We start from the raw sequence: 70,345 nt of genomic DNA on the forward strand, positions 1-70,345 counted from the left end.
CGGCTGAAACCCGGAGGAAAGCGACAACGGGAGTGAAAACGAAGCGGAATTAGTCAATGAGAGGGAGGAGAGAGCGAGAGAGAAGGAGTGTGTGCGACAGCCGACAGGGAGGCTGCAGGACGCTGGGGCCGAGGTGGACGTGGCGGGTCCGGCAGGGGTTTGATGAGGGTTCAGCTTACGGCGCGTTGATGGCCGCAATAAAAGCAATGAACAGGTAAAAAAATCACCGGGGCGTTCTCCCAAGCGATTTTATTCGCGCTCTACTGTTTTCATCTTTTTTTCCTCCTCCTGTCTCTCCTGATAAGTGGTGATGAGAGCGTGCATGAACCGCGCAAGTCATGCAACTCACCACGTACGCTCTTCAATCGCTGCGAGCCTTTGCATTGTTATGCAAAGGTGAACGAGTCGATGTTTGCTTTCAGAAGTTGCAGCTGGCTCAACTTTCCCTCAGCGGATCGTTCAGTTGGCTGATGCAGAGACGTTCAGCTACAAACAAGATGGCCACTGGCTCGCGCACGCTGAAGCTGTGGCATTTTTACCCTCCTGCCTTTGTATGTTCATCACCACCACTGGAAACACCGAAACGCGCCCTGCATGCCGATATACCCGCTATTCGCAACCGGTTCTGTGTTTATATCGCATGCTCTCCGGTCCCTGGCGTCGTGGATTAAAACATTCCCTCTTAAGAAAAAAAAAAAAAGATTTATTGTGTGCAAAAACGCCGCCAGATTCAAGAAAGGCAGCAGAAAAGTGCATGATGCGTGGCGAACTAGCGAAGCTACCTCGACTAGTTGGTTTAGTGTTTTCCATTAAGATCGAAGAGCTTTTGCGCCGTTTTACAACGCACATTTACGTCAAGTTTCTTTATATTCTTATTTTTGTTGTCTTTGTTTTTCGCCGGCCTAAAATGTGTACTTTCACAATCAGTCGGCACAGGCAATTACACGAATGCCACGACGTTGTAATTATACATTTATAAGCTGGAATCCAGCTCTTTTGTTTGATTCCCCTCACAAATTTGCATGGTATTTTTATTTTTTTGGACTGTTTAATAACAGATTATGATGGGAACATCTGGTTGTAATGTTCCTGCGATGTGTCAGATTGACTTTGACATCTTGATGTGTAGATGCTTATGTCAGGTTATTGTTCTCGTTCATGTATGATACATGCTGTAAGCAGATACATTACAAATGTAAGGGTCCTCCAGAGCAAAATTATATACCAAGGGTTTGTGTAATTTCATGTTTTGCATAAAAATGTTTGTCACATGCATTCAAGCCATGCAAGCAACAGCCATTATAAAATAACTTTTGAAGTACCGGCAAAATAACAAATTATGTGAATCAATGTTTAATTGAGCATTACTTTAAATGCTAACTTTAGTCCTGCAAAAGGTCCATTCAAGTCATGTCGAACTAACTGCATTTGTAAGATCAGTGCACATGAATGCAATCATAAAGTCATAATTACCAGTGTAAAACTCTTAAGCTATTCAGTTAAACAGCAATGATGAAAACAAATTGCTTCATTAGCGACTGTGAATGCTAATGGCACAATCTAGTTTGCAAAAGTAGCAATAAAGTTAGACAGAAAATAATATTTAGCTGGTTTGTGATAAAACAGACGTGTGACTAAAATATATTTCCCAGCACGTTAAATTACACAGATAAAAGAAATATGAAATTGTCCACCTAGTGTCAATTGAGCCCAGTCTGTATGTGTAAAGGACATTTAAAAAATACAAATGTAGATCAAAGTGATTATCAAACATTACATAGAAAAGACCATACTAAAAACTAAAAAAATCACATAATACCCAAAATTGCAGACTTGTTCAAATGTCAATTAAAATAAGTGTTAAGTCTGCTTTTAAAAACATAAAATAGTGATTGGATTTAATCTTCACCCTCCACAGAAAATGTCTGTTTTCTGACCAAAATTTGGCCGTGGCATAATTGTGATGTGTGTTGGTTCTCTTCCATTTTTAATACATTTTGCACTAGGGTCAAAAAATATATAAAACTTGCATTATAATGAAATTTCAGTTGAGCAATAATACAACAATTTTAGCCCAATAAAATATGGGGAAAGTTTGGTTCCATTTTTTAAAATATTTTACATAGTTTTACAATTTTGTATCTAATTAAAGGAAGATTAATTGGGTGTTTAAATTATGTGCAATGAATTTTGTCTTTTATTTCCCCATCCAGGAGCCAGGGGAATCACCGTTGTTCCTAACCCAGGCCAGAGGTTGTCAAAGTTGACAATCCCCAATCAGGAATCCCGCTTTTATTTGTGTGAAAGTAAAGTATAATACTCATAACAGACGCTTCGGTCGGGCGGTGGAGTAGTTTCCACCAGGATGGCAGAGTTGGAGACAGAATGCATCACTTTAGGACTAAACAATTTGGTGTCGGAGTGCGGCACACCGCCGCCACTTGACCCTTTACAAGCAGAGTGCACCACGCCAACCCTGACCATGCTGTCATCAGAATGCAGCACGCCGACACTCAGCTCGCTGGCCTCCGAGATCGTAGAGCCCATGGCTATGCTGCCATTCATCAAAAGTGAGCCTGACCTCGACCCCATCTGCACGGTTGACCTGTCCGTGATCCAGCCACTAAGCACGGCCGAGCTAGGCTCCGAACAGATAAAGATGGAGATCAGCGGCCTGGACTACATCAAATCGGAGCACCACAGTGACCTCCATTCCTTCCACAGCACGGAGCTGGACTCCTACAAGTCACACTACGAACCCAGTCTGGTGTTCGACTACATCACTCACGTCTCAGACAGCTTGGAGTACATCAAGTCAGAGCAACATTCGGACCTCTACAGCTACTACGCCAGCGAGCTCGGCGCCATCAAGACCGAGTACGAGCCTAACCTCATGTCCAGCCACATCAAGACCGAGATGAACGGCTTGGAGTCCATTCACATGGCTGAGCTGCGCACCGAACTCAACAAGCTTCGGCCCGAAACCGTAATCGACGGCATGGGAAAAATGGACTCGGATTTCCAATCGGGAAACCTTTACGAACTGACGTCCGTCCAGGTGAGCAAAGCAACTGGCGCACACAACCAAACCAGCACAAAAGGCCATGCGCCGACTCCACGCAAACCTCGCAACCTCACAGGTGAGAAGCCATTCTCCTGCACTCAGTGCGGGAAGAACTTCAGCACCCTCGGTAACCTGAAGACTCACCAACGCATCCATACCGGCGAGAGGCCTTACACCTGCTCCCAGTGCGGGAAGAGCTTCGGGCAGGCCGGTAACTTGAAAAGGCACCAGCTCATTCACACGGGGCAAAAACCTTACACTTGCGCGCACTGCCCGAAGGGTTTCACCAAAGCGGATGATCTCCGCTCGCATCAGCGGCTGCACACGGGCGAGAAGCCGTTCAGTTGCGCCGAGTGCGGTAAGAGCTTCGGCCAAACGAAGGAACTCAAAGCCCACCAGTTGAGCCACACGGGAGAGCGGCCCTTTTGCTGTTCGCTGTGTGGCAAGAGCTTCACTAAAGAGTCAAGTTACCGTAATCACCAGCAAATCCACACAGGCGAGAAGCCCTACAGCTGCTCCCAGTGTGGCAAAACTTTCAGCAATTCAGGGGTCCTCAGAACACATGAGAAGATTCACTCCGGGGAAAAACCATTCGGCTGCACCCAGTGCGGCAAAAGTTTCGGTCGCTTGGGACATCTTAAAGCACACCAGCAAATTCACACGGGCGAACGGCCGTACACTTGCCAGCAGTGCGGGAAGAATTTCAGCCAATCAGGTCATCTCAAAGCACACGAGCAGATTCATAAAAGAGAACGGCCCGATCTTAGCAGTGGCAGCAGTGGCAGTAACGATAGTAGCTAAAAGAAACCTCAATATGTCTCAAAAGTATTACTTTTTTATTTTTTTGTTTATTTTTTTTTTCTATAAAAGCTACAATATATATAAATATATTATAAAATATATATGTTTCATTATGTTTTCATACCTTACGTCTCCTCTCCTTTTCTTAATCTTTTCTTTTGGGTACATTTGTGACTGATTTTCTCTTATGAAAGTGTCTCTGTTTGGGATCAGTGAGCTTACAGAGTCTTTGTATCTTGTCTGATCTGTGTCGTAGTGAGTGCCATTCTAGTTTCTTTCCTCCAGTAAAATACTCAGTGTACACATTTTATTGCTAATATGTAATTCTTAAACCATGTACTGGAATGAATTATTAAAGAAACTAATGTAAAAAACAACAACAACACACATCTGCTGTTATTTTTTAATTTAGAATTCATGGAGTTCCTGTATTTCCATTCTGCATTTGAAGACATTTCTCACCCATGCCTTTATTTACAGCAGTGGCAGATACATGCTAATTTAGATTTACCTTGTGCATTTATTTATTTATTTGATTTAACAAGGTATATGGAATACTTATTATAAAAGGGATAGTTATCCCAAATATTTACCCATTTCAGAAGAAGATATTTGGAAGAATGTTGGTAACCAAAAAGTTGACCATGGCCATATGATGAGAAAAAGTACTTCAATGGTTTGGTTCCCAACATTCTTCAGAGTATCATCTTTTGTGTTCAACAGAATAAATAAACTCTTACAGGTTTGGAAACCTTTGGAACCTTCGTTCATATTTAGAACACAAATCAAAATATTCCAAGCTCTCTGACCCTCCCATAGATGGCAAGGATCCTTACATGATCAATGTCCAGAAATGGAGTAAGGACAGTGTTAAAATAATCCATGTGACGCCAGTGGTTCAACTGTAATTTTACGAAGCTACGAGAATACTTTTTGTGCACAAAACTAACTTTATTCAACAATTTGTCTCCTCTGCGTCACCTTGGCACCATTTTGGAGAGTATCACATACGTATGCAACTCATGTACACTGATACGTTGTTCACGCATGTGATCCTCTCCAAAATGGTGCCAGGGTGACGCAGAGGGGACGAATGTCCTTACTCGGAATTCATGGAAAATATCTTAATTTGTGTTCTGATAATAAACGAAGGTCTTACAGGTTTGGAATGACATGAGGGTGAGTAATTAATTACAGAATTTTCTTTTTTGGGTGAACTATACCTTTAAGGCTGGTGTGAGTTGCCTGCTTTGTCATATAAATAACTTAATGATTGTTTAAGTGGCTATTTTGGGATTTATTGAGTATCTCATCTTTGACTCCTGCGGCATCAATTCAACTGTAAATCAAACAACTTCTGCACCTGTAGATTTTGGGTTACCTCCAATCCATTAAAAACTGGATTACATAGATGTAGATGAATTTAAGTGGTAGAAGAACTGTAGCTTCTTTCTCACTTCTTATAAGGTCTCAGTTGCTGTTTAAACGTTTTGAGAATTTTTTTTTATATATATATATTTACATGTCATTCTTATGAGTCAGGAAATGTTTAGAACAATTTGTTGACTAGTTCAATCATCTCTGTGGAATTTCTTAAAAAGAGGTGTTTGTTACAGAGAAACAGGGAATGCACATGTGTTTTCAATCAAACTGGATTTTAAAAGTAGTTAATCAGCAACACAAAGTAAAGTTTAATAGCTGCAAAAAAAAAAGTTCTCAGCTGTGGAGTTATTTTGGAGTAAAGATACTGGCTAATTGGATATTCGCGTTTAAATAAAAGCAAACTGCATTCTTCCAAGAATTTAAGTTAGAAATAAAATATAATCTCTCTTTCTCCCCATAAATATTAATTTGCGGCATTGAAATGTGTTTATTTTAATGTAATTATGTGGGTCTGCACGTTTTATCTCCAGCACTGATGATATTTGCAGGTCCTTTGAGAATCACTGAACTTGTTTTGTTTGACTCCAAATAGTTATTATGGATGTTTATCACCTAATTGGTGTCCCAATAGTCTCCTCTTTCACAAGGGAGCCAGTCTAAAGTAGGCTAAAGTAAACTTAGCACAAATTGAAAAGATCTGGCCTTCTGAAGTGGACTATAAGGTGTTTTTAATGTAAAAACTGCCATTTCAATGTTTAATACTCACCTAAAAGTGATGCTTGAGGTGAATACGGTTATTAACATCTGTAGGACGCAATCGTCTCAATATCATGTTCATATCCAGGATTTTTGGGTCAGCCACCAGAGTTCGCTGTCACCTCAGTATTAGAGGTTTGTCTTCAACACATCTACGCATAAGATTATAGAAACTTTAAAAAACGTTTTTACTTTGAAATATATTGTCTAATAAGTCGTAGTTGGCTTCTGTATCTTTCCCAAACGTCAGTTTCTAACTGGGTTTTTATTTTTGTGTGGCTTTACAGTTTTAACTCTGGACGTGTATTATATAATCAAATTACACGTGTATTTGAGACTTAACAGACTGTAAATGTTTAGAAGTTGTGCATGAAGCACTATTAATGTCTCCTAGACAGGTTTGCTTGTGAACATCAAGGATAAAACACTGTTGGGGAAAAGAAGAAAGCCTAACATTATTCGACATTCAAGCTCCACTTGCTGTTTCCCTTTCGAAAATTTAGCATGGTTTTATTATAGTAAAAAGCTTGTTTTTTTGGCATATTAATTACCATTAGAGTAACCAGAGTTTTACTAAAAATACCATGATTAAGCTATTTTAGAAAATGTGTAATAACTATGGTTTAACTATAGTAAAAGTTTTTTTATTATCCTATGTCTATTGCCATTAAAAAAAGTAAATGATAATAGATGGAGGATTTAATAAAGTTGTGTAATTATATTGGCTTCCATATAGACTGAAATACATCCTTTCTGCATATTAAACTGAAAAGGTAATTTAATCACTTTTAAGATAAACTAGTCTTTACTTAATATGCATCATTTTATATATAAAAAAATAAAAATAAAGAAAAACTCCAGCAGAATAGAGTTTAAATGATGCTTTATTTTATTTGGTTTTCAGATGTGTGCTTGGTGCAAACACAAACAGGCGTTTCAGCCGATCAAATTATGCGTCTGTCAGACATGGTTGAGGACGTGGAGCTGGAGACCACTTTTCCATCTACAACCTCTTCCACAACTGTGATGACTTTTGTCCTCGAGGTGGAACTGGAGGTTGTTTTGACACTGAAGAGGAAAAACAACAGTTATGAGGCTTTGAACTAATAGTAGTGTGTTCCTGGGACATTTAACCTGCTTTCTGAACGATTTGGATCTGACTGACAGAAAGGGAACAGATCAACTCACGTGGTTTCTCCATCCAGCAGTCTCCTGTACTCAGCGATCTCCATCTCCAGTCTGGTCTTGATGTCCAGGAGTATCTGATACTCCTGACGCTGGCGCTCCAGGTCCGCACGGAGGTGGACTATCTGCTCTTCCAGGATGGTGACCTGGGAGCACAAAAAACAAACCGTTTTGTTTCTTTAAAACTTTTGTTCCACTTATCTTAATTTTTTTTTTTTTTAAGGATGCTCTGCAAAAAAAAGACATACAGGTTTGGAATGACATAAGGGGGAGTGAATAATATATCGGTTTTGTTAATTGAAAATCTACTCACCTGATGTTGGTAGCTGGACAGCTTCATGGAATAACGATTCTTGGTGTCATTCAACGTGGCCTCCATAGATGCTTTCTACAGTAACAAGAACATGCAAATTCAGAATAAAGTCGCACGAATAGTACTACACAAATGGCCAATTCCATATCACTGACCACGGCTAAGAGGGACTGGAGTTCGATTTCCAAAGACTGTAGTGTGGATTTGAACGTGTTGATTTCAGTGCGAGATGTTTTCAGGTCTGTGGTGCTGGTGGAAACTTCCTGTTTCAGAGTTTCCGTCTGAAATAAAGAGAAGAGAGAGATTGCTTAGCTTAGTTGAAACGAGCTTTCTCACACCATGAAAAGGCTCATTAATAGTCTGTCCCTGTGTGTTTTGAGACCTCTCACCTTTGTCTTGAACCAGTGCTCCAGATCTCTTTGGTTTTTCGCTGTGACTGCTTCGTAGTGCTCCCGGATTTCAGCCAGGATCTTGGTGAGGTCTTGCTGTGGAGCTGCATCCACCTCGACGTGAACCTGTCCACTCATTTGTGCACGTGCGGCCAACAAATCCTAGTAATATATTCATATTCATGGTGAGTCTCAAGTAACCTCCCTGATTCTCAGGTCGGTGTATCTTATTTTAAGGTTACATATGTTATTCTATTGCTATATACATTTTCACAAATTCTTTATGTACCTCCTCATGATTCTTCTTCAGATAGACCAGCTCCTCCTTCAGCCCGTCGATCTGCACGGTGAGGTCTTTTGTGGTGATGTTGAGCTCTTCAAGCACCCTCTTCAGGCCAGTGATGTCTGCTTCCACGGACTGACGCATGGCCAGCTCGGTTTCATATCTGTCAGAAACATGCTCTAGTTTACTGCCAAACAGCCACCTCCAAACTCAGGTAAAACTGATGCATTGCAACACTCATGCTATTCTATACATTCTCTAGCTTGCTTTACTATTTATAAATAATGTCTGCAGTAAACAGTTAACATGTAAAACAATGTTGTCAGTGATATAGTCACGGATATAAAATATTAAACGGATATAATATTATCTCTCAAAATGGCATGGTATAACATGAAACCTTTTGGGTTTAAATATGAGACCTCCATTCTTATTTTAGTATCATTGAGGTAATATTAGTTATTATTAATATAAAAAATATATATCTTTAAAAAAAAAAACGTTTTATTAAATTTTATGTTTTTGTCATTTTTATTAGTTTTTGTTTTTTAAATGTCTGTATAGTTTTTTATTAAAGATTGACTTTTTAGTCATTTTAGTACATCAAGCTAAACTAAATGCAAATGAGAAATGTTGCTTTGACTTAAGTTAAAATTCATTTTATTTTAAGTAAGTTTTATAATTTGATTTGATTTGATTGTACTATAATAATAATTCTGGAGACCACAAGGAAAAATCCTGCAGTTTTGCATTGTCCTGTTACAAATTATTTAGTTGTAATCTTTGAAGAAAATGAAACATTTATTCTGTATTCTATACAGAATGTGTTTAAGCAAAATAGATAAATAAATAAATACCATAAATCTCCTTTTCTGCACAGTGCATTATGTTGCTATGAGTCGATTTTCTTCTATGCCTGTGTTGAAAACACGCAGTAAGCATTGAATCTGCTGGAAAGACTCACTTCATTCTGAAGTCATTAATGGCCAGGCTGGTGTTGTCAATGCTGAGATGGATTCCACCCTTCTGGTGAATGGCTGCCATGATCTGGACATATACACCAATATAATTGTTTTATGTATAAATGTAATTTTTTAGCTCTATATTAGGATCTTTCAAAAAACATTAAATACCTTAGCCTGAAGATCCTTTATGGTGACAAAGTGGGCATTGTGGTCACGAGCAACAGGGGAGGCTTTGCCGTCTAGGAACTGGCGGATCTTGAGCTCCAGATCAGCGTTGGCCTTCTCCAGTGAGCGCACTTTGACCAGGTAAGCAGCCAGACGGTCGTTGAGGCTCTGCATGGCGAATTTCTCATTGCCAATGATGCTGTGGTCTGCAGATCCTGACGCGCTGAAACCGCCGACGGAGTAAGTGGCCTTGGAGATGCGGACCCCTGAACCTCCTGCTCCAGCATACACGCTCCCGGCTCTCGCGGTGCTCATGCGGCTGCTTCCCACGCTGGACGTGGACATACGCGTGGAGCCGCTGGAGGACATGTAGCTGCTGCGGGTGGAGTAGGTGGAAGCCATGTTCTGTCTGCGTCTGCTCTGGCAGGTCAGTAAATGAAGCGAGGAGAATGCCAGCTTCTTTTATAGAGTGAATCTGAATATAAGACACAAAGCCTGGAATCCCATGCATGTCATCTCACTGCATTCTTTGGAACGATTCCAGCGACCTTTAAGGTCACACCTAAGGTGAAATGTAGGGTAAAAGACACAGTTAGCAAATCTTTCAGCTTCTGTTTGACTTTCGGGTGCAGTAATGATAGTGCAAACAAAATAAAAAGATCACTGAGATAATATTATATATTAATATATTTCTAGCTTATTATACAAAACTAATAAGAACAAATCGGCAGATTAGAATGATTTCTGGAGGATCATCTGACACTGAAGACTGGAGTAAAGATGCATTGCAGCAAATAAATTAAATGCATTTTAAAATTGTAATTATTATCAAAAATGTATTGGGCCTATTTTTTCTCAAAAGTAAATGCATCTTGTTTTTAAAATTTTAGATTTAAATTATTGTATATTTTTATATTTATTTTATTATTATTATTATTATTATTATTATTTTCGTTTGCATTAAAAGAAGATAAATAGAACACACGATGGTTTTGCAATCCAAAACAATGGTTTATTTCACAATACACATTTTCTCCCCTGCTTTTTGGCTGACATTGTTTAAAGATGCGACAGTTGTTGACATTTTTTAGAAACGAATCCTGTGCAGAGAACCCTGCAGCACAGTGGTTTTCATCCTAGAAACATGCGAGTTTAAAGACTTGTTTCCATTAGTAACAATTATTTTCCACAGGACCTTTCATCGCTGCCTTCACAGGTGTGTTACCACAAAAATGAATTCTGCTTACTGACCAGACCACGTTTCTTTTATGGGCTTGGCTGGGCTGGGCTGGAAACACTTGACATTTGCGGTTTCCAGATGTACAGCAGCATTATGATGGAAAGGTGAGGTTTTGCACAGCAAGTTCAACGGAACAATAACTAGATTTGTTTGTTTGCCTTTTGTTTATTTTGGTAGTGAGTGAAATATCTTTCAATCCAGTTTGACCTTTTAGGTACTTTTGCAACATAGCAGAAAGTCATTTGTCAGGGTTGTGCAATGCTTACTGCTTTTTCATTCTACACAATAACACACAATGATACTGACCCTATGCTACATTATGCAATATCTTTTTCATCTCATCTTATTATCTTTGGACCACTGAATTGGACTCACTGCAGTCAGTTTAATTAATATTGTAACTTTAGTGTAGTCCGTTTGAACGTTTTAGTCAATGCTGTGAGTAATTGTGCCGGGTGTGACTTACTGCTAATACTTCAGTAGAAACAGTTATTAATATGATTGCTTCATAGTCTCAATGTGAGCACTGTGAAATTGCATATTTTGTTTTCCAGTTAAAATATCAGAAAACCTTTCAAACAAGATGTACTTGATGCAAGTTTTAGTGAAACTATGCAAGATATTGTTTTCACAGAGTGCATCTTGAATGTGTTTTATTTTTATCGTATTTTTCTGTTTGTAACTCATTTATATTTTAAGAAATGAACACAATAAGCTTGCAAAATATTGAATCAATAAGTGTAGCTTGTTTTAGGAGTTTTTATGTGATTAAAGTGGAAAAGATTTTTAAAAAGACAATTTAAAAAGTCATTTCTGTTAAATGAAATTTTATGAAAGACATTTTCAAAAAGGCAGGATTAGGCATGCATAATTACATCTATAAACCGTGCTGGTTGTTGGTGGTTTGATGCTGGATTAACTAGTTGACACAAGAAGTCAAGGTTGGCTGGTTAGCATGGTCAAGTTTGAGTGTAGTGCATTCTGTGGACAAAAGGCATATTTCTCTATAGATGGCCATTCAGAAGTAGCTGTGTGTCGCGATGACATGTTTTGCAAGCAACATATAAATCAAATATTTTGATATATTATATTTGATGTTTATCCTTGGCAGATTTTTGGAGGTCTCCTACAGGTGAAATGGATTTATATGTTCTCTATAAGCATGTAATGGACTTATTTCCATTACATGCTTATATTATGCTTATATTAATAGAATTGTGAATTCTAATGGATAGATTTCTCTCGGTTTTGTACAAGCCTCCTTGGGTGGATCGACAAAACACATATATGTGATATTTGTCATTCCCGTGTGAAATGAATGTTTACTCTCACTACCATTGTTTTTCTTTCATTCGCATTCATATTCATTTATTCAGCAGATTCGCTCATCTGTGCAAGTTTGTTCAATCTTTTGTAACTAGTTCACATAGTTCACATTCTGATACATATCCGTAGCTTAGTGAAGTTTGTTCATAATGTTATTTGGTTTAGAACTATTTGACCAAGTAAAGACCGTCAGCTTTATTTAAGAAGCAGTCATTTGAAACATTACACACTTAATTTAATGTAAATGTTTCTCACCTGGATTTGATTGAGGATGGGACATGTTTAATGATGCTTTGGTACCAAGTTAAAAGAATTCCCCAAGTGAAAATTGGCTGAAAATGAACTCACCCTCGGGCCATCCAAAGTGTAAATGTGTTTAATTGTTCTTTGGAAGAGATCTTGAGAAATTTAGCATTATATAACTTTCTCACTTATGGATCCTCTGCAGTGAATGGGTGCCGTCAGAATGAGAGTCCAAACAGCTGATAAAAACATTACAATAATCCACAAGTAATCCTGATCCCAGTCCAGCAATGAATATCTTGTGAAGTGAAAACTACATGTTTGTAAGAAATGTCTTTAGGGCATTTTTTATTTTATGTCTTTTGGCCAAAATACGAGTCAATAATCCGTAACAATTCTTCAATCACCCTCCAGTAAAAAAAGTCATGCTTGTTCTTACACATCAAAGTCCACCGGCAAAACAGATTTGGACTGTTTTCACTTGTAAATGCTGCTTGATCTGTGTATTTTTCTCCTGAATCAGATAAGACAACTTTTTTTTTTCACTGGAGAAAGCAACATTATGGATAAAGAAATTTGACTGGAAGCAACAGTTTAAAGCTAAGACGTATTAATGATAGATTTGTTTCTTACAAACATGCAGCTGTTCACTTCACAAGATGTTAACTGATAGACTTGAGTCGTGCAAATTACATGGATTTTTGTGATGTTTTATCAGCTGTTTGGACTCTCATTATGATGGCACCCATTCACCCATCCATTGGTCAACAAAATCTGTTTGTTCTTGAGTGAACTATACTTTTATTGTGCCACTGTTAATATACCCTTTTTGGATCTCTGGTCATTTAAACTGAAACATCTCTAAATTGCATCCATATACAATAGATGACATAACCGTTCAAATTGAGTCTTTAACATCAGTTTTATTGTTGTAAATGTTCAAAGACAACCACCATATTCTGATAGCATAAGTGGAGCTAAAGCTCTGTTCTCCAACCAGCACGTGTCTGGTGGGCTTCACTTAACAAGGGATGTTGAAGAGGAAGAAACCACCGTCCCATCATCAACCACCTCTTCCACCAGAGTGATCACTGCTGCTTTGGTGGTAGTGATCGAGCTGGAGGAGGAGCTGGAGCCAGAGCCAGAGCCAGAGATTATGAGGCTGTTAAGAAGCAAGAATACCCAACCAGTTAAACCTGTAAAGCTCGATTTGTACTACAATTGTGGTCTTTCGAGTTTTAAACCACAAACTTCCACAGAACCCCAAACTATACTAATTTAAATATAAAGGGCGTTTTCACAGCAATGGCATTTAAAAAATATTTTGATATCTCAAAAACCTTTAAGCGAACAGTACCTAGAAGAACCTTAGTGTGAAGGACATTTTAATAATCCAAAGAAACTTTTTATGGAATGGAAATGTTTCAATGACAATAAAGAAACCTTTATTTTTATCAATACTACTGCCCAGATGTTTGGGTTCAGTAAGATTTGTTTTAAAGAAATTAACACTTCTATTCAGCAGGGATGCATTAATTTTTTTTTTTTTTTTAAAGTAACAGTGAAGAAATTTATATTATTGTCACAGAAGAGTTTAAACAAATGCTGTTCTTTTGAACTTTGAATTTATCAATCCTGAAAAAAGTATCACGGTTTCCTCAAAAATCTACCAGTAGTGCAATAAATATCTATGTAGGTATACAGGGTTTATTGCATGGGTCTGCAATTATAGTTATTTATAATACAAAAAAATAAGTTCAATAAAAAGTTTTTTTTTTTTTGTAGAGCATAGCAGGAAAATAATGTTTCTAAGTCTGCATATTTGCAAGAATATTCCAACTTATGGAGCAGAGCATGCAAACTAGATGTAGTCGGTGATTTACCTGCCGCTGGCTTCTGCATCCAGAAGTCTCCTGTATTCTGCAATCTCCAGCTCCAGTCTGGTCTTGATGTCCAGAAGCATCTGGTACTCCTGACTTTGGCGATCCAGATCGCCACGAAGCTGCACCAATTGACCCTCCATTCCACTCACCTACAAGCCCGAGGGGAGAAGACAGAATTTTTAACCCTGGTATAGGAGGTCATTTTGTTAGTGGTTGGCTACAGTAAGTGATCTGTCTGTGAGATTTATGAGATTGTCAGCCTCATGCTCAGGACCGCTCACCTGTGCCTGATAGCCGGACAGCTGCAGGGCGTAGCGATTCTGAGTCTCGCCCAGGGTGCCTTCCATGGATGATTTCTGTGAGGTAAGGATAATGAGAGAAAGGTATGTTAGCAATGACCAAAACTAAAGAAATCTTAAAACATTTCCCAACCAAAAAAGGTCTAAATACATTTTCTCTTATTTTTGAATGGGTTTATCATTTAAATGTAACTATGAATTATTTGGCTCGAAATTGGGTTTTTAAAGTGAATGCCAGTTAATTTGATAGTTGTTGTTGTTTCACAAGTCTACACATACTAACCATGGAAAGGAGAGACTGAAGCTCAATCTCCAGGGACTGTACTGTGCTCTTCACTGTGTTGACCTCAGTTTTTGAAGTCTGCAAGGTCTCTGTGCTTGTTACAACCTCTTGTTTCAAGGTCTCAGACTGCAAAAGAAGTGTTTTAAAACAATTTAATACATGTATAAGTCCATCACAGGGTTAGCTGTGCCAGTGTTTCTAGACTTAAGGGACATACACAAATCATCTTTGCAAGAACTGATCAATCATTTTCTAACTTGTTTTAATTGAGTAGATGTTTTCCCTCTCTATCATGAACTATTGTTATTTAATTTCCAACATTTTGGAGGTGGGATCCAAGACTGCATATGATTTTATGTTTGTTGTCAAAGAATAAAGTTCTGGACTGAACCAACCTTCTGCTGGAACCAGCCTTCAAGGTCTCTCTGGCTCTTGGATACGACCGTCTCGTAGTGTTCACGCATCTCCGCTATAATTTTGGTCAGGTCTTCCTGCGGTGCTGCATCAACCTCCACGTTGATCTGTCCACTCATCTGACCACGAGAGGTCAGGAGGTCCTGAAGATACATCATATATGATTTCATCACAAATGTCCATCTTAAAATATCTTCTCCTCATCACCTGTTCATTCCAGTGTCATGGAATTGAAATATGTTACAAAACAGTGACATCTAGAGCTTAAAGCTGTAAAACACCTGTGTGACCTGACCTCTTATTTAAAAGCTATTCTTAGCATAATCTGAAGGTTTTCAATGATTTACTACCTCCTCGTGATTCTTCTTCATGTAGACCAGCTCCTCAGTGAGCCCTTCGATCTGCAGGTTGAGGTCTTTTTGACTCATGTTGAGCTCGCTAAGAACAATCTTCAACCCTGCAATGTCTGCCTCCACAGACTGACGCATTGCCAGCTCGTTCTCATATCTATCCAATAGAAAGGAGCATTATACAAAATAATTTTTATTTTGGGGTAAACGGTCTCTTGAAAAGATCATTTGGTGTGACTTATGGATTGTTAACATTACTTTCATCGTTTGTTGTTGTTTTTCATAGAATTTCTGTACATTTCCACAGCAAGTACTCTATTCAAATATTACTTTATTCTGAAGTCATCTGCAGCCAAGCTGGCATTGTCAATGCTGAGGTGGACTGTGTTCTTTTCCTGAATGGCGCTCAGGATCTGCAAAACAATTAATTTTAATGACGTAATTAAGATTATTTGGTTATGCAATTTTCTTATAGCAGTAACCACAAAGTATCAAGCTAGACCTACTTTAGCCTGGAGGTCACCGATGGTAGCTTCGAAGGCAGAGAAGTTATGAGTGGAGCTAGTAGGAGAGATTCTGTTTTCAAGGAACTGGCGTATCTTCAGCTCAAGGTCTGCATTGGCCTTTTCAAGGGAGCGGACCGTCTCCAGGTAAGCAGCCAGACGGTCGTTGAGATTTTGCATGCAGAACTTTTCGTTGCCAATGACGCTGTCGTCCGCTCCTCCACCGATGCTGAATCCTCCTCCAGCTGCAGCACCACCGAATCCCCCGCCGAATCCTCCACCAGCGCCTCCTCCGACACCAAATCCACCTCCAAAGCCAAAGCCGCTTCCTGAGCCTGCTGAGGCCATGGAGCGAGAGGCACTGGAGGTGCGGACCCCTGAACCTCCTGCGCCTCCGTACACGCTTCCAGCCCTCATGCTGTTGATGCGGCCACCTCCTCCACCTGCAGAAGAGAAGCGTGAGGAGCCCATCGAGGACCTGCTGGAAACGAAGCTGCCGCTGGAGAAGGTGGTAGCCATGTGGACGGTGGTTTGTGGTCTTACTCTGCTCTGGCTGGAGAGTGAGTGCAAGAGAGCAACTCAGGGTCCTTATATATGCTGGTATCTGACAAAGAAGGACATACTGACCTTATTTTCTCATCAAAAAACTTGCTGATGGCAAGGAATTCTGTCAGCTTATATCACCTGGAGTTGAAAGGTGATGCTGAGAAGTAAGATTGGTTGATTGATCGTACCCTCAAGTGAGTGAGATAGATGCTCGCATTCCCCCTGTAAACCTTACCTCATAAAAGCAGTTCTGTACATGTTCAAACTTTTATGGAGGTTGCTTGTTTTTCACTGGTGGTTATACTGTAGTAAAGCCTCTTATGCTCTAAAAACCTTGAATATTCAATATCACCTTTATTTGCCAATAACTAACTCTAATGATTCACTCATTTCAATATATTACATTTAAAACCCGTGGCACAAAACCTTCAATGCAGAATATGAACACCAGTTGCATCATATAAGTGATGTAAATGTGTAGGAAGAAGCATGTTTTCCTGCAAAAAAGAGGTATGCTGATCTCATGTCAATTTAAGATTCACCTAAAGCAACATATTACATAAGAATTTTTACTAAAGAGTGGATTCTTGTTTGAAAGATCTCGTGTTTGTGCATGCATCTGTGTGCAAAGCAGCAGAATGTTTCCCACCGAGTTTAGTTTAACCTTAAATTCCTCCCTTAGGCTGTTGAGCTGAAGAACAGATCTCTATTATCAAGGGATTCATGATAAATTTTATTAGTTCTCATACTGTTAAATTTAACATCAGGTTTTTATTTTGATTTCTTTTATTTATTCAAATCCTCCTTTAAAAAACTTTTACAATAAGGCTAATAATTATTATAGGTATACTATGTGTAATATAAATGTGTGTTTCCTGTGATGGATTGGCAATCTCTATTTGCAGCCCATGTTGGAAGACACTAAAGAATCCCTGCAGAGAACGATTTAGAAAATAGATGTTTAATATAATACAAATATTTGAATTGAATTGAATTAATTATACAGTGCACCCAAATTGTAAAACTTAAATTCAGACTATTTAGTAAATATAATACTTAAAGAAATAAATACACCATTCTTAATATTTATACCCAATTTCATATTCATTAATTGGCATAGAAAGTATCACCGAGTTTCAAAATGTAGAGTTCAGCCCACTTGAGCTGCAGGAATTCTACAGTGTCTGACTGCTCTCTATTTTTCTTATGATCAACAAGTCATAAACTCCGTTTAGAAGCTCCATGTTCCATTATAAACTGCAGTGTTGTCTGAATTCTGAGTGATTCAATTAATTCTTCCAAATATGGTTCACTGTTGTAGCCAATGCACTCTTTATTGTTTCCAACAATCAAACTATAGGAATGCTATAGCTATCAATAAGCAGAAAGTTTACTATTTTAAAGTAATTCAAAGTTTAAAAACAATGGTACTAGTCTAATAACGTTTTTCATAAATCCAAGAAAACCAAGCTTGTATAAATTTTACAAGATGCCTTAATCTCAGTAGTAGCCTACAGATACATGTAACTTAATACAATAAACGAGTCGCATAAAATAAAAATTCGCTTGTCAGAATACCATAATAATGCGTTTTAGTGCAGTTTAGAGAAATGTAGGTCAAATCTCTGGAAGCGTCGATTGTTTACTCGACCACAAGAGCGCGCGCGCCTGACAGGAATGGCGGTTATTTCTGAGGGAGAGTTTTCAGCGAGGTAAAACACTTTAATAATTATATCACGAGAAATAAATAAATATAGGCTATGATTTGTTTCAACACAAATTTGTTTCTGGAAAATTATGGGAGTGTCAAAATGCCTACGTAAAATGTATACGTTAAAATGCCTTGAGTATATATATGTTTCATGGGATTAATTTGACTCACTGAAGTTAATGTTTTTATTCGAAAGATTGTTGTAAATTAGAGATATCTTTTCGAAACTCAAAAGGATATCGCTAATTTACAACAATATTTCGAATAAAATCCTAAACTTCAGTGAGTCCATGTAAATTATTAATCCCATTCCCTAAAGCAGCAGGTGTGGCTGAAGACAGGTCTGCATGGTAAATTAGCGTTTGAGAGTTTCTCTTAATTTAAATTCCTCAATATTTTCTTTCACTTTGCCCTAAGCATGAAGCCATTGATTGACAGAGATATATTTTATAATCCAACAGTTTTGTTTTTTAATATTTGTTCAGGAATATTTCTATTTTAATGTTTGAATTATGAATGCATAGTACATTGGCCGTCACATCTGATCAGTCTATTAAGTAAAAATGGAATAATATATCTAAACTAATATATTCAGTAAACAAAAGTGGACCCTACAATATCGTCCTTAATTTTTAACTCATTTTCCTATAGAAATATATACAGTGCATACCAAAAGTTTGGACACACCTTCTCATTCAAAGAGTTTTCTTTATTTTCATGACTATGAAAATTGTAGAGTCACACTGAAGGCATCAAAACTATGAATTAACACATGTGGAATTATACACATAACAAAAAACTGTGAAACAACTGAAAATATGTCAATTTGTAGGTTCTTCAAAGTAGCCACCTTTTGCTTTCATTACTGCTTTGCACACTCTTGGCATTCTCTTGATGAGCTTCAAGAGGTAGTCACCTGAAATGGTTTTCACTTCACAGGTGTGCCCTGTCAGGTTTAATAAGTGTGATTTCTTGGCTTATAAATGGGGTTGGGACCATCAGTTGTGTTGTGCAGAAGTCAGGTGGATACACAGCTGATAGAATTTATATTATGGCGGGAAAATAGCAGCTAGGTACAGGAAAATGAGTGGCCATCATTACTTTAAGAAATGAAGGTCAGTCAGTCTGGAAAATTGGGAAAACTTTGAAAGTGTCCCCAAGTGCAGTCACAAAAACCATCAAGTGCTACAAATAAACTAGCTTAGGTCAATGGCACACGGAGTTCTAGCAGCAGACACCTCTCTATAACAACTCTTAAGAGGACACCGTGTGAATCAGGCCTTCATGGTAGAATATCTGCTGGGAAACCACTGCTAAACAAAGGCAACAAGCAGAAGAGACTTTTTTGGGCTAAAGAACACAAGGAATAGACCAGTGGAAATCTGTGCATTGGTCTGCCGAGTCCAAATTTGAGATCTTTGGTTCCAACCACCGTGTCTTTGTGCGACGCAGAAAAGGTGAAAGGATGGACTCGCCTGTTTCCCACCATGAAGCATGGAGGAGGTGGTGTGGGGGTGCTTTGCTGGTGAAACTGTTGGGGATTTATTCAAAATTGAAGGCATACTGAACCAGCATGGCTACCACAGCATCTTGCAGCGGTATCCATCCGGTTTTTCGTTTAGTTGAAGCATAATTTATTTTTCAACGGGACAATGACCCTAAACACACCTCCAGGCTGTGTAAGGGCTATTTGACCAAGAAAGCGAGTGATGGGGTGCTGCGCCAGATGACCTGGCTTCCAGAGTCACCGAACCTGAACCCAATCAAGATGGTTTTGGGGTGAGCTGGACCGCAGAGTGAAGGCAAAAGTGCCAACAAGTGCCAAGCATCTCTGGGAAATCCTTCAAGAGTGTTGGAAGACCATTTCAGGTGACTACCTTTTGAAGCTCATCAAGAGAATGCCAAGAGTGTGCAAAGCAGTAATCAAAGCAAAAGGTGGCTACTTTTGAAGAACCTACAATATGACATTTTCAGTTGTTTCACACTTTTTTGTTTTGTTATGTATATAATTCCACATGTGTTAATTCATAGTTTTGATGCCTTCAGTGTGAATCTACAATTTTCATAGTCATGAAGATAAACTTTTAATGAAAAAGGTGGGTCCAAACTTTTGGTCTGTACTATATATATATACTATACTGGACGCATACATTTTATTACTCTTGATGTTCCTTGCTCTATATAGGGGTCTATCATTTCTTTTATTCCAGTGGTTCATAATGGCCAAATTCTTAATTTCGGGTAAAAAATATATATAAAAAAATTCTGAACTGAAAAGCAGTTTTCCACTTCACATGTTAGCTGGTGACACATGAAGCTTGTACAAATGTGGATGTCCAAAGTGAGTGGTTTTTGTATGTATAAAAATATAAATGACCAGTTGTTGGCATTGATTAAAAATCCATTACCTACACAAATGAACACAAAAAAGGGTTCATTTGGGGTTCTATATAGTACCACAGGGTTCTTTACTCAACTCCAAAGAACCTTTTATGCTAAAAAGGTTCTATACAAGAAAGAACCCTTTTGGCACAAAGGTTCTTTAGGCTATTATTCGTTCATATATTACATTATTCTGTAACATTTTGTATTTGTAATTAAATTATTGTTTGTAGTAACTTAATATCACATTTTAATCATGATGATTTTCGGAGAAAAACTGAAATGGCACTCTTCGTGTGATATTAACTACATAAAATGATATAAATATATATATTTTCTAAACCCCATATCTTGAATTCATAAATGCAGTGAAAGAACGCACTCAAAATGCACACGTGCCACGTGCACTAGTATGACTTCATCATGTAAATTTACATTAGCCTGGATGCCTGCACTTTCTAGGCACGATATGTTTAGTTTTTGAATATACTTGATACTGTTAAAAGGCACATCATTAAAACAAAAAATACGACTTTACATATCAAACTTAAACACGTGTGGAAAATGTAATTAGAACTAGCTACTAAATTAGTTAAAAATGCCTATCCATATACAGCTATGATTCGCGAACCCCAAACTGACTCAAATGATTCGCGATCCCGCTCCGAACTCCCAAACTGACTCAAATGATTCGCGAACCGCTACGAACTCCCAAACTGAAAAAAATAATTTGCGATCCCCAAACTGACTCAAATGATTCGCGAACCCGCTACGAACTCTCGAACTGACTCAAATGATTCGCGAACCCCCTACGAACTCCCGAACTGAAAAAAAATGATTCGCGATCCCCAAACTGACTCAAATGATTCGCGAAGCCGCTCCGAACTCCCGAACTGAAAAAAAATGATTCGCGAAATGACACAGTGAAATGACATTGACAATTTACATTTAAATGTAAATGTAAAATAATTTAAAGATGTCCTAATATTTATATCAAGTATGTAAAGACTCCTATGTAGGTAGATGTGCACTGCTTAGTTCACATTTAGTTCACCCAAAAAAGAAAATTCTGTCATTTACTGTATTACTCACTCTCATGTTACAAACCCCTATGTCACCTACAGCAGCAGCAGCGCGTCAGTGCCACGTCAGGCACGGTTCTGGTGTGTAAAGACACAGAAAACAGACGCAGCCGCCACGCAACTGACATGCCGCAGAAATGCCACGCTCAAGTTAAGATATTTTCAATGAAATTCAATAGCTTTCAGACCAGTTTGAATGATTTATGACAATTTTCATGTTTAGACGAACTATTGTCAAACACTTTGAAGAAAAGCTCTGAAGCAAAGATCTACACCTGAGAGCAGTGTACTCTGCTATAGAGTCTGTCTATGGAAGGACAATTTTCAAAAGGAATTGCAAATTATATTTTCAATTGTGTTTTCCACATGTGACAAATTGTGACATAATCCAAACACAATTGCAAATCTTGAACAAATACACTGTTTCAAAAACCCTGAACAAAAATTACTGTTTCAGTTTTCATGAATGCACAGTGACTGCCAAATTTCAAATGGAAAAGCAATATCCGTTTGCATCAGTATTTTCCATGTATTATGAGTAATAAGCCTCTCATATTGAACAAATACTGCATCATAGCAGCTTTACAGTATTAAATAGGAAAATACTGTGTAATAATACAAAGGGACAAAAGTAAACACTCAGTTTTCAGTTAAAGTCAGTTCATCATTAATTCAGTGATGTATCATCCCTCTGTGCAATCAAGTCGATGATATTGCTTGATATTAATTGTCCCCAACTAAGGAAAAGTTGTTAACAGTTAGAGCCACATGGTACTATTAGTCAATATTCACCATTAACCAAATGCTTTTCATCTGAGGAATAAAATATACAGTAAGATGCAAATAGGTAAATAAGAGTAGAACTTCAATGTTGTTTTGCTGAAGTGCATCAGAGTGCAAACAGTTAGAGATTTGGGGTAAAAACTACAAAATATCTCCCAATACAAACACACCCCATAGTATAGTCCCACCCTTGACACAAATTGACAGCTTTCTGTGTAAGGCATCTGAAATACAAATGCTTTTCAATTGCGTTTGGACTATGTCAATATATGTGTCCACATGTGGAAAAATGCATTTAAATATACAATTTGCAATTCCTTTTGTAAATTGTCCAGAATATCCTTACCTCTCAGGCATTGATTATGATCAATGCCTGAGAGATCTGCTGGCATTTTTAAATCGCCACAACAATTGGATGGGGTTTTGTGGACTCTGCTCGGTTAAGGAATTCCATGTTTGTTTCAACCTATAAAAAAAAATAAAAAAAATACAAATTGTTTTAATTTGTCAACTGTTAATAACAGTGATTCAGTTCAATTAACTGCCTCATAGTCAACGCATCTGTACGCATACTCGTCCCTGAGGCTACGCATCGTTACGCTTCGGCCGCCATTATGCGTCGGTGCGTAGCCAAATGTGACGTCCTAGTTTTTGATACGCGACGCGCCGATTCACGCAACATTATGCGTTGTCGGTGGGGGCGACATTGCAAGTATTGTATATTAATTCAAGTATATTGTGTTTACAGAAGAAGAAGGTTTGAATACAATGGCGGGCGAAGAGGAAAAATTATGGGAACTTATACGTATTCATCCACATTTATACGATAGTTCATCAGCAACAGAATACACTCCTCTACAGTTGCCATTGTGATCTGAATATCACGCGACCCGACTCTACTAATATCACCCGACTCTACTACCCCCGTTCACTGTTTAGACTATGAAAGGGAGCCCGTCGCTCGCGTCGCTTGCGTTGTTTGCTCGCGTTTCTCGCGTTGACTATGAAACGGCCCTTATGGACCGCCTACTCTTGGTTAAGACCTGTAGATGGCAAAGCAGAGAGAGCTTTCTGCATTTTATGCAAAAGCAGTTTTTCTGTGGGACATGGTGGAGAATACGACGTGAGCGCCGACATGGTGCATGTAAGACCCACAGAAAAAAAGCACATCATCAAGAAACATGCAAATCAGTGCAATCATTTTCCAATAAACCAAATGACCCACAGGCTGACAAAGTTTGAGCAGCAGAAGTGACGAGCATTTATCATGTCGTACATCACACACATTCATATCGGTCGACTGCAGTAACAAGTTAGTCCCAGTAATTTTTCCAGATTCTGAAATAGCTAAGAAAAAAGCTGTAGAAACTTTGGGTGATATTTTGGGACAGGTAGTGTCTTAATCTTTTAGTCGGTGGGTTTAAAAGAAATATAGGTAATATATTACAGAAATTTTTGAAATGTCTACTTTTAAACGAACATATTCAAACCAAAATAAATAGGCTACTCTCTGATTATGTAATCCATATGAAATGGCGTTCATGGCGAGTCCGCATCGACAACTTCATCTTTGCAGCGACACCAGTTTATTACTAAACAATTAAATGAGTCCTTGCTAATTTAAACACATTCATAATCATTACTTTAACCGGTTCTTTGTGGCAAGCCTTATGTGTGCGGTCATAACACTTATTATGTTGTAGGCTATAGTCTATTTAAGTAGGCTAATTAAATTAATTTAAAGGGATGACGAATTTACTACTTGTAAAAAACGCGGGCCAGGAGGAAGCGGGTCGGGTACAATATTTTCTTTTTCTGTTTTTTTGCGGTCTGAGTTGCGGGCGTGTTAGTTGAAAACATCGGTCGGGTGCGGGTTGTTTATACATTGACCCGCGCATTACTGATATATATATATATATATATATATATATATATATATATATATATATATATTGTACTGGACACATACATTTTATTACTCTTTGTTATGTTCCTTGCTCTTCATAGGTGTCTATCATTTCTTTATTCCAGTGGTTCATAATAGGCCATTTTTTTATTTCGGGGTAAAAAATATATATATAAAGAATTCGGTAACACTTTAGAATAAGGTTCCATTAGTTAATGTTAGTTAATGTATTAATTAACATGAACAAACAATGAATAATACATTTATTACTGTATTTATTCATCTTCGTTAATGTTAGTTAATGAAAATACAGTTATTCATTGTTAGTTCATGGTAATTCACAGTGCATTAACTAATGTTAACAAGCACAACTTTTGATTTAAATAATGCATTAGTAAATGTTGAAATTAACATGAACTAAGACTTATAAATGCTGTAGAAGGATTGTTCTTGCTTAGTTCATGTTAACGAAAGTAGTTAACTAACATTAACTAATGGAACCTTATTCTAAAGTGTTACCAAGAATTCTAAACTGAAAAGCAGTTTTCCACTAAACATGCTAGCTGGTGACACATAAAGCTTGTACATATGTGGATGTCCAAAGTGAGTGGTTTTTGTATGTATAATAATGTAAATGATTGTTGGCATTGATTAAAAATCCATTACCTACACTCTTAGAAAAAAGGGTTCATTGGGGTTCTTTATAGAACCACAGGGTTCTTTACTCAACTCCAAAGAACCTTTTATCTTAAAAAGGTTCTATAATGACAAGAAAGAACCCTTTTGGCACAAAGGTTCTTTAGGCTATTATTCATTCATATATTACATTATTCTGCAACATTTTGTATTTGTAATTAAATTATTGTTTGTAGTAACTTAATATCATATTTTAATCATGCTGATTTTTGGAGAAAAACTGAAATGGCACTATTCGTGTGATATTGATTAACTACATAAAATTATATAAATATATAAATTTTCTAACCCCCATATCTTGAATTTTGTGATCATCAGATTGTGGTTAATCTTGCAGATCATGCCGTCTACTCTTCCTCTCCTCTTCCTCAACGTAATGACAAGTTAACATATGTTTTATATTAATTCTTTTTTTTTTAACAATGCAGTTGTTGCCTAATGATACTGTTGCATCAAAATGAACTATATTAAACACCAACCGATTAAAAGCAGGTTTAGCTGGTCTGAAATAGGTTTCAGGTGATCTGCTAATGATAATCAGGCTTGTTGCAAATATATATATATATATATATATATATATATATATATATATATATATATATATATATATATATATATATATATATATTTGTGTGCAACAAAGTTGTGTTGTTCAACTTTTAAATATTTTGAGCTTGGAGTGAATGTTATATTGAAGAGCTTAAAGGGGTGGGAGTGAAATGCTATTTCATGCATACTGAGTTTTTTACACTGTTAAAGAGTTGTATTCCCATGCTAAACATGGACAAAGTTTCAAAAATTAAGTTGTACGTTTGAAGGAGTATTTTTGTTCCAAAAATACTCCTTCCGGTTTGTCACAAGTTTCAGAGAGTTTTTTTCGAGTATGGCTCTGTGTGACGCTAGATGGAGCGGAATTTCCTTATATGGGTCCTGAGGGCACTTCTGCCGGAAGAGCGCACGCTCCCGTAGAGCAGAGACATTCACTGATCAGAGCGAGAGGCCGAAGTCACAAAAGAAGTGTGTTTCTGGATGCCAGGGCTAGACAACCCTGCACAGATTACCAAAAAAAAAAAAAAAAAACAGCATTAAGGGACCAGTGGATGGAGTTTATTTTTACAGAGCATCAACGGAGTTGTGCAAGTGTTTTTGTTTGTTCCCTGCATTTCGAAGATGCTTGTTTTACAAACAAGGCCCAGTTTGATGCCGGATTTGCATATCGTTTATTTCTTAAGGATAATGCAGTCGCAACGAAAAAGGGTCACGATTGTGTTTTGGAACCGCAGACGGTGAGTAAAACTGCTTCAAATATCTCTGTGTTGTTAACTTAGCTATCGGCGCGTAAGCACATCAAGTAAACAACATGTGATGTTGTCATGTTGTCACCACATGTACACAAAAAAAAAAAAAAACGTTCCAAAGTGGAACTTAGTCATTTTCCAAAACCGCTAAGCAAATATATACAGTTTCAATACATACTACATAGAGACGTCCTGCTGTAGTCGTTGCTGCTGCTGCTCTTGTTCAATTTCAGCCTCGGGATCTGATTCTGGATCATAAATATACGGCTGTATCTGACTGTTAGTCATGGTTTGTTTTGGATGATGTTTTTTTCCTCACGGTAATGTCACAGCTTCCACATGCTCTCAACGCAAAAGCCTACTCGCGCTCGTGATTCTTTAGCTCCGCCCACACGTCACGCCTCCAGCCGCTCGTGTTTTTCCTGGAAAAACGGTACAGACTATCTTTCTCTTATAAATATAATAAAACTAAAGACTTTCTGGAGTTATGAAGGATGCAGTACTACTCTATAGGTACTCAAGATTAACAGAATATTGAGTGAAAACGAGCATTTCACCCCCCCCCCCCCCCCCTTTAACACAGTGAATATTTCTATCTGTTTCATTCTAGAAATAAATAAATTGATTATAGAAATTAACAATTATAGTTGGAGCTAATTCTTAAGGATTTTTAGATTGTGCTTTCAGTTTTAACTAATTCTGACCCATATTACATTGAAGGTACAGAAGGCAATGTGCAGAAACTTTGTTGGGTCACTCCCGGTAAGTATGTGGTCATGCAACAAAATGTATGTTATGGCACAACACTTCCTGCAGGGGCAGTCACCCAGAACAGTGTTTCTCAAACCTGTTTCTAGAAGCACATTGTTGAATCAGGTTTTTAATGAGGAAAAGTTTGAAAATAGGTATTGTTGGTGCTGGCCTAGAGCTAAAGGTTGTGTCTTTTGCTCAGGGCCACACAGGTGATGACCCTTTAAACTAGTGCTATTACGCTTTTTAAATTTTTCAATTTTTCAACTTCAGTTAGTCTGTAATGTTGCTATTTGAGCATAAAAAAGATCTGCAGAGTTACAAAGCTCAGAGTCCACTTCAAAAGGATATATTTTATTTAACAGAAATCACTTTTCAAAAACTACAACGAACAACTTATTTGGAGTACGATGCATATTTTCCAGAATTTTTGATATCACAAATATATATATATGAATAGGACGAGACCTTGTTGACCTGCACTAGTGAAGGCAATGAGTGTTATCACTATGTTGGAGACATGCTAGCTTTCCCAAGGCAGACGAACTTAGAGTGGTTACAATCATCCAGGTTTAAATAGACTCAAGGTGATTTGATTTTGATGCAATATATACACTGAAGCTAGCAGGCGGCTATGGTAAGGATCATGACATTTCCTGACCAGGAGCGAAGTGCTGCCAATTACAACACACACTGGCCCAGCTAACCAATCACAGCACATTTCACATTTCAGAAGGAGAGCCTTCATTTGATACAGGAACTATTCGAGCCATCCATGCCAGGAGGAGGTGTCTTAATAATGTAAAATATGTGAAAAATAATGTCTTTTGAACAACCTAGTATGAGATGCTTTTCTAGTAACCCCCCCCCCCCCCAAAAAAAAAACAAAACATGTAATAAATAAATTAATTCAAGACTTTGTAAAATAGCATTATAAGGAGATTAACTGACCATAGCACTGTTTTTCAAATATATTTTTTTTTAACTTAGCATGTTTCTTAAATATCTGCAAGTATGCTATGGTATTTTTATGATTTAGGAGAGTACATACAGCACCTTTGAGTTGTCTATTGCTATAGGAAAGCAATAGACTAGCAATAATTCCTACTGAAACAAATCTGATTGACTGCTTTGCCTGGTCTCCCAAGCTGGTTTGAAAGTGCTTTGGGCCACTTTTTTAGCAGGCCAGGCTGGGCTTAGCTGATTTTAAGCAGTTTGGTTTTTTACTGAAACAACTGGTTTTAGCTGGATTAACATAGAAACATGCTAACAACATGCTAGTAACTTGCTAATCATGCTAGAAACATGCTAATCATGCTAGAAACATGCTAACAGTAATCCTGCTTGAAAACATACTAACAACTTGTTAAACATGTTAACAAAATTCTAGCAACTTGTTAAACGTAAGAAACATGTTAGCATCATGCTAGTAACATGATAATCATGCTAGCAACATGCTATTAACTTGCTTATCATTTTAACAAGATGCTAATAATTTTCTAATCATGCTAACATGATATTAACTTGCTTATCATGTTAACAACATGCTAGTAACTTGCTTATCATGCTAACAACATCTAAGTAACTTAACTAATAATTCTAGAATCATGCTAACAACATGCTAGTAACTTGCTAATAATGCTGGAAGCATGATAGCAACATGCTAGTAACTTGCATGTCATGTTCACAACAGTCTAGTGACTTGCTAACCTTGTTAACATGCTAATGTTACATCTCAAGGGGTTTTCCTCTTCACAATAAATTGACATAATCATGCTAGTAATATGCTAATCATATTAGAAACATACTAGTAACTTGCTAATCATGTAAACAAAATGTAAACATCATGTTAGTAACATGTAAATCTTGCTAGTAACATGCTAATCATGTTAGAAAAATGTTAGTAACTTGCTTATCATGCTAACAAAAGGCTAACACCATGCTAGTAACATGCTAATCATGCTGGAATCATGCTAGCAACATTTTATTAACTTGCTTATATGTTAACAACATACTAGTAACATTTTAATCATGCTAGAAATATGTTAGTAGCTTCTTGCTAGTAACATGCTATCCATGTTACAAACATGCTAGTGACATGCTAATTGTACTAGAAACATACTAGCAACATGTAATCATGTTAGAAAAATGGTAATCATGCTAACAACATGCTAGTAACATGCTAATCATGCTAAAACAATATTTTATACCTATCTGGTTTTTTCTGATAGACTGTATTGCCTTGAAAACATTCCAACTTTAATCTTTACATTTATTTTAACTTTCAAACTACAAACGTAAAACCTTCAGACTGCAAGCTTTTAAAACATTTTTTTTTTTACTTTATAGTTAGGCTTTTTTCAAGCCAATTTAAAGTTATCTACAGACTTTTTAATCTAGTTGTTATTATTATTATTTATATATTATAAATATATATATTTAATACTTATAATAACTATGTATAATATAAATGTGTGTTTCCTGACATGGCCATCCATCTGGGGCGTTTGCCCCATCTACAGCCCAATATGCTGGATGACACTACAGAATCCCTGCAGAGAACAGGCAGTTTGGAAAATTAATGTTAATATAATACAAATATTTGAATGGAATTTGATTTAATTATACACTGTACCCAATTTTTTTAACTCAAATTCAGACTATTCGGTAAATATAATACTGAAAATAAATTAATACACCATTCTTAATATTTATACCCAATTTCTTATTCATTAATTGGCATAGAGAGTGTCATCAAGCTTCAAAATGTAGAGTTCAATGTTGTCTGAGTGATTAAATTAATTCCCCAAATATGGTTCACTATTGTATAGCCATAATGCACTCTTTAATATATAATTGGGCAGTTTACAGAAATGTTGGTCAAATCTAGGTCTGTAAGCATCGATTGTTTACTCAACCTTAAGAACACATGCCAATTATATCACAAGAAATAAATATATGATTTCTTTCACCACAAATTATATCATGTAATTTTTATGCAAGTTATGTGGTGTCACAATATTAATCAAGTTAAAATGCCTTGATTAGAAATGTTTCCCGGGACTAATTTGACTCACTGAAGCTAATGATTTTAATCTAAAGATTGTTGTAGAGATATCCTTTTGAAAAAAACGAAATGTTATATTAATCCAAATACTTTTAAAGGATATTCTCTTTCACCCATGATCTACAACATTAGTCATAACAATACTTATACTAAATTTATTCCAAAACGTTTACTTTGAAAGGAATTTGTGTATGAGCTAATTGTACATTGTGACATTCACAATTGGCCTATACTTGAATGTTTACTTGCTGTAATATTTAATGCTTAATTTCTGATGGGTGTCATGTCTGCATTTTATATGTATTTTTTATTACTTTTAAAATTTATTGAGTTATTTATTTAGAGTCCTGGTCCTAGCACTCTTGGTTTCAGGGGAGAGAAAACATTCCCTTTGTGACAACTTAGTCCTCCACATTTTCTTAATGCTTTAAAAACTATAGAACTTGTTATTCCAGTGGATTAGTTTTTGTTTGATGTGCAAAAGGTCTCAAATCCCGACATGTCTTCTTTCAGTAGAAATCACCAGCTGTCAGTCAACTTGGGAACAGTGATGGAAATTGGCATTTTAGTTAGCGGTCATTCATTTTTCTACCACAACTATAGGCTAATACTAGCAGATCTAATTTTTTCCCCATTTAAAATCTTTTGCATACATTTTTTACATTGTGCCATAAAATATGAGAACAAAACAGAAGACAATAAGATAGGCACTAGTAATGCATTGTTTGAGCACAGTTAGTGCATTTTATTGATTTCATCACTATGAGTTAGGATGTTTTTGACACAGTCTCGCTTTTAGACTGGGAGGATGAGCTGACCACTTTGCCATCCACCACCTCTTCCACAATGGTTACCACTTTGCGTGTTGTCGAGGATGAGCTTGAGGTTGAGGTTGAGACACTGCAGAGGTACAAACAAATAATATTACACTACAGAAATGCCAGACAGGTATCCACATCAGACTTTAATTTATTATAATAAACCACCACTACTTATTGAAAAACAGTGACACTACTGTCTAAATGTTATTATTCAGAGATTTTGTATTGTAGTTGTGTCTCACCTTGTAGCCTCTCCATCCAAAAGTCTCCTGTACTCTGCAATCTCCATCTCCAGTTTGGTCTTGATGTCCAGAAGGATGCTGTACTCTTGCCCTTGGCGCTCGAGATCGGCACGAAGCTGCTTCAGGTGCTCTTCCAGGCTGGTCACCTGTAACTGGTAGCTAGACAACATGGCACTGTAGCGGGCCTGTGTGTCTGCCAGAGTGCCTTCCACCGATGCTTTCTGTTTGAGAAAGCTTAGTTATTCTGTGTTTTATGAAGTATGATGACCAGAATTAACAAGATTCATCTCTGCCTGCTTACCATGCTGAGTTGGGACTGTAGCTCGATTTGAAGACTCTGGAGTGTGCGTTTAACCTCCGTGATTTCAGATCGGGATATTTGAAGGGTTTCTGTGGTCACGGTAACTTCCTTGATAAGTTCTTCACTCTATGAGAGAAAGCAAAGCAGTCAGACCTTTTGTTGATTTATTAAAACATTGCCCTTTAAAAAGTTAAAGTAAGTTAAAATAAAAAGGGGGTTACCTTAGAATGGAACCAGGCCTCGAGTTCTTTGCGGTTCTTGGCAGCAACTGCCTCGTATTGCTCACGGATTTCAGCCATGATCTTGGTCAGGTCTTCCTGTGGTGCTGCATCTACCTCTACATTGACTTGTCCACTCATCTGGGAGCGTACTGCCAAGAGTTCCTATAGATGCAATAAAAACCACTGAGCATTTGCTTCACATACATTTCAAGAGGAATGACTGAGTGTGGACCAACCACCAACTTACCTCCTCATGGTTCTTCTTGTGGAAGATCAGTTCTTCTTTAAGACCCTCAATCTGCATCTCCAGATCAGATCTGGTCATTGTCAGGTCATCCAGCACTCTCCTCAGGCCAGCAATGTCTGCCTCTACAGACTGCCTCATGCTCAGCTCATTCTCATATCTGCATGAAAAAAGAAACTCATTTAAATGTTTTATACTTTTTGCAGTTGTTGAAAATGATGTTTGTTTATGTTGCTGGTTACTTACTTGACCCTGAAGTCATCTGCAGCCAGCTTGGCATTGTCAATGCTCAAGTAGATGCCTCCGTTCACACCAGTGGCATGCTGAATCTTCAGGGGCACAGATGAAAAAAAAAAATATATATAGAGTCAAATTTTATTCCTGAGACATCCAGTATTTTTCACATTCTCTTTGAATTAGGAACCATGGGCTATATAGAATTGGTTAATTACTGTCTAAAGGAAGTTTAATGATTGACTTTACTATCATGTTTAATAGGTTAGTCGGGTACCTTGGTCTGGAGGTCACTGATAGTAGCGTAGTAGGCGCTGTAATCTCGAGCATCAGGAGTGGCCTTGCTCTCCAGGAATTGGCGAATCTTCAGCTCAAGATCAGCATTGGCCTTCTCGAGGGAGTGCACCTTCTCCAGGTAGGACGCCAGACGGTCGTTGAGGTTTTGCATGGTGGCTTTCTCATTTGCAGTCACATCAACAGCATCAGACAGGTTGAAGCCAGCACCGAAACCAGCAGAGAAGGAACGAGAAGCAGAGGCACTGGAGATACGGACCCCGGTTCCTCCTGCTCCTCCATAGACACTACCAGCACGCATGTCTGTGACACGACCGGCTCCTCCACCAATTTTGGAAGAACTTCCTGAAGACATGTAGGTGCGGGTGGAAAAAGAAGTCATTCTGAAGAAGGCTTGCTGTCGTCCTCAACTCTGGCTGGAGAATGAGAGAGCGGATGAGTGAGGAGAAGATGACCCCTGTTCCTTTTATGTGGACAAAACCGGGAGGGACCAGATGGATTGCCTAAGGGGGTGGGCCATAAAACCCTTGCCCCATTCCTCAAGGCAGCAGGTGTGGCTGAAGACAGGTCTGTATGGTATGTTAGCATTTTAGAGTTTCACTTAAATTCCTCCATAATTCCTTACGTTTTGCCCTAAGCATGAAGCCATTGATTGACAGATGTATGTTTTGAGCAAACTATTTTGTTTAATGAACTAATTTATTTCTACTTTAAGTAAACTTTTAATGTTTGAATTCGGAATGCATAGTATATTGGAATGCACCAGTTCTCTGCATTGATAAAAAAAATCCATTACCTAGTGTACATGTTTTTTATGAATTCCTTTCATTATAGATTGAGAATTTAAACAATGCAGTTGTTGCCTAATGATACTGATAACTGATAACACCAAGCGATTAAAAGCAGGTTTAGCTGGTCTTAAAGTGGGTTTCGGGTAATCTGCTAACGATAATCAGGCTTGTTGTAAATAGAAAGTTTTATTCTTGTGTGTAACCAAGTTGTGTTGTTCAACTTTTAAATATTTCGAGTTTGGAGTGATATTAGAGTTATATTGAAGAGCTTAACACAGTGAATATTTATATCAATGTTTCACTCTAGAAATAAATGAATTTATTATAGAAATTATTTGTAGTTAGAAACAATTCTTGAGTGATGATTTTTAGATTTTCAGTTTTATCTAATTCTGACCCATATTACATTGAAGGTACAGAAGGCAATGTGCAGAAACTTTGTTGGGTCACTCCCGGTAAGTATGTGGTCATGCAACAAAATGTATGTTATGGCACAACACTTGCTGCAGGGGCAGTCACCCAGAACAGTGTTTCTCAAACCTGTTTCTAGAAGCACATTGTTGAATCAGGTTTTTAATGAGGAAAAGTTTGAAAATAGGTATTGTTGGTCCCATAACAGTCTTTCACATGATCATTTAGAAATCATTCTAATATTCTGATTTATTATGAGTGTTGGAAACAGTTCTGCTGTCTAATATATTTGATGAATAAAAGTTTAAAAGAACTGCATTTATTCAAAATAAAAAATAATTATAATAATATATATTCTAATAATATATTTTCTTTACTATCACTTTTTATCAATTTAACACATCCTTGCTGAATAAAAGTATTGATTTTATTTAAAAGAAGAAAGAAAAAAAATACTGACCCCAAATTACCGACCAGTAGTTTATATTGTTTTTACAAAATATTTATATTTTAAATACATAGCTTCTTTTTATTTTTATTATTTTTGTTTACTTTTTATTCATCAAAGTATCCTAAAAAAGTATCACATGTTCTGAAAAAATATGAAGCAGCAGAACTGTTTCCAACTTTGATAATGAATCATCATATTATAATATTTCTAAAGGATCATGTGATAATGATCCTAAAAATTCAGCGTTGCATCACAGAAATAAATGATAATTTGAAGTATAATAAATTTAAAAACATTTATTTTAAATTGTAATAATATATCACAATATTACATTTTCTTCTGTATTTTTGATCAAATAAATGCAGGCTTGATGAGCAGAAGAAACTTCTTTCAAAAACATAAAAAAATTGTAATTTTTCCAAACTTTTGCTCTGTGTGTGTGTATATATATATATATATATATATATATATATATATATATATATATATATATATATATAATTTTTCTCACAGGGATCCAATGGAGAGAGGCATGGACAGGTGATATGTTCCCTCTTTTTGTTCCGGTCAGGAAATGAGCTTCAGCATTTTGCACAATCTGTAACCGTGAGAGTGATGACTGATTTATTCCAGCATACAAGGCATTTATATAATAAAGCCTTAAGAAAATAAAAGCGTGAATAACGGTCTCCAAATCCAAAGTGCTTAAACTTTCTAAGTGGCTATAACTGGAAAAAGCTGGCCCTGACCACCGCATTTAGTTGTTTTTCAAACTTCAGGTCTGAATCAAATAAGATAGTAGTAGTGTTTTTTGCCCCAAGAAATCACTGTGAGTATGCGGTTTGGAGCCAAAAAGGATAACCTCTGTCTTGTTTTCATCCATCCATTCTTTAATGTCCTTTAAACATGCTAGCAGACACAGAATCACTACCAGAATCTAATGGTAAGTAGAGCTGGGTATCATCTGTATAGATGATAGGATTGGAGATCAACAATAAGTGTAAAATAGGAATGCTAACATAGACTGCAAATAATTAGTTTACTATTTTAAAATAACTTACAAGAAAATACAAGTTTGTGTAAATTCTACAAGATGGCTTAATCTCAGTAGTAGCTTACAAATAGCCTGGCTAAATTACATGTAATAAAAAATGATTTTTGATAACAGAGCTCCGGAAACGAGTTGCCTAATCTCAACATTTTCTTGTCAAAGTCCCATAATTGTGCGTTTTAGGGTATATATATATATATATATATGTGTGTAATGCCAGGGGTCTGGAAGCGTTATTTGTTTACTAGACCACAAGAGCGCGCGCGCCTTACGACGGTTATTTCTGAGGTAGAGTTTTCAGCGAGGTAAAACATTTGAATTAAATCACGATAAATAAATAAATATAGACCAGTTTTATTTGCGGAGACTATCTAGTGTCCGAAAATGACTGTTTTCAACTGGAATACAAGAATAACAAAAGTAAATTAGATTTTACATTTCAAAATTCTGACTTTATTCTTGCAGGTCCAAGATTATATCTCACAATTCTAATAAGAATAAACAACTCGCCATTCTCTCTTTTTCCCTCAGCTCTTCGCAAACCCGCCCAATCCCCCCCCCCTTCACAATGGATAAACTCACCATTTTTGAGTTACGTCGAGTTAAGCCTGAATTTGGAAAAATAAACTTTGCATTTGCTAATGAAAAAAATCTGAATTGTCATATAAAATAAATAAATGTTATGTAAAAGTGTTAATTGTAAGGTTTGTAGGGCTAATACAATGCATCATTGAATAGCAAATGTGAATATTATGTAGACCTATTGTTTAAATCAAATGTAGGCTATGCTTTAAAAGTAGAGTAATCATAGCAGTTTTCATCCAAATTATGCACATTTAAATGTCAGCGTTTAGCTTCAAATTCTCTTATTCCATTGATTTTACCCATTTACCTCCACTTGTTCCCAGTCTTTTTCTGCAACCACTATGTGTACACAGCTGGAAGTGATGTAACTGTGACATCTACTCTGAATTGGTCTATATGATTTGTTTCACCACAAATTATATCACATAATTTTTATGCCAAAATATGGGAGTATCATGATTTTTATCACGTTAAAATGCCCTGAGAAGAGAAATGTTTCATGGGATTAACTTGACTTAATCAAAAGATTGTTGTAGAGATATCCTTCCGAATTTGACTACTTTTATGCAAAAACAGAATGTTATATTAATCCAAATATGTTGAAAGATATGTCTCTTTCACCCAGGATTTACATTATATTAGTCATAACAATACTTATACTAATTAAAGCCATAATATTTCCGAAACGTTTAACTTTGAATCGAATTTGTGTATGGGCTAATTGTACTTTGTGGCATTCATTTTTTTTTCTGTAATATTTAATACTTAAGTACTGATGGGTGTCATGTCTGCATTTTATATTTATTTTTGTTACTTTTTAAATGTATTGATTTATTTATTCAGAGTCCTGGTCCTAGCACTCTTGGTTTCAGGGGAGAGAAAACATTCCCTTTGTGACAACTTAGTCCTCCACATTTTCTTAAAGCTTTAACAACTATAGAACTTGTTATTCCAGTGGATTAGTTTTGTTTGACGTGTGATATGTCTCAAATCCCAACATGTCATCTTCTTTCAGTAGAAATCACCAGCTGTCAGCAGGAGTAGCTTCCCTTTAACCTTTAATGTAAACTTGAGAACAGCTGGAATTTGGCTTTTTAGTTAGCTGTCATTAATTGTATTTTTTTTTCTACCACAACTAGGTAGCAGATCAATTTTTTACTCCCATTTGAAATCTTTTGCAAACATTTTTACATTGTGCCATAAAATATGACAACAAAACTGAAGACAATAAGACAGGCACTAGAAATGCATTGTTTGTGCACAGTCAGTGCAGTTTATTGATTTCATCACTATGAGTTAGGATGTTAGGATGTTAGTCTCGCTTTTAGACTGGGAGGATGAGCTGATCACTTTGCCATCCACCACCTCTTCCACAATGGTTACCACTTTGCGTGTTGTCGAGGATGAGCTTGAGCTTGAGGTTGAGACACTGCAGAGGTACAAACAAGTAATATTACACTACAGAAATGCCAGACAGGTATCCACATCTCACTTTAATTTTGTTTATTATAATAAACCACCACTGCTTATTGAAAAACAGTGACACTGCTGTCTAAATGTTATTAAGATTTTGTATTGTAGTTTTGTCTCACCTTATAGCCTCTCCATCCAGAAGTCTCCTGTACTCTGCAATCTCCATCTCCAGTTTGGTCTTGATGTCCAGAAGGATGCTGTACTCTTGCCCTTGGCGCTCGAGATCGGCACGAAGCTGCTTCAGGTGCTCTTCCAGGCTGGTCACCTGTAACTGGTAGCTAGACAACATGGCACTGTAGCGGGCCTTTGTGTCTGCCAGAGTGCCTTCCAGCGATGCTTTCTGTTGGAGGAAGCTTAGTTATTCTGTGTTCTATGGAGTATGATGACCAAAATGAACAAGATTCATCTCTGCCTGCTTACCATGCTGAGTTGGGACTGTAGCTCGATTTGAAGACTCTGGAGTGTGCGTTTAACCTCCGTGATTTCAGATCGGGATATTTGAAGGGTTTCTGTGGTCACGGTAACTTCCTTGATAAGTTCTTCACTCTATGAGAGAAAGCAAAGCAGTCAGACATTTTGTTAATTTATTAAAACATTGCCCTTTAAAAAGTTAAAGTTAAAGTAAGTTAAAATAAAAAGGGGGTTACCTTAGAATGGAACCAGGCCTCGAGTTCTTTGCGGTTCTTGGCAGCAACTGCCTCGTATTGCTCACGGATTTCAGCCATGATCTTGGTCAGGTCTTCCTGTGGTGCTGCATCTACCTCTACATTGACTTGTCCACTCATCTGGGAGCGTACTGCCAAGAGTTCCTAAAGATACAATAAAAACAACTGAGTATTTGCTTCACATACATTTCAAGAGGAATTACTGAGTGTGGACCAACCACAAACTTACCTCCTCATGGTTCTTCTTGTGGAAGATCAGTTCTTCTTTAAGACCCTCAATCTGCATCTCCAGATCAGATCTGGTCATTGTCAGCTCATCCAGCACTCTCCTCAGGCCAGCAATGTCTGCCTCTACAGACTGCCTCATGCTCAGCTCATTCTCATATCTGCACAAAAAAAGAATCTCATTTAAATGCTTTAGACTTTTTGCAGTTGTTGAAAATGATGTTTGTTTATGTTGCTGGTTACTTACTTGACCCTGAAGTCATCTGCAGCCAGCTTGGCATTGTCAATGCTCAAGTAGATGCCTCCATTCACACCAGTGGCATGCTGAATCTTCAGGAGCACAGATTGAAAAAGATTAAAATTTTATTCCTGAGACATCCAGTATTTTTCACATTCTCTTTGAATTAGGAACCATGGGCTATATAGAATTGGTTAATTATTGTCTAAAGGAAGTTTAATGATTGACTTTACTATTATGTTTAATAGGTTAGTCGGGTACCTTGGTCTGGAGGTCACTGATAGTAGCGTAGTAGGCGCTGTAATCTCGAGCAGCAGGAGTGGCCTTGCTCTCCAGGAACTGGCGAATCTTCAGCTCAAGATCAGCATTGGCCTTCTCGAGGGAGTGCACCTTCTCCAGGTAGGACGCCAGACGGTCGTTGAGGTTTTGCATGGTGGCTTTCTCATTTGCAGTCACATCAACAGCATCAGACAGGTTGAAGCCAGCACCGAAACCAGCACCACCACCAGCAGAGAAGGAACGAGAAGCAGAGGCACTGGAGATACGGACCCCGGTTCCTCCTGCTCCTCCATAGACACTACCAGCACGCATGTCTGTGACACGACCGGCTCCTCCACCAAATTTGGAAGAACTTCCTGAAGACATGTAGGTGCGGGTGGAAAAAGAAGTCATTTTGAAGAAGGCTTGCTGTCGTCCTCAACTCTGGAGAATGAGAGAGCAGATGAGTGAGGAGAAGATGACCCCTGTTCCTTTTATGTGGACAAAACCGGGAGGGACCAGATGGATTGCCTAAGGGGGTGGGCCATAAAACCCTTGCCCCATTCCTCAAGGCAGCAGGTGTGGATGAAGACAGGTCTGTATGGTATGTTAGCATTTTAGAGTTTCACTTAAATTCCTCCATAATTCCATACTTTTTGCCCTAAGCATGAAGCCATTGACAGAGATATATATTTTTATAACAAACTATTTTGTTTAATTACTAATTTCTTTAATTAATCTTTTAATCTTTCATTAGGATTGCATGGTATATTGGCCATAATATCCTATCAGTCTCGTAAGTAAAAATGTAATAGTATATTTTATTAAATATATATATATATATATATATATATATATATATATATAATCTTTTAATTATTATTTTTTTGTTGTGCTGGACACATACATTTTATTATTCTTTGTTATGTTCTTTGCTCTACATAGAGGTGTCTATCATTTCTTTTCTCCAGTCGTTCATAATAGACCAGTTTTAAATTTGGGGGTTAAAAAAAGTTTTTTTTTTCTGAACTGAAAAGCAGTTTTCCACTACTCATGTTAGCTGGTGACACATAAATCTTATACAAATGTGGATGTCCAAGGTGAGTATTTTTTGTATGTATAATAATATAAATTACCAGTTCCTTGCATTGATTAAAAATCCATTTCCTAGTTTACGTATGTTTTATATACATTTTTATTTTTTACAGATTGAGAATTTAAACAATGCAGTTGTTGCCTAATACTGTTGCATCAAAACGAGCTATATTAAACACCAAGAGATCAAAAGCAGGTTTAGCTGGTCTGAAGTGGGTTTCGGGTGATCTGCTAATGATAATCAGGCTTGTTGCAAATAGAAAGTTTTATTCTTGTGTGTAACCAAGTTGTGTTTTTCAACTTTTAAATATTTCGAGTTTGGAGTGATATTAGAGTTATATTGAAGAGCTTAACACAGTGAATATTTATATCAATGTTTCACTCTAGAAATAAATGAATTTATTCTAGAAATTATTTATAGCTAGAAAAAATTCTTGAGTGATGATTTTTAGGTTTTGCGTTCAGTTTTAACTAATTATGACACATATTACATTGAAGGTACAGAAGGCAATGTGCAGAAACTTTGTTGGGTCACTCCCGGTAAGTATGTGGTCATGCAACAAAATGTATGTTATGGCACAACACTTGCTGCAGGGGCAGTCACCCAGAACAGTGTTTGTCAAACCTGTTTCTAGAGACATATTGTTGAATCAGGTTTTTAATGAAGAAAAGTTTGAAAATAGGTATTGTTGGTGCTGGCCTAGAGCTAGAGGTTGTGTCTTTTGCTCAGGGCCACACAGGTGATGACCATTTAAGGTTTGACCCTGCAACCTTTACCAGCCTAATCAGGACGGGGAAGAAAAAGGGATTTAAAGGGTTAGTTCGCCCAAAAATGAAAATTATGTCATTAATAACTCACCCTTATGCTGTTCCAAACATGTAAGGCCTCCTTTTATCTTCGGAACACAGTTTAAGATATTTTAGATTTAGTCCGAGAGCTCTCAGTCCCTCCATTGAAGCTGTGTGTACGGTATACTGTCCATGTGCAGAAAGGTAAGAAAAACATCATCAAAGTAGTCCATGTGACATCAGAGGGTCCGTTGGAATTTTTTGAAGCATCAAAAATACATTTTGGTCCAAAAATAGCAAAAACAACGACTTTATTCAGCATTGTCTTCTCTTCCGGGTCTGTGTGAGAGAGAGTTCAAATCAAAGCAGCTGGATTTCCTAAAAGGAGGCCTTACATGTTTGGAACAGCATAAGGGTGAGTTATTAATGAACTAACCCTTTAAGTGACTTTGAACATGGAATATTTGTTGGTGCCAAACAGACTGGTCAGAGTATTTCAAAAACTGTTTATCCGCTGGGATTTTCACGCACAACCATCTCTAGGGTTTACAGAGAATGGTCCGAAAAAGAGAAAAAAATCCAGTGAGCGACAGTTATGTGTAGGAATATGCCTTGTTGATGTCAGAGGACAATGGGCAGATTGGTTAGAGATGATAGAAAGTCAACAGTAACTCAAATAACCACTCGTTACAACCAAGGTATGCAGAATACCATCTCTGAACTCACAACACGTTGAACCCTGAAGCAGATGGGCTACAGCAGCAGAAGACTCCACCGGGTGTCGATCCTGTCAGCTAAGAACAGGAAACGAAGGCTATAATTCGCACAGGCTCACCAAAATTGTAGAATAGAAGACTGGAAAAACGTTGCCTGAGTCTTGATTTCTGCTGCGATATTCAGATGGTGGGGTCAGAGTTTGCGGTAAAGAACATGAAAGCATGGATCCATCCTGCCTTTTGGTGGTGTAATGGTGTGTATTTTCTTGGCACACTTTGGCCCCTTAGTACCAATTGAGCATTGTTTAAACACCACAGCCTACCTGAGTATTGTTGCTGACCAGGTCCATCCATTTATGACTACAGTGTACCCATCTTCTGATGGCTACGTCCAGCAGGGTAATGCACCATGTCACAAAGCTCAAATCATCTCTTGAACATGAAAATGAGGTCACTTTACTCAAATGGCCTCCACAGTCACCAGATCTCAATCCAATAGGGCAGGTTTGGGATGTGGAGGAACATGAGATTCACATCATGGATGTGCAGCTGACAAATCCGCAGCAACTGTGTTATGCTATCATGTCAATATGGACCAAAATCTCATAAGAATGTTTCCAACACCTTGTTGAATCTCAGTTTTAAAGGCAAACGGGTGCCTACCAAGGTGTACCTAATAAAGTGGCCAGTGAGTGTGTGTGTATGTGTATATATATATATGAAAGTCATGACATTTGCCAAGTATGGTAACCCATACTTGGAATTGTTGCTCTGCATTTAACTCATCCAAGTGCACACACACAGCAGTGAGAAGTGAACACACCATGAACACACACCCGGAGCAGTGGGCAGCTATATCCAGCACCTTGGGGTTTAGTGACTTGCTCAAGGGCACTTTAGCCATGGGTATTGAGGGTGGAAGAGAGCTCTGTTCATTCACTTCCCCCCACCTGCAATTGCCAGCACCAAGACTCAAAGTCAGACTATCTAACCATTAGGCCATAGCTGCCTAATGTATATAAATGTAAATATATATATAAATAAGGCTAATAATTATATTTAATAATTATAACAACTATGTTTAATATAAATGTGTGTATCCTGTCATGGCCATCCATCTGGGGCGTTTGCTCTATCTGCAGCCCAATATGCTGGACGACACTACAGAATCCCTGCAGAGAACAGGAAGTTTGGAAAATGGATGTTTAATATAAAAAAGTAGTTGAATGCAATTTGATTAATTATACAGTGTTCAGACTATTCAGTAAATATAATACTGAAAAGAATTCAATACACTATTCTTAATTTCCAATTTTATTCTCCATTTCATGTTCTTTAATCGGCATAGAAAGTGTCACCAAGTTTCAAAATGTAGAGTCCAGCCCACTTGAGCTGCAGGAATTTACAGTGTCTGACCGCTCTCTATTTTTCTTATGTTAAACAAGTTATAAACTCTGTTAAGAAGGTCCATGTTCCATGTACAGGTTCATCTCAATAAATAATAATGTTGTGGAAAAGTTCATTTATTTCAGTAATTCAACTCAAATTGTGAAACTTATGTATTAAATAAATTCAGTGCACACAGACTGAAGTAGTTTAAGTCTTTGGCTGTTTTAATTGTGATGATTTTGGATCACATTTAACAAAAACCCACCAATTCACTATCTCAACAAATTAGAATATGGTGACATGCCAGTCAGCTAATCAACTTAAAACACCTCCAAAGTTTTCCTGAGCCTTCAAAATGGACTCACAGTTTGGTTCACTAGTGACATAATCATGGGTAAGACTGCTGATATGTAAGTTGTTCACAAGACAATCACTGACACCCTTCACAAGGAGGATAAGCCACAAACATTCATTGCCAAAGAAGCTGGCTGTTCACAGAGTGCTGTATCCAAGCATGTTAACAGAAAGTTGAGTGGAAAAAATTGGGAGAAAAAGATGCACAACAAACCGAGAGAACCGCAGCCTTATGAGGATTGTCAAGTCGAATGTATTCAAGAATTTGAGTGAACTTCACAAGGCATGGACTGAGGCAGGGGTCAAGGTATGAAGAGCCACCACACACAGACGTGTCAATGAATTTGCTGAACCACAGACGATGTCAAAGCCGTCTTACCTGAGCTAAAGAGAAGAAGAACTTGACTGTTGCCCAGTGGTGCTAAGTCCTCTTTTCAGATGAGAGCAAGTTTAATATTTCATTTGGAAACCAAGGTCCCAGAGTCTGGAGGAAAGGTGGAGAAGCTCATAGCACAAGTTGAAAGTGACGTGACATAGAATTTAGGGATGCACCGAAATGAAAATTCTTGGCCGAAACCGAAAACCGAAAAAGAGAAAACCAAGGCCGAAAACCGAAACCGAAACACCGAAAGAAATTATGCCAATTATTAGTACCATTGCATTTATTGCTATGACCGTGTACTAACTTTACTAAAATTAAGACATTGCAATTGCATAAATTAATATTAAAGTTTCAAAGATAATTACAATTACATAACTTATTTAAAAAAATAAAAAAAACATAAAAATACATAATTACAAATGATGCAAATATTTATTAAGCACATTGCAACAATGCACAGTATAAACTAAAATTCAAACTAAAAATTTATCCCACTCATGTGTATATTTAATAATAATGTACAGGCCTACTGGCCTGCAGAAAGGTTTTAAAATGAACAGTTCCCTCATAAAAACAAAGTGCATTTAGGTGAAGTGCATTTGAAATTTTTCTATGTAGGACTAGAAAGTGCATTACTTCTCCAGTTGGCAAGACTGTTATCACTTCTGGGGATGGGGACTTCAGACAGATAACCATCTAGCTGTTGAGCAGTTGAGCTTGTCATCTGCCTGACATTTGAGAAATATTTGAGAGAGTGTATTTAAATAGGGCCAGGGCATAAATAAACATTTTTATCAAATTAAAGCAGAAATCTAGCAGAAAATCTAGCATAAATATAGCTACAATCTGATATTATGTATGTATATATGTTTGTGTGTGTCTATAAGAACAAAATAGCCAACGTATTATTATCATTTGAGGCACTTTCTTGCAGAATTCCACTGAACATATCAGACAACGATGGTGCATGGCACTCATCTGGTGCAGAGACGAGTCTTTTTTTCTGCGCTCTGATCTGTCTCCTGCGCTTGGCGCTTCGTCTCCACGCGGGTTCTCCACATCCAGCGCGGCCTGGATCATTTCTCGTGCGCGCTGCTTTATTTCCGCATCCAAGTAATGGTCTTTATAACGCGGATCAAGCACATTCGCGATGAAGTGCAGAGGATCCGACAAGATCTCAGTGAGACGTGTGCTAACAGACTCTATAAGACTGTACTTTTCTTTTTTTTTACTTCGTGGTCCGTCTTAATCTCTTTGTTAGGAGACGCTTTAGTGCTGCGAATAAAGGAATAAGAAGAGAGAGAATGTTCTCACTGGTGTTAAGTGAATGTCGCGGGGAGCTCGTGGTCTTTGCTATGCAGGTGCACGTGCAGGTCGCGGTTTCTGTTTGCGTCATCACAACATTTCGGCCGTGTTGTTTCGGTGATAAAAGTCTATCGGCCGAAAACCGAAAAGGCCGTTTTCGGTGGCCGAAATTTCGGTGCATCCCTAATAGAATTCATGCTCTGCATTTAACCCATCCAAAGTGCACGCACACACACACACAGCCATTTATGCTGTGGCACCCGGGGAGCAGTTGGGGGTTCAATGCCTTGCTCAAGGGCACCTAAGTCATGTTATTGCCAGCCCAAGATTCAAACTCACAACCCTAGGGTTAGGAGTCAAACCCTATAACCACTAGGCCACGACTTTCCCATTCCCCAAGTTGCTTGAAGTCCAGTGTTAAGTTTCCACAGTCTGTGATGATTTGGGCTGCAATGTTATCTGCTGGTGTTGGTCCATTGTGTTTTTTGAAAGCCAAAGTCACTGCACCCATTTACCAAGACATTTTGGAGCACTTCATGCTTCCTTCCGCTGACCAGCTTTTTGAAGATGCTGATTTCATTTACCAGCAGGATTTGGCACCTGCCCACACTGCCAAAAGTACCAAAAGTTGATTAAATGACCATGGTGTTGGTGAGTTTGACTGGCCAACAAACTCACCATACCTGAACCTCATGAATCTATGGTTTATTGTTGAGAAATGAGAAACGAGACCAAAAAATGTAGATGAGCTGAAGGCCACTGTCAAAGAAACCTGGGCTTCCATACCACCTCAGTAGTGCCACAAACTAATCACCTCCATGCCACACTGAATTGAGGCAGTAATTAAAGCAAAAGGATCCCCTACCAAGTACTGACTACATGTACAGTAAATTATTGATTGAAGTATTATTGAAGTATTCTAATTTGTTGAGGGTTTTTCTTAAATGTGAGCCAAAATCATCATAACTAAAAGAACCAAAGACTTAAACTATTTCTGTTTGTGTGCATTGAATTCATTTAATACACAAGTTTCACAGTTTTATTTGAAATAAATGAACATTTCCATGACATTCTAATTTATTGAGATGCACCTTTATATTGCATTATGAACTATAATGTTGTCTGAATTCTGAGTGATTAAATTAATTCCCAAAATATGGTTTACTGGGGTATAGCCATAATTTACCCTTTATTGTGTAACCTGAGAAAAAATGTAGGTTTTAATTGATGCTTTAAAAGTGCTTAATGTAGGAGAAGCTCTTATCCTTAAGAACAGAGTGTTCCAAAGTTTTGAAGCATAGACTGAAAAAGATTTCTGGACATTTAATAACAGCTGGAATGAAGATCTGAGTGATCTCTCAAGAGAATAAAAACGTAAAACTTCTGATATATAAATAGGAGCAAGTCTTTGAACACATAAGTTAAATCCTTAAAATCAATTATTTTTCTCACAGGGAGCCAATGGAGAGAGGCATGGTGAAATATGTTGCCTCTTTTTGTCCCAGTCAGGAAATGAGCTTCAGTATCTTGGACAATCTGTAACCATGAGAGTGATGACTGAATTATTCCAACGTACAAGGCATTGCTCAAGCCTTGAGAAAATAAAAGTGTGAATAACGGTCTCCAGATCCCTAAAAGTAAGTAAGTGCTTTCACTTTCAAGACGCTTTAGCTGGAAAAAGCTGCCCCTGACCACCGCATTTATTTGTTTTTCAAACCTCTATCCGAATCAAATATGACCCCCAGATTTTTAACAGTGTTTTTTTTTTCTTTTTTAACTAAAGTTGGCCCAAATAAATGACTGTCAATCTGTGGTTTGGAGCCAAACAGGATAACCTCTGTCTTATTTTCATTCCACTGAATAAAGTTTTCATCCATCCATTCTTTAATGTCCTTTAAACATGCTAGCAGGTGGAAAACGGAATCACTACCAGAATCTAATGGTGAGTAGAGCTGGGTATCATCTGTATAGATGTGATAGGAGATCAACATCAGGCTACACTAGGAATGAATTACTACGAATAATCAGTAAGCTTACAATTTTAAAGTAACTTACAAGAAAATACTAGCTTGTTTAAATTCTACAAGATGGCTTAATCTCAGTAGTATAAATAGACTGGCTAAATTTTGTAATAAAAAAATGACTTTTTATGACAGAGATCTGCAAACGTGTCGCCTAATCTCAAATGTTTCTTGCCAAAGTCCCATAATTGTGCGTTTTAGCGAAATGTAGGTCTAATCTTTGTAAATAAATCATAATAGATGCCAGTGGACTGGAAGCGTCATTTGTTTACTCGACCACAAGAGCGCGCGCGACTGACAGGAATGGCGGTTATTTCTGAGGGAGAGTTTTCAGCGAGGTAAAATACTTGAATTATATCACGAGAAATAAATAAATATATGATTTGTTTCACTACAAATTATAAGACGTACTTTTTAGTTCAAGTTATGCTAGTATCATCTCTTTAATCACGTTAAAATGTCTTGAGTAGAGGGATTAACTTGACTCCCTGAAGCTAAATCTAATGCATAGTCTCTTTCACCTACATTAGTCATAACAACACTTTTACTCCCTTGTGAAAAAGAAGTGTACTTAATTGTATTAAAAGTTTACTTTTTGTGTACTTCCAATCTTAAAAGTATACATTTTTAAATGTGCATTTGCAGATAATATCATATAATTTTAATTAAAGGCCACTTAATTGTACTTTCAATTACACTTTAATGACAATAGGTCTTAACATACTTAAGTGCACTTTGTAAAAAATGTACTTTATGATAATGTCTAATTAAGTATTACTTAAACATACATTTTTCATAATTATTATTTTATTGTATTTTAAATTAGTACACTTATTTTCATATATTTATCAATATACTAAAGCACATGTAAAATAATTTATTTTAATTTAACCTTAAGTGTGTTCTCCAAAATTACATTTGTTAATGTATTTTAAATGTATTAGCCTACTATTTAGACTATTTAGACACTTTTTTATACAGTATACTCCAATAAAACATTGAATTGTTGAAATATTCATCACCAGCTCTATGAATTCTATAAAGTACATTTTCTGAAAGTACTGTATTTGTATGTAATATTACCATAATTTACATCTGTGTACAGAATAGTTTCCATATCATTATGTTGTTCTAAGTCATTTAAACACACATTTAAGTGCATTAATTGCAAGCAAAAGTTTAACGAATCTAAACCAAATTAATGTGGATTCAAATAGCCTACATTTAGTTTCTAATTTAGGCAAAATTGCACTGTAAAAATGATTTTTAGTTAGGTGAATGAATCTCACCAACGAGTTAGAACAACTTGAACTTGAGTAAAAGTTGAAAGCTTGAAATAATAGGTTACCACGCAGTATCTCTTTTGTTTAATGTGCATGCTCCAAAATATTACTTCATGATGGCACACTACTTCACCAGTTTTAGAAAAAGGCGCCATGCACCGTGTTTGTGTAACCGCCGCGATATGTGAGGGAAGAAACAAACAAGAAGAGGATAACGGAGTGAGACGTTTGGATGATTACATGAGTCATTATGTGCTGCAGACGACGTATCAAGTGAGTATATCTTAATATACATTTTCTTAATTTAGTCTTGCCATTCATGTGGCTTTCATCCTAACGCGGCAGTTCTTGCTATATGAACTCAGGAGGTTGAATTAATCGCATAATTTATCCTTGACTGCATTATGATAATCGGAATGTGATCGCGCGTGTGTGGACTAAAGAAATTATCCAAAATTAAGAGATCTGATGTTGTAATATTTAATGTACATAATCGATATTATAACCACCAGTAATATTCAATATATCAGCCACCTCTAGAAATAATGCTGTTTTATCTTTTTCTTTTTGCATTTAAAGAGCGAGATGTTCCATTACTGCTTGTGTTTGTGATGTAATGTGTTTCTATAGAAACACATTACATCACAAACACAAGCAGTAATGGAACATCTCGCTCTTTAAATGCAAAAAGAAAAAGATAAAACAGCATTATTTCTAGAGGTGGCTGATATATTGAATATTACTGGTGGTTATAATATCGATTATGTACATTAAATATTACAACATCAGATCTCTTAATTTTGGATAATCTGGAGTTATACATTTTTGCAGGATCAGTACAGTTTTGTTTCTGGAGATACAATGTGGAGACCAGACAGACCAGTACTGAAGAGGTGATGTTAGAAGTGTTTAATTAATTGTTGACCAGTCAGCTCACCCTGATCACACATGACAAGCTAAAAGTGCTATATTAAGTCAGTATCCCTGTGAATTTGAACTGCTTTGAATCTTTTCCATTTGCAAGAAATATATTCCCTTCTGTGCATTTACAGACCCCCTTCTAATCAACATATATTTTACAGGTAACAAACCAAAGGATGAGGACAGTAGTTTTTCTGTGCCAGCCGTGATACATACAGAAACATCCTTTGTGAAGATGTGTTAGAGAAGCTTACAAGGCAAGATTTAGTTTTTTATATATGAAAAATAGGGATATTTATATATTTTTTGTAATTGGTAGAGTTATGTTTTATTCCCTGTAACAGTAGGAATAATGCATTTTGTAAAAATCTAATCTATTTTTAAAGCCCAGTGTCAATGAAGATGACGTGTTCAGTGGTGGTCAGATGTGGTCAAAAGTTTACACACACATTGCAGAATATACTGCTTCATCAGAGTAGTAATTGTATTTTTTTAAGTTATTCTACCTCTCTACTCTCTTACTGCTTAAATTATTAACATTTTGCTGATAATGCAAGGTGTATATAAACTTTAGACTGCAACTGTGTCTATTGCTTTCACTCAACTGAACCATTTATAATGGCTGGAAATGTTTTATAACAATTGTTCTTCTTTCCTCAAGGAATTTTTTTGGACTTTCCTGCCTCTTTGGATAATTTTTCCGTTCACACAGACTGTGGAGAGATGGTCTGCAGCTTCATGATGTGTGAAGTTTAGTGTCGATGAAGAGCTTCTGGGACATCGACAGACAGCACATCCCAGCAAATTAATTTTGAGTTTTTTTTATTTTTTTATTAATTAATTTATTTAGTGAAACTTGCATTCACTAATGCTGTAGTAAGATTTGAGAAGAAAACTTTCAGTCCTGTTTAATGTTGGTGCTAGTAAAGGTTTAGACTAAGCCAGGATCATAGTTCAATAAGAACATTTAAGTCATTTTCTTTGACATGCCTTAGAAAAAACATTACTGGTGTGCATCTTGAGACAAAACAAAGGCACTGGTATTTTTATAGATCAGTCAGTGCAAGTTTCTATCAGTTGAAACAGCTCAGAATTACATTTTAGTCTTGGGCTAGTCTTAGTCCTTGTCTGTGAATCCAGGGGTACAAGTAACCCACTTTGGTGATGTTTTAAAATAAGGTCTTATTTGTCGTACATGGATAGATAATTTTTTTTCTTTTTTCTTTTTTTTAAATGAGTGTCGTTAGTGTGTTAGTAATCCTATATGTTATGGCGACCAAATGACTCCACAAGTATAGTGATACCAGTAAATTTTGACCTTGTGGACATTTTTAGGTCCCCGATGAAGAAACCGGTTTACACATCTTGTTTTCTGTGATGGTGAAATTAGCATTGTTCTGCAGACTCTTTCTAATAAGTGAGTTGAAGCGTTGTAACTGTATAGTGTTGGGTTTTTCTTGTGTATCAGCAAAAAGCTTGTGTATTTGTTTTAGAGATTGATTTGTCAATAAATGTAGAGGGTTTACCATTTTGTGTCTTTGCTTTAATTGTAACTAGGATATTAAGAGGTTATTATTATTATTATTATTTAATATACTAAATTTCAACTTCATTGCCAGAGATACATGACATTGAAGTATATTTTAGTTCACATTAATTGCTTATTCAGAAGTACTGGTACATTTTTACCATATTTCAAATCACATATAAAATATACTAAAGTCCCACTTAAGTGGTTCAGAAATATCACTCAAAAGTTAAACTAATTACAATTAATGTAATTTTAAATTGTAATATTTTTTAAATTAATTACAAATAATATGCTTTTATGTGGTCAAAAACATTACATTTAATTCACACTTAAGTATATTGTTAACTGACATTAAAGTGTATTTTAATTCACATTATTTGCAAGTCAGTACATTAATAGTACACTTTAAGCACATTTTAAAGACACTAGAAGCAATTGGGAACATATAATTGTACATATAAAGATGTACTAAAAAGTGCCACTTAAGTTCCACTTAAGTTGTTCAAAAAAATCACTCAAAAGTTCAACTTATTGCATTTAATATAACTTTAAAATGTGATACATTTTAAATAAATTACAAATACAATGTACTTAAACGGCGAAAATAACATTTAATCTGCATTTATGTGTGTTCTTTTAAAGTATATTATTTCCGCAATAAGTACACTTTATAAAAGCATACTTCCTTTTCACAAGGGCTAATTAAAGTCATAATATTTCCAAAACGTTTAACTTACTGTACTTTGAATCGAATTTGTGTATGGGCTAATTGTACATTGTGACATTCCCAATGAGCCTACTTGAATGTTTCCTTGCTGTAATATTTAATACTTAAGTACTGATGGGGGTGTCATGTCCTAGCACTTAAATATTCCCTTTGTAACATCTTAGTTCTCCACATTTTCTATATAACTTATATAACTATATACTATATAACTTGTTATTCCAGGGGATTAGTTTTGTTTGACGTGTGATATGTCTCAAATCCCAACATGTCGTCATCTTTCAGTAGAAATCACCAGCTGTCAGCTAGAGTAGCTACTCTTTAACCTTTCAAGTCAACTTGGGAACAGTGATGGAATGTGGCTTTTTAGTTAGCTGTAAATTTTTATTTTTATTTTTTTTTATTTTATTTTTTTTACCACAACTAGGCTTATACTAACAGACCTACTTTTTCCCCCATTTAAAATCTTTGCATACATTTTTACATTGTGCCATAAAATATGACAACAAAACAGAAGACAATAAGACAGGCACTAAAAAATGCATTGTTTGTGCACATTCAGTGCAGTTTATTGATTTCATCACTATGAGTTAGGATGTTAGGATGTTAGTCTCGCTTTTAGACTGGGAGGATGAGCTGATCACTTTGCCATCCACCACCTCTTCCACAATGGTTACCACTTTGCGTGTTGTCGAGGATGAGCTTGAGGTTGAGGTTGAGACACTGCAGAGGTACAAACAAAAAATATTACACTACAGAAATGCCAGACAGGAATCCACATCTCACTTTAATTTTGTTTATTATAATAAACCACCACTGCTTATTGAAAAACAGTGACACTACTGTCTAAATGTTATTAAGATTTTGTATTGTAGTTGTGTCTCACCTTATAGCCTCTCCATCCAAAAGTCTCCTGTACTCTGCAATCTCCATCTCCAGTTTGGTCTTGATGTCCAGAAGGATGCTGTACTCTTGCCCTTGGCGCTCGAGATCGGCACGAAGCTGCTTCAGCTGCTCTTCCCGGCTGGTCACCTGTAACTGGTAGCTAGACAACATGGCACTGTAGCGGGCCTGTTTGTCTGCCAGAGTGCCTTCCTGCGACGCTTTCTGTTGGAGGAAGCTTAGTTATTCTGTGTTCTATGCAGTATGATGACCAAAATGAACATGATTCATCTCTGCCTGCTTACCATGCTGAGTTGGGACTGTAGCTCGATTTGAAGACTCTGGAGTGTGCGTTTAACCTTCGTGATTTCAGAGCGGGATATTTGAAGGGTTTCTGTGGTCACGGTAACTTCCTTGGTAAGTTCTTCACTCTATGAGAGAAAGCAAAGCAGTCAGACATTTTGTTAATTTATTAAAACATTGCCCTTAAAAAAAAAAACTCTGACGTTACCTTAGAATGGAACCAGGCCTCGAGTTCTTTGCGGTTCTTGGCAGCAACTGCCTCGTATTGCTCACGGATTTCATCCATGATCTTGGTCAGGTCTTCCTGTGGTGCTGCATCTACCTCTACATTGACTTGTCCACTCATTTGGGAGCGTACTGCCAAGAGTTCCTAAAGATGCAATAAAAACAACTGAGTATTTGCCTCACATACATTTCAAGAGGAATGACTGAGTGTGGACCAACCACCAACTTACCTCCTCATGGTTCTTCTTGAGGAAGATCAGCTCTTCTTTAAGACCCTCAATCTGCATCTCCAGATCAGATCTGGTCATTGTCAGGTCATCCATCACTCTCCTCAGGCCAGCAATGTCTGCCTCTACAGACTGCCTCATGCTCAGCTCATTCTCATATCTGCATGAAAAAGAATCTCATTTAAATGCTTTAGACTTTTTGCAGTTGTTGAAAATGATGTTTGTTTATGTTGCTGGTTACTTACTTGACCCTGAAGTCATCTGCAGCCAGCTTGGCATTGTCAATGCTCAAGTAGATGCCTCCATTCACACCAGTGGCATGCTGAAACTTCAGGAGCACAGATTGAAAAAAAAAAAAAGATTAAAATTGCATTCCTGAGACATCCAGTATTTTTCACATTGTCTTTTGAATTAGGAACCATGGGCTATATAGAATTGATTAATTACTGTCTAAAGGAAGTTTAATGATTGACTTCTACTACTATCATGTTTAATAGGTTAGTCGGGTACCTTGGTCTGGAGGTCACTGATAGAAGCGTAGTAGGCGCTGTAATCTCGAGCAGCAGGAGTGGCCTTGCTCTCCAGGAATTGGCGAATCTTCAACTCAAGATCAGCATTGGCCTTCTCGAGGGAGCGCACCTTCTCCAGGTAGGACGCCAGACGGTCGTTGAGGTTTTGCATGGTGGCTTTCTCATTTGCAGTCACATCAACAGCATCAGACAGGTTGAAGCCAGCACCGAAACCAGCACCACCACCAGCAGAGAAGGAACGAGAAGCAGAGGCACTGGAGATACGGACCCCGGTTCCTCCTGCTCCTCCATAGACACTACCAGCACGCATGGCTGTGACACGACCGGCTCCTCCACCAAATTTGGAAGAACTTCCTGAAGACATGTAGGTGCGGGTGGAAAAAGAAGAAGTCATTTTGAAGAAGGCTTGTTGTCGTCCTCAACTCTGGAGAATGAGAGAGCGGATGAGTGAGGAGAAGATGACCCCTGTTCCTTTTATGTGGACAAAACCGGGAGGGACCAGATGGATTGCCTAAGGGGGTGGGCCATAAAACCCTTGCCCCATTCCTCAAGGCAGCAGGTGTGGATGAAGACAGGTCTGTATGGTATGTTAGCATTTTAGAGTTTCACTTAAATTCCTCCATAATTCCTTACGTTTTGCGCTAAGCATGAAGCCATTGATTGACAGATATATATTTTGTTTAATTAACTAATTTCTTTCTACTTTAAACTTTTAATGTTTGAATTAGGAATGCATGGTATATTGGCCGTCATATCCTATCAATCTAGTAAGTAAAAATTTAATAATATATTTTATTTTATATATTTAGTAAACCAGCTAAACTGGACTCTACAATATGCATAGTTGGCCTTTCTTTTGTTAAACACAAATAAAATTAAAAGGTTACTTAAAGCCTACAAGAAATATTTTTTTGTGCTATACCACATACATTTTATTATGCTTTGTTAAATTTTTTACTCTACATAGGTGTCTAGCATTTCTTTACTCCAGTCGTTCATAATAGACCAATTTTAAAATTCGGAGTTAAAAAAAAAGTTGTTTTTTCCTGAACTGAAAAGCAGTTTTCTACTATGTTAGCTGATGACACATAAAGCTTGTACAAATGTGGATGTCCAAAGAGAGTATTTTTTGTATGTATAATAATATAAATGACCAATTCTTTCCATTAATGAAAATCCATTACCTAGTTTACATGTTTTTTATTAAATTTTTTTTTATTTTTTTTTTTATTTTTTTTAGCAGATTGTGAATTTAAACAATGCAATTGTTGCCTAATGATACTATTGCATCAAGAGGAGCTATATTAAACACCAAGAGATCAAAAGCAGGTTTAGCTGGTCTGAAAGTGGGTTTCGGGTGATCTGCTAATGATAATCAGGCTTGTTGCAAATAGAAAGTTTTATTCTTGTGTGCAGCAAAGTTGTGTTGTTCAACTTTTAAATATTTTGAGTTTGCATTGCAGTGTTTCTCAAACCTGTTTCTAGAGGCACATTGTTGAATCAGGTTTTTAATGAGGAAAAGTTTGAAAATAGGTATTGTTGGTGCTAGCCTAGAGCTAAAGGTTGTGTCTTTTGCTCAGGGCCACACAGGTGATGACCATTTAAGGTTTGATCCTGTAACCTTTACCAGGCTATGTCAGTTTAGTTGTATTGCTCACAAACCTTTGGTGCTTTTATAGACAAACAGTTGGGTCGTAACTGGGTAGTAACTGATTATATGTAATCTGGATTATGTAATCAGATTCCAAAAATTGAGTGCTCTGGATCATATTACATTTCAAAATGTTCATAATGAGATTACACAATTACTATATGGATGATTACATGCTATTCAAAAAATGGCAATGAATTATTTATAATTTTTTGATTCTCCTTAATACTTTTTTTTTCTCTTTTAAATTTTCCTAAACAATAATCTTATTGTGTGTCAGACCATTTAGCTTTTACTAAATTCACAATATACAATGTTATACCATGCAAGTAATTTTGCGAATCACGCTTCTGAATTTGGCCTTCATGCAATTAGCCCATGTATTAAACAAATAATGATGCAAGTTTCTAAACACTGGTGATGGATAGCTATGAAATGTCTTCATCATATCCAGTTACCTTCAATAATTGTTATTTCTGGAGGGCTGAACAAAAATATTTTAAACCAATATCCCTGAGGAAGTGAATATTTTAATAATTTAAGAAGGCATTTGCATGTTTAGAGTTCTCTGGTGTCAGTAGTCACATTGGCATGCAGGTAAAAAAAATGTCAGTTTTCAGGTGTATGTGTGTGTGTTTTTTAGTATTATTGTTTTATATATATAAATATATTTATCACTGAATTAATTATTAGCCTTTTTTATATACTCGCATACCCACTGCCGTTCTTACATTAATCCCAGTTAGGGAAACCTGGTGTAATGTAATGTTTAATGCACTTGATATTAATATCAAATAATGGAGTATAATTTCCCTTGGGTTTTTTATATCAACATGATACATTTATTGGTAGGTTTAAAACAAGTTAGAAAAGTAATCTAAAAAGTAGTCACGATACATTACCTAAAATGAGTAAAATAAGATTGTTACCAACTACAATTTGAGATAAGTCTCACTTCCTTTGAGACATTTGTCATCAAATTAATATGTTGAAAACTTATAAAAAAAAATCATATTATAAGAAACAACAGCAAAAAGAAAAGTGATGTCCATTAGAATAAACACTAATCTGATGATTGGGGCTTCTTCAAATTACTTATTAAAATATCCTAATAAACAGTAATCCAATAAGTCAATGGCCTTCAGAACTACTGAAAACATTCATTAATTTTGAAAAACTGAAAACCATTAAATGCATTCAGTGTAACCTTATTTTTTCTTATTTTAATAGTTTATACCAGTATTTGCAAGACTTGAGTCAGTTGTGTTACCCTGTTTATGAACAAAAATAATTTTAATATGCAAGCTAATTATTGGTTTTCATACAACTTTTTATATTTTGACAAAAAAAGGAGCTGTTTTTATGCAAGGGGCGAATGACATCAAAACAAAACGTACACAGAAATGCACAGTTAGATCACTTTATTGGCTTTTCATATCTGTTTTGTACAAAGATTTGGCTCAAAATTGGTTTTAAGACATGGTTTGACTTGTAGACTGGAAGGATGAGCTGACCACTTTGCCTTTCACGACCTCCTCCATAATGGTTACCACTTGGCGTGTAGTTGTGGTTTTGCTCGTGAGTGAGACACTGCAGAGGTAGAATACAAAGATTATTATATAATGGCCACTTTTAAATGAGAAAGTGAATGTTTAATTTGCGTGCTGTTCTTAAAAGATTTTTTTGTAGTTGTGTCTCACCTTGTAGCCTCTCCATCCAGAAGTCTCCTGTACTCTGCAATCTCCATCTCCAGTTTGGTCTTGATGTCCAGAAGGATGCTGTACTCTTGCCCTTGGCGCTCGAGATCGGCACGAAGCTGCTTCAGCTGCTCTTCCCGGCTGGTCACCTGTAACTGGTAGCTAGACAACATGGCACTGTAGCGGGCCTGTTTGTCTGCCAGAGTGCCTTCCTGCGACGCTTTCTGTTGGAGAAAGCTTAATTATTCTGTGTTCTATGGAGTATTATGACCAGAATTAACAAGATTCATCTCTGCCTGCTTACCATGCTGAGTTGGGACTGTAGCTCGATTTGAAGACTCTGGAGTGTGCGTTTAACCTTCGTGATTTCAGAGCGGGATATTTGAAGGGTTTCTGTGGTCACGGTAACTTCCTTGGTAAGTTCTTCACTCTATGAGAGAAAGCAAAGCAGTCAGACCTTTTGTTGATTTATTAAAACATTGCGCTTTAAAAAGTTAAAGTTAAAGTAAGTTAAAATAAAAAGGGGTTACCTTAGAATGGAACCAGGCCTCGAGTTCTTTGCGGTTCTTGGCAGCAACTGCCTCGTATTGCTCACGGATTTCATCCATGATCTTGGTCAGGTCTTCCTGTGGTGCTGCATCTACCTCTACATTGACTTGTCCACTCATCTGGGAGCGTACTGCCAAGAGTTCCTAAAGATGCAATAAAAACAACTGAGTATTTGCCTCACATACATTTCAAGAGGAATGACTGAGTGTGGACCAACCATCAACTTACCTCCTCATGGTTCTTCTTGTGGAAGATCAGTTCTTCTTTTAGACCCTCAACCTGCATCTCCAGATCAGATCTGGTCATTGTCAGGTCATCCATCACCCTCCTCAGGCCAGCAATGTCTGCCTCTACAGACTGCCTCATGCTCAGCTCATTCTCATATCTGCATGAAAAAATATCCATTGTATCCATTGTTTTAGATCCTTTATAATATATATATATATATATAGCAGACTTACTTGACCCTGAAGTCATCTGCAGCCAGCTTGGCATTGTCAATGCTCAAGTAGATGCCTCCATTCACACCAGTGGCATGCTGAATCTTCAGGGGCACAGAATGAAATGCATTAAGGTACATTTTAGATCTCTCTTTTATGAGTGCTTGAGAAATGCAATGTGTTTTATGCTGTTTGAATATATGTTATGCATAAAAAGAATGATGGTAAATTCACAATTGGTAAACTTTTGTCTAAAGGTAGTTTAAAGATTGACTTGACCAATATGTTCAATAGTTAAGTCACGCACCTTGGTCTGGAGGTCACTGATAGAAGCGTAGTAGGCGCTGTAATCTCGAGCAGCAGGAGTGGCCTTGCTCTCCAGGAATTGGCGAATCTTCAACTCAAGATCAGCATTGGCCTTCTCGAGGGAGTGCACCTTCTCCAGGTAGGACGCCAGACGGTCGTTGAGGTTTTGCATGGTGGCTTTCTCATTTGCAGTCACATCAACAGCATCAGACAGGTTGAAGCCAGCACCGAAACCAGCACCACCACCAGCAGAGAAGGAACGAGAAGCAGAGGCACTGGAGATACGGACCCCGGTTCCTCCTGCTCCTCCATAGACACTACCAGCACGCATGGCTGTGACACGACCGGCTCCTCCACCAGAGACAGAGAAGCGAGAAGATCCTCCTGAGGACATGTAGCTGTGGATGGAAGAAGTCATGATTTTGAAGAAGGCTTGTTGTCGTTGTCTGCTCTGGCTGGAGAATGAGAGAGCGGATGAGTGAGGAGAAGACGACCCCTGTTCCTTTTATGTGGACAAATGGGCGAGGGACTGTAAAGAATGCCTTAGATGATGGAGAGTGAAACTATTCCCCCGTTCACCGAGGCAGCAGACGTGGCTGTAGACAGATTTAAATGGTATGTTATCATTTACAGTTTCACAAGAAGAAATGAATCAGGGGTTTATGTGAGTCTTAACTTTCTTATCCATTACTTTTCATTTCTGCAAAATATGTTATATAAATATAACTTGCAGCTTAATAGTCACTCATGTTTGTACTTCAGTTGCATTGTAGGTGGATATTTGTATTTTTGCCATTTGTAAATTCTGACAAAAAAAGAAAAAGTAGATATTAAAATTGATGGATTGTTAGAATTTTTAAAAGCAAATTTTAAAAACTTTTTATTCAAATTAAAACCTTAGAATTTAGAGCAACTGTACAGTACATAGATCCAGCGCTTGTCACACATTAAACTAAAAACTTTCTCATCTAACTTTTGAAGTGAAACCATTTCAACCCTTTGTTGTAAACTTGATTGTTATCAGATCATACAGAACCCACCCCAAACATGATGAACCTGTTTCATCTACTGAATGTGTGAAGATTTACATCACTGGCAGGTTTTTACATTTTATTACATGAAGCCTTATCTGATATCCTCATATGATTAAGCAATCAACAGATCTCAGGACTGCCTGCTCCAGAGCAGATCATTCATCAAGGTGGTATCTGTACATGTTATAGCATGACAGGACAACTAACACTTTTCATTCGAAGTTCATTAGATTACAATGCGGGCCTCTAGTTTTTATCTCTGTTCTTTCACTCATATAATGCATTGATTAGATTAACTGAAATGTAATTGGGTTTTATCCAATGAGAAAAGTAACATATTAAACTACTTACCCCTCAGCCTATAAACCCACTGTGCAAATATATCTGATGAACTTAATGACAGAAATAAACAAGGAATAGTTAGAGTAGGTCGTCAGGTTTAAAGTGAACAGGCAGGTAAAATAACTCACACAGCATTTACATTATGCAGAAATTCACTTGTGATTGTACTAGATACATCAGATGTATCCTAAATCATCATAAACTTAATTTAGATACTTTAACTGTTCTGCATACTTTGACTGTTTTATTTTTTATTTTTAACAAATTTGATTTTTGCTGTAGATCCCCTTGTAAAAAAGAGGTGCACTTAAGCAGGGGTTTTCAAACTGTGGGTTGCGACCCACTTGCAGGTTGCAGAATGGGACAGGGTGGGTTGTACAAAGTCACTTCACTGCAGCTAAATTTGCATTTCAATGATGCACACTCACACAGTTCCTGGTTTAGTCTAAGCCCTGTCTGTGAAACCAGGCCATTAGTTCTCAAACCTTAACCAACATTAAACAGGACCAAAAGGTTTCTTCTAAAATCTTACCCCAGCATTAGTGAATGCAAGTTTGACTAAATTAAAGAAGAATAGGAAAGGAAAGAACTCCAAATAAAGTTACGGGGAACTGCTGTTTGCAAATTTTGCTTTCTATTGGCAGTAAACTTCAAATGTCATGACACCAGGAAAGAGGCAGGAAATTCAGAGAAAAAATTCCACAGAGGAAAAAAAACAAACAAAAAAAACAAGAACATATGTTATAAAACATATCAAGTCATTGTAAGTGGTTCAGTTGAGTGAAAGTATTAGACACAGTTGCGGTTCAAAGTTTATATACACCTTGCTGTATCTGCAAAAATGTTAATAATATAAGCAATAAGAGGGTAGAGGTTGAAAATAGCAATTTATGTTCTGATGAAACGGTTTATTCTGCAAAGGGTATGTAAACTTTTGACCACATTTGCATCACCTAAGAGATTAATTGATTTAAAGGGATAGTTCCCCCAAACATTAACTATTTTGTTAAATTTTTTTTGATGTTTATCTGCTTACCCCAGGTCATCCAAGATATAGGTGATTTTATTTCTTCAGTAGAAACAAACCAAGATTTTTAACTCAAACCATTGCAGTCTATCACTCTTATGATGTACAGTAAGTGGATGGGAATCATGGCTAAAACATACAAAAAAAACAACAACAACAACAAAAAATACACAAACAAAACCAAATTAAACCCTGCAGCTTGTGACCATACTTTGATGTGTAAAGACAGTAAAATATTGGTCTATGCAAGAAACTGAACAGTATTTATATTGTTGTTGTTTTTTACCTCTGATTCATGCAAAGTCCGAACTGTTGGAACTCTCCTACATCAATCCCATGTGACAGTATTAAGTCTAGAGTAAGATTTCGACAATGAGTAGATCCTGACATGTGTTGTCTACCCCCAAGAGCTCAGAATGTCTAGAAATGCTGATCCCAATGCATTTTTATCATTACCAACATGGATATTAAAATCTCCAACATTTCAGACCTTATCTGCAGCCAGCACTAGCTCAGATAGAAAATCAGCAAACTCTTTAATAAAGTCTGTATGGTGCCCTGGGGGCCTGTATACAGTAGTCAGTACAAACATCACGGGATTTATTATTAACACCTTTTTCTCTGGTTAATGTTATATGAAGCACCATTACTTCAAACGAGTTATACTTGAAGCCTGTCCTCTGAGAAAAACTGAAAACGTTCTTATAAATTGATGTAACACCTCCCCCTTTTTTTGGATGCGGCTCATGTTTATAACAGTAATCTTTGGGGGGTAGGCTCATTTAAAATAATGTAATCATCAAGTTTTAGCAAGGTTTCTGTGAAACAGAGCACATCTAGGTTATGATCAGTGATCATGTCATTTACAAAAATTGCTTTCGTATAAAGGGATCTGATATTTCAATAAGCCAAGCTTTATCATTGGTTTCTGTGTATTATAAACATTGTTTACTTGTTGAAAATCAATTAAATTGTTACTCTTAAATTGGTTTGGTTGGGGGAACAGACACAGTCTCTATAGTGTGATATCTAGGTGAAAGAGTCTCTATGTGCTGAGAATAAACTGATTTCTGTGACGAGAGGCGGCCAGCAGACGGTCGGTTTAGCCAGTCTGTCTGCTTCCTCACCTGGGCCCCAGTTAGTCAAGAACAAACTTCCAATAATTGATTAATATTAAAACATTTGAGAGCAAAATAAGACTCAAACACAAAAGCACATTTAAACCAGTTTATTGATTTTTTTTATATCACTCATATCAACCCACACTATTGGGTTGTTTCATCTCAAGAGTGGTTTCGTCTCATACTGGTTGTTCTTTTTTGAAATCTCACTTGGTCTCAGTCACAGCCTGGGTGGAGGAGATCACTTTTCCGTCTTTCACTTCCTCTACAATGGTGACCACTTTGCGTGTAGTTGAGGTTGAGGTTGTGGATGAGGATTTTGCAGTTTGGACACTTCTGAGGATGGGGGAAAACATAAAGTTATAGACAACTCAGAAACTTAATCTCACAAATCAGGACATAAATGCCTGTATGTTAATGTCTCACCCAGAAGCCTCCCCATCCAGAAGTCTCCTGTACTCTGCAATCTCCATCTCTAGTCTGGTCTTGATGTCCAGAAGCATCTGGTACTCCTGACTTTGACGATCCAGGTCAGCACGAAGCTGTCCCAGCTGCTGCTCCAGGGCAGTTACCTGCATTTGATAACCGTTTAACATGTTGGAGTAGCGGGCCTGTGTGTCTGCCAAAGTGCCTTCCAACGACGCTTTCTGTTGAGAAGAAAATCATTATTCTAAAGGCTGTGTGATGCATCAAAATACCAGATTTCTAGATTGACCTGGTCACCTGCTTACCATACTGAGTTGTGACTGTAGCTCGATTTCAAGACCCTGGAGTGTGCGTTTAAGCTCTGTGATTTCTGATTTGGATGTTTGAAGGCTTTCTGTGTTTACTTCGACTTCTTTGGTGATGGCTTCGCTCTGTGAGAGACAGTCCACAGGAAAGCAGTCAGATCAGTCAGCTGGTTTTGATTTGGTTTTGGTTTCTTATGACAAACTGGGACTAGTGTGATTTTACCTTAGACTGGAACCAGGCCTCGAGTTCTTTGCGGTTCTTGGCTGCAACTCCCTCGTATTGCTCACGGATTTCAGCCATGATCTTTGACAGGTCTTCCTGTGGTGCTGCATCTACCTCTACATTGACTTGTCCACTCATCTGGGAGCGTGCTGCCAAGAGTTCCTATAGATGCAATAAAAACCATTGAGCATGTCCCTCATCAAGAAGAATGATGGGTTTGTTGAAGACCAATTTACCTCCTCATGGTTCTTCTTGAGGAAGATCAGTTCTTCTTTAAGACCCTCAATCTGCATCTCCAGGTCAGATCTGGCCATTGTCAGCTCATCCAGCACTCTCCTCAGGCCAGCAATGTCTGCCTCTACAGACTGCCTCATGCTCAGCTCATTCTCATATCTGCACAGAAATCAAACTCTTAAGTAAACACTTAGGTTCATTTGAGATATGTAAAGTCAACTTTTCTCTTAGTCATGTGGACTTACTTGACCCTGAAGTCATCTGCAGCCAACTTGGCATTGTCAATGCTGAGGTAGATGCCTCCATTTACACGTGTGGCATCCTGGATCTTCAGGAGACAAGAATGTAGACAAAATTAGATACCTCTTGGGATTTATTTGAGTTTAGTAATCTCTCATTTGTCCTAATTACATCCATCTCCATATGTTTATCTTTATATTTACAAAAGTCTTATCTTGCACAGAAATCACTTCTATGTCCATTCATATAAAGAATGGACATTATTCATATAAAGATAAGTTAACAAAAATATACACCTTTAGTTACAAATGCTGTTTAAATATTTCTTTCTGACAGTACCACATACTTTGTTCTGGAGGTCACTGATAGTAGCGTAGTAGGCGCTGTAATCTCGAGCAGAGGGGGATGTCTTGCTCTCCAGGAACTGGCGAATCTTCAGCTCAAGATCAGCATTGGCCTTCTCGAGGGAGCGCACCTTCTCCAGGTAGGACGCCAGACGGTCGTTGAGGTTTTGCATGGTGGCTTTCTCGTTTGCAGACACATCAACAGCATCGGACAGGTTGAAGCCAGCGCCACCACCGAAACCAGAACCAGCACCGCCACCAAAACCAGCACCGCCACCGAAGCCAGCACCGCCACCGAAACCAGCACCACCTCCATAGCCACCACCTCCTCCAGCAGAGAAGGAACGAGAAGCAGAGGAGCTTGAGATACGTGTTCCATATCCTCCAGCTCCTCCGTGCATGCTGCCTGCATACATGCCAGATGTACGACTGCTTCCACCACCAGACATGGATATGCGGGATCCTCCCATGGATCCTCCAGAGGACATCTGACTACGAGCGTATGAAACAGACATGATTGTAGAGGAGGCTTGCTGCTCTGTTCTCTGACTGGAGAGAGTGAGAAGTGAGGAACAGATGACCCACAGTCCTTTTATTTGGATAAATGAGGGAGGGAACGATGGATGGGCGTAGTGGGTTATCCAAGGAGGCGGAGTGAGAAACCACTACCTCACTCTCTAAAGGCAAACACACACATTCACACAGCAGTTAGCCAACTGTACGGTTTGAATATGTTTGGGGTCAAAATCACATTTTTTGATGGTTGAATTTTATAAGTAGACATTTTGCCATAGTTAAGTCAGTGATAAAATAGTATGAATACTTAGGTTTTTGATTTGCACAGTACTATTCTTAGTCTGATCGATTTTTTGAAATAAATTTTGTGCACTCATATTCCTTATGTTCTAGTAATATAGTAATAAGTGCTTTTGTGCTAAATTAATTTTATAGATCAAGATTCAAGTAGATTTATTAGCATGGTAAAAACGTATCTTTACATTGCCAAAGCATAGAAACATTTTAAAGGACAGTTAACACAAATATACATGAGAATAGAGAATATATATATATATATATATATATATATATATATATATATATATATATATATATATATATATATATACACTACATAAACCTAGTGTAAAGAATGATTTAATGCATATAGCATTTGTACAAAGTATATCATGAGTATATGAAAAAAAATTATTCGTCTTTTTATTTTTTGAAAATCGCAAGATTAACACTTTGAAACTAAGGGAAAAACTGCTGCAAATACAAGAAGTAGAAATATGAGAGTTTTCTGCCCTCAGGGTGCCAATACCGAGACACACCCAAAAAACAAGCTGCAGCAAAGCCACGGTTACTGTGTCAGTTATATACACTGGAATACAGAATAAAGCATTACATTCTTTTTTTTAATAATATTTAAAAAATATGGTTTATCTAGAATATAGAATATAATTTTTTAATACCTTATTATTAAAAATACAATTTAACAGGTAAATATATAACTTACAAGCCTAAGCATTCAAAATCCTAGTTGTTTATTCGTCTCAAATGAGGCATTTAGTTTGGATTAAATCTTTCTTTACACTATGCTTATATTAAAGTATAAAGAAAAGCCTTAGTGTTGTTGTCATGGCGACAAGAACAAAGTATCAAAACAAATAAACAGAAACCAGAACAAAAGAGGAACAACGTTTAGCGCAGATGTTGAACTTTGATTGCCTGATATGAGACAAGAAAACTCTTTAATAATTAAGCTTGCGGTGATAGAAGGGAGTGTTGGATATGAAGTGCCTAAGAAGAGCACGATGCTCGATTTAAAACAACACTCGTCTAATTCAGCAGTTTTACAAACACATTTTGAGAGGTCTTGAAATGCATTGGGAGGTCTGCATGGCTTTCCTCTGCTTCACCCATTCTGGCTCAACATTATTTCAGTTTATATTCCAGAAACCATAGTTTCATGCTTTGCTGCAGGAGTATTAATATTTTACATAGACTCACAACTTTAAACAAAGAAAGTGTTTGTGATCAAGGTTGTGTCAAAGTGTAACCCTCAGATAGTAAGAATTCATATTTTTGGCTATACGACTAAGTGTGAAATGTGTGTGAGGAGACTCACCTGGGAATACGATATGTATGAACTTATATTGAACTCGACAATATACAACCATTTTTAAGTTGTCAAAAAGGGTGGTCCTCTTCCACAAGCTCTAGCCTTTAGTGTAAATAAAGTACAGGGAAGTGTCAGAGAAAAAGTCAAACATTTGATGGTAATATTGTTTTATGGTAGCCTAGCACAATTTACACAACTCTAGCTTGACAAATAGAGGAGTGCAACATAAAAGTCTAACATCTGAACTGAGACAAATTAATGATGAAGTCAAAAGCCTGCTTCCTAGTAAGCGCTACATAGTAATTATGTGCAAAATTCAGTAATTTGTCATTCCTCTCTGAATTATTCAAAGCTAGTTATGTGCAGCTGTTAAATAGGGCTTGTCTCTTTGTAGTTGTTCTGTACAATTAAATATTTATGTAAGCATAGGTTATAATAATCATAATGCACAGGAGAAACACCTGTGAAATTCTATTCATTCAGTGTTGTGTTTGCAAATGATTGTAATATATTACACTTTGTGAGTCATATATTTGAATTCAGTTTATGCAATAAAAATATGAAGAAACTTCTATTGTATTAATTAAATAATCCAAATATGACTCACATAGTCAAACAACATAGAAATAATTTATAGTTTGGTATCTCTGTGTGCAGCGTTTGTTTTTCTTTTTTCCTCCAAACAAAAGAGATGCATTTTAAATGCTTTTCAATGTGTCTTTCTTTGCCTTCTGTTTAGATTTTCATTGCAGCGCTATTGTGCAGAGCCTTTCAGTGGATGTGAGCCTTTATGAGCCTGAACCAGGTAAGCATTTGAGGACAAGGGGTGTGTCAGATCAATAAAGTGCAAGTTGGGTAACATCTAGAGACTAACAAAGCGACAGATTCCTTCAGTTTTCTCCCTCGAGGTTTGACAAGTATACACAAGTATGTGGGAGTCTGTGCTAGCAGGGCCCTCCACCCTCCTGTCAATCTCTTTTAGGCCTTTTCAAAAAGCGATCTCGAGCAATTATTTTGTTCTTCTTATGATTGCAATTACATGATAATTTAGATATAATTTTATAAGACCATATATGTTCCAACTATTTGGTCGAAATACATTATATTATTGCTGCTAGAATAAATATTACTTTATTTTAATTTCTTTTACATTTAGCATATTTTTACCATATTATTTTAGGTGCGGACATACAATGAGATATACAAGAGACTTCTCAATTGGAACTGTGTGATTTATTATTTTTATATTATTATTAATATTTAGACATATTAAGATTATACATGTGATTTATTATACATGCAGATTTAATGACTCCGCTTAAATCCAAAGACAAAATGATGTAAATGTATATATTTAATTCATTTAAATACTTTTTTTTTTTTTTTTGCCAAATTATAAGAGTAAATTTTTGGAGGTAATACCATTTTCAGTCTTTTTACCTCCGAGTTTTAAGTTTACTTCAATACTTGCTATATCTTTGCTAAATTTACTAGTAAATTCTAAGTGAAATTTGATTCAGCACATTTTTTTGTGTATGCATAGGAAGATCAAAGGTCAAAAGGTGATTTTTAAAATGGTTAAAAAAACTGTGGAATTCATGATAAGCCACTTTAACTAAACATACATTTTCCTCACACATTCTATTCTAAACGTTTGCTTGAGTGGTATTTCAGTGTCTTATCTATGAGATACTGAAGACAGATTTCAGGAATGTGCAAAGGCTTGTACAGGCCTGTCATATAGTCATCTGCTTGTTCTCAACCAGTGAGCTTCTTCACTTTTCACCTGATCTTTCTGACCTCGCTGGGAGTTTCAAAGTGTTAGTTGTAGTTTATGTGGTTTTTAGAGATTTATGGCATTGCTTAATGGAAAAAGTATGCTTGTCAAGAGGTTCATTAAACCTCATGCTTGCAACAAACCACCATATAATTACCCAAAGAAGAGCTCTGGGTGTGTTGGATTAACAAAAGTGTGCCTTTCAATAACAGTAATCTAAAATAAGTGTTGCTTAAGTAAAGTTAGCAAAAAAGTGGAAACAACTATTTAGATGTTTTTCTGTCTTTCCCCATGACGTCCGAGTTTAGGGGAAAAACACAGAATTGCTTGATTTATATTCCTGAGTTTAAAGAGCTTTTCATACATAACCTATTATGTAAGTCTTAAAGCATTGAGGGTATGGGGCGTTTTGAACAGAGGTTTCAGTTTGCTTTAGTTTTATTGGACCACCCAATCCCCACCCCACTCCACCCATTGAAGCTCACATTACTGCAGCGTACAGACCCAATGCAATCTGCAGTTTAACCCTCACCGGGTGTTTTCTGCTCAAGAGTATTGATATTTTACATAGACTTGGTTACTATAAACAAGAAAACTGATAATGTCCAAGGTTGTGACCCTGTGCTGGTGTGCACACCAGGTTAAATTGTCATTCAGACCCAAATTACCTAGTTTATAATGGTATTAAACAGGATATTAAAAGATTAGTTCAGCAGCTATCGGATTTGAAAGTAACCTCACTTGTTTTCTAGATCGATTTTGGGATTGTTTTAGATGATTTCAAGTAATTAAAAACTATAATATTGGTATCTCAAGTATTCACCTGTTGTTTAATTGTACCTCAATTGGCTATAATTACATTACAACAACATAACTGTAATACGATTGATAATAGGACACATACACAATATTCAAAGAGTGCAGCTGAGGTAAATACAATTAAGAATGAATCAGAGTTACTTCTACAACTAAAAAAGGCGGTTAAAAAAAAACACCCGTGAGAAACTGTCCATGGCATTCGTTTATAAAATGACTCTTTTAATGCAGACCATTGTGAGTCATAACTGAGTCATTTTTTTCCTGTAATGAAATTAAATAATTTAAAGAAATTAAAATAGTTTCTTGCTGTGAGTGTGTTCTGTGAATTTCAGGTAAGCGTTTGAGGACTGGGTGTGTCAGCCTGATTAAAATCACAGGGTGGGTAGCATCCAGAGACTAGGGGACAGATTCTTTCATTCCTTCTCCCTCAGGGTTTGGCAAGTAAACACAGGCATGACAGCAGAAAAACTGCTAGCGGTGACCTACGCCCTCCCATCAATCACTCGCCTGCTTCATTCACACACTCACAGTCTGAAATTCCCGCGAATTTTTCTTTTTTTCTCTCGCTTCAATTAAAGCTTTTCGGTTGAATGTGGTTTCACATCTATGTCTCTGCTTTCCAGATTTTGCGAATGAAGCCACAGGCAATTAGCATTTTTGCCATTTCTGTTTTGTGCTTGTCACATATAAAGTTACTAAATGAAGGGTCCTTAGTGACATGGATGGTTCCGTGAAGTACATTTAAAGTTCAGCCAAAAATTAAGCCATAAATTACTCACTCTGAAATCATCTTAGGTGTAAATGACTTTCTTCTTTCAGACGAATTCAGTTGGAGTTATTTTAAAATTCGTCTTTGATCTTTTAAGCCGTTTGATGCAACTTAGCTGGTGTTGCACTCCATCGGTCCATAAGAAGTTTAATATAAAGTGCATCCATCGAAAAAAAAGTGTCTCACATGGCTCCGGGGGATGAACAAAGGCGTTCTGTAATCGATGCGCTTTTGTAAGAAAAATATCCAGATTCAAAACGTATTAATCACTCAATGTTCTAGCTTGCGCTCACAGTTGTAAACAGAAGCAGTATTTTAGGGATTAATGGCATTGCTTAATGGGAAAAAGTATGCTTGTCAAGAGGTTCATTAAGCCTCTAACTTGCCAGAAACCACCATGTAATTACTCAAAGAAGAGCTTTGGGTGAGTTGCGTTAACAAAAGTGTGCCTTCAAATAACATTAATCTAAAATAAGTCTTGCTCATGTAAAGTTAACAAAAATGTGGAAACAACTACTTAGATGTTTTCTATCTTTCCCCATGACGTCTGAGTTTAGGGGAAAAACAGGGAATTGCTTGATTTATTAACTCCTTCCGTTTTACAACAATTAAAGTGATTCATACGTTTTGAATCTGGATATTTTTCTTTAAAAAGTGCATCGATTGCTACAGAAGGCCTTTGTTCACCCCCCAGAGCTGTCTGAGATGCACTTTACATTAAACTTATTATGGACCGATGGAGTGCATGCAACAGCTGCTAAGTTGCATCAAACGGCTTGAAAGATCAAAGACGATTTTTAAAATAACTCCAACCGAATTGGACTGAAAGAAGAAAGTCATACACACCTAAGATGATTTCAGAGTGAGTAATTTATGGCTCAGTTTTCATTTCTGGCTGAATTAACCCTTTAGCATCAATGGAATTTTTCACTGCACAAAAACTTTGGTTCTTTAGATTTTTTAAATCTTCTTCACACTAAGAAAAATGTTTCTTTTAAGAAGTGTTCTTCTATGACATCACGGCATAAAGACCCTTTTGGAACCTTTATTCTTAAGAGTGCATAAATATGTGCACTCAGTGTTTTCCTATGCTGACATCTTTAATCAAGACTATGTTTCGATACAAGACTAAAATCATCCTAAAGTAGTGCACGTTCATGACTTGCTCCCTGGATTAGTCTGATATCCTTGAATACACTTAACAATTATTCTTAGAACTTGTCTCATCTTGTCTGCAGGAGTTAGTTTGCCTTTTAAGGTCGATTGTTGGAGCCGTTCTGCAATTGCGGTCCAACTGAGGAACGCAAGCCAGTATCTCACACATGTGTCCAATATTTTTCACCATAAACCATCCAGCTGCATACTGCTGTTAGACTTCCAGTTAATTAGAATGAACTGTGGAATATAAGATGTTACTTTTTCCAGAGCTGTTGCCCGGGAGGGAAAGGAACTGTTGCTCATACTTTCCGAGCATTAACTTATTTTTATTAACTTTATAACTGTAAATTTTGTAAATAATATGTGAGCTTACAGACATGCTCTGTTGGCATTAAAAAAAACAGCTATTATTTGTACAATAGCTCCAATAAGAATTTGAGCAGTTGAAAATAAGAGTGGCTTTGCACTGCACAGCTAAATCTCAGTATGTATTAAAGTTTGGGGTCAGTT

The 70,345-nt window shown here is 37.1% G+C and overlaps 6 protein-coding genes and 1 long non-coding RNA gene across 14 annotated transcripts in view; 2 read left to right on the forward strand and 5 right to left on the reverse strand.

Annotated features, from left to right (window-relative positions):
- The window catches only part of LOC127979647 (zinc finger protein 883-like), a 4,447-nt gene extending 199 nt beyond the window's left edge, over window positions 1-4,248 (forward strand). The window contains exons 1-2 of the mRNA XM_052585237.1: window positions 1-214; window positions 2,214-4,248. The exon at window positions 1-214 is cut by the window's left edge and continues 199 nt beyond it. Of these exons, the coding sequence (XP_052441197.1) occupies window positions 2,366-3,865 (1,500 nt within the window). The 5' untranslated portion in view covers window positions 1-214; window positions 2,214-2,365 and the 3' untranslated portion in view covers window positions 3,866-4,248. The remainder of the gene's footprint in view (window positions 215-2,213) is intronic.
- Window positions 4,249-6,870: 2,622 nt separating this feature from the next.
- Window positions 6,871-9,755, reverse strand: LOC127978533 (keratin, type I cytoskeletal 13-like). Its single transcript, XM_052583257.1, has 8 exons — window positions 9,308-9,755; window positions 9,139-9,221; window positions 8,181-8,337; window positions 7,892-8,053; window positions 7,658-7,783; window positions 7,503-7,577; window positions 7,193-7,335; window positions 6,871-7,072 (listed from the first exon to the last, which is right to left on the reverse strand). The coding sequence occupies exons 1-8, from the start codon at window positions 9,704-9,706 to the stop codon at window positions 6,949-6,951; spliced, it is 1,269 nt and encodes a 422-aa protein (XP_052439217.1). The 5' UTR covers window positions 9,707-9,755; the 3' UTR covers window positions 6,871-6,948.
- A 3,261-nt stretch (window positions 9,756-13,016) lies between these two features.
- Window positions 13,017-16,406, reverse strand: krtt1c19e (keratin type 1 c19e). 2 transcript variants are annotated; one of them, XM_052583255.1, is made up of 8 exons: window positions 15,849-16,406; window positions 15,673-15,755; window positions 15,343-15,499; window positions 14,974-15,135; window positions 14,579-14,704; window positions 14,278-14,352; window positions 13,997-14,145; window positions 13,017-13,275 (listed from the first exon to the last, which is right to left on the reverse strand). In XM_052583255.1, exons 1-8 carry the CDS (start codon window positions 16,362-16,364, stop codon window positions 13,131-13,133), a joined length of 1,413 nt encoding a protein of 470 aa, XP_052439215.1. In that variant the 5' UTR covers window positions 16,365-16,406; the 3' UTR covers window positions 13,017-13,130. The 2 variants fall into 2 exon arrangements, with proteins under 2 accessions (XP_052439215.1, XP_052439216.1); XM_052583256.1 differs by having other exon boundaries at window positions 13,017-13,230; window positions 15,849-16,392.
- Window positions 16,407-30,783: 14,377 nt separating this feature from the next.
- LOC127978915 (keratin, type I cytoskeletal 50 kDa-like) lies at window positions 30,784-32,868 on the reverse strand. Its single transcript, XM_052583902.1, has 7 exons — window positions 32,407-32,868; window positions 32,142-32,224; window positions 31,899-32,055; window positions 31,652-31,813; window positions 31,431-31,556; window positions 31,130-31,350; window positions 30,784-30,966 (listed from the first exon to the last, which is right to left on the reverse strand). The coding sequence occupies exons 1-7, from the start codon at window positions 32,803-32,805 to the stop codon at window positions 30,834-30,836; spliced, it is 1,281 nt and encodes a 426-aa protein (XP_052439862.1). The 5' UTR covers window positions 32,806-32,868; the 3' UTR covers window positions 30,784-30,833.
- Window positions 32,869-36,958: 4,090 nt separating this feature from the next.
- LOC127978914 (keratin, type I cytoskeletal 13-like) lies at window positions 36,959-58,373 on the reverse strand. Of its 7 annotated transcripts, none has more exons than XM_052583897.1 (8): window positions 57,893-58,373; window positions 57,607-57,689; window positions 57,374-57,530; window positions 57,127-57,288; window positions 56,901-57,026; window positions 56,600-56,820; window positions 51,741-51,804; window positions 36,959-37,077 (listed from the first exon to the last, which is right to left on the reverse strand). In XM_052583897.1, the coding sequence occupies exons 1-8, from the start codon at window positions 58,307-58,309 to the stop codon at window positions 37,009-37,011; spliced, it is 1,299 nt and encodes a 432-aa protein (XP_052439857.1). In that variant the 5' UTR covers window positions 58,310-58,373; the 3' UTR covers window positions 36,959-37,008. The 7 variants fall into 7 exon arrangements, with proteins under 7 accessions (XP_052439857.1, XP_052439860.1, XP_052439855.1 ...); XM_052583900.1 differs by lacking the exons at window positions 51,741-51,804; window positions 56,600-56,820; window positions 56,901-57,026; ... (1 more) ...; window positions 57,374-57,530; window positions 57,607-57,689 and adding exons at window positions 37,305-37,525; window positions 37,606-37,731; window positions 37,833-37,994; ... (1 more) ...; window positions 38,323-38,405; window positions 38,575-38,805 and having other exon boundaries at window positions 36,959-37,141; window positions 58,136-58,363; XM_052583895.1 differs by lacking the exon at window positions 51,741-51,804 and having other exon boundaries at window positions 36,959-37,141; window positions 57,893-58,372.
- LOC127978916 (uncharacterized) lies at window positions 48,045-49,445 on the forward strand. Its single transcript, XR_008158670.1, has 3 exons — window positions 48,045-48,178; window positions 48,737-48,798; window positions 48,988-49,445. It is a non-coding gene; the product is annotated as an uncharacterized LOC127978916 (long non-coding RNA).
- A 3,134-nt stretch (window positions 58,374-61,507) lies between the features above and the next one.
- On the reverse strand, window positions 61,508-63,761 carry LOC127978913 (keratin, type I cytoskeletal 50 kDa-like). The gene is made up of 7 exons (XM_052583894.1): window positions 63,190-63,761; window positions 62,849-62,931; window positions 62,606-62,762; window positions 62,370-62,531; window positions 62,147-62,272; window positions 61,842-62,062; window positions 61,508-61,751 (listed from the first exon to the last, which is right to left on the reverse strand). Exons 1-7 carry the CDS (start codon window positions 63,700-63,702, stop codon window positions 61,622-61,624), a joined length of 1,392 nt encoding a protein of 463 aa, XP_052439854.1. The 5' UTR covers window positions 63,703-63,761; the 3' UTR covers window positions 61,508-61,621.
- Window positions 63,762-70,345: the final 6,584 nt, after the last annotated feature.

The sequence above is a fragment of the Carassius gibelio genome, chromosome B19, assembly GCF_023724105.1.
Source record: "Carassius gibelio isolate Cgi1373 ecotype wild population from Czech Republic chromosome B19, carGib1.2-hapl.c, whole genome shotgun sequence".
Classification (NCBI taxonomy): domain Eukaryota; kingdom Metazoa; phylum Chordata; class Actinopteri; order Cypriniformes; family Cyprinidae; genus Carassius; species Carassius gibelio.

What these genes read in the sequence shown, in the direction of transcription:
- LOC127978533 (XM_052583257.1), bottom strand. Translation starts at nt 9,706, where the DNA reads ATGGCTTCCACCTACTCCACCCGCAGCAGCTACATGTCCTCCAGCGGC. An exon ending in ATTAATGACTTCAGAATGAA is followed by an intron (nt 8,338 to 9,138) that starts GTGAGTCTTTCC and finishes TGTTTCTGACAG; the next exon opens with ATATGAAACCGAGCTGGCCA. An exon ending in AGCACTGGTTCAAGACAAAG is followed by an intron (nt 7,784 to 7,891) that starts GTGAGAGGTCTC and finishes TCTTTATTTCAG; the next exon opens with ACGGAAACTCTGAAACAGGA.
- krtt1c19e (XM_052583255.1), bottom strand. Translation starts at nt 16,364, where the DNA reads ATGGCTACCACCTTCTCCAGCGGCAGCTTCGTTTCCAGCAGGTCCTCG. An exon ending in TGAAGAAGAATCACGAGGAG is followed by an intron (nt 15,136 to 15,342) that starts GTAGTAAATCAT and finishes ATGTATCTTCAG; the next exon opens with GACCTCCTGACCTCTCGTGG. An exon ending in TGTCCGGCTATCAGGCACAG is followed by an intron (nt 14,146 to 14,277) that starts GTGAGCGGTCCT and finishes TCGGGCTTGTAG; the next exon opens with GTGAGTGGAATGGAGGGTCA.
- LOC127978915 (XM_052583902.1), bottom strand. Translation starts at nt 32,805, where the DNA reads ATGACTTCTTTTTCCACCCGCACCTACATGTCTTCAGGAAGTTCTTCC. An exon ending in ACAAGAAGAACCATGAGGAG is followed by an intron (nt 31,814 to 31,898) that starts GTAAGTTGGTGG and finishes TTGCATCTATAG; the next exon opens with GAACTCTTGGCAGTACGCTC. An exon ending in TACAGTCCCAACTCAGCATG is followed by an intron (nt 31,351 to 31,430) that starts GTAAGCAGGCAG and finishes TTTCTCAAACAG; the next exon opens with AAAGCATCGGTGGAAGGCAC.
- LOC127978914 (XM_052583897.1), bottom strand. Translation starts at nt 58,309, where the DNA reads ATGACTTCTTCCATCCACAGCTACATGTCCTCAGGAGGATCTTCTCGC. An exon ending in ACAAGAAGAACCATGAGGAG is followed by an intron (nt 57,289 to 57,373) that starts GTAAGTTGATGG and finishes TTGCATCTTTAG; the next exon opens with GAACTCTTGGCAGTACGCTC. An exon ending in AGGCCTGGTTCCATTCTAAG is followed by an intron (nt 57,027 to 57,126) that starts GTAACCCCTTTT and finishes TTTCTCTCATAG; the next exon opens with AGTGAAGAACTTACCAAGGA.
- LOC127978913 (XM_052583894.1), bottom strand. Translation starts at nt 63,702, where the DNA reads ATGTCTGTTTCATACGCTCGTAGTCAGATGTCCTCTGGAGGATCCATG. An exon ending in TCAAGAAGAACCATGAGGAG is followed by an intron (nt 62,532 to 62,605) that starts GTAAATTGGTCT and finishes TTGCATCTATAG; the next exon opens with GAACTCTTGGCAGCACGCTC. An exon ending in TACAGTCACAACTCAGTATG is followed by an intron (nt 62,063 to 62,146) that starts GTAAGCAGGTGA and finishes TCTTCTCAACAG; the next exon opens with AAAGCGTCGTTGGAAGGCAC.